We start from the raw sequence: 63,636 nt of genomic DNA, 5'->3' as shown, positions 1-63,636 counted from the left end.
AAGAAAATTTCAATACTTTAACAGTAATCAAATATACTTATTTCAATTTCAATTTGTATAAAGAGAGTTTTTTAAGCTTTTTTTTTTTTTTGTTTTGGTTTCGAAATAAGCTTATTGAGCCAATTTTACTATAATATGAATAATAATGAGCTAAATTTTCGTTAAGCTTTTATTTAATATTTATATTTGCTGCCAGTGAAAGTATTGAAATTTTCTTCATATAGATTAGAAAGTGTGTATGTGTGGGGTAAGTATAAAGTTTTCGAATAATTCTTATCTTGCGGCTCTTTTTTTGAATCTTATTTAGATTAATTTTCTCCTTTTATTTATTTATTATTATTTTTTTTTTTTTATATATTTTCCGGAGCACTTTATATATAAATTGGTGTTTCTTGACCGGTAAGTAAACGAAACATGGAGGTGGGCATTGTCTTCATTAATATCTAATGAAACAAAAAAAAAAATAAATAAATAAATAAATAAAAAGTAAATAAACAGAGAGAATTTAATAAATTTTATTAAAATAATTTGATTTGTTTGAGTAAACTTACCTCACCCACTGACGATGATAGGAGTTTAACAATTGTGTCATGTGGCACAGCCACCACACTTTGATTGTTGATTTCAATGATACGATGACCGACACGAACGCCGCCACGTTCAGCAATGCCACCGCGTAAAAGGCTACAAATCTTAATAAATAGAGAATAAAAAAAATAAATGTAAAGAGAAGAAATGGGATAAACGTTTTAATTTTGCTCACACTTACCACACCGTTTTGTACACTGAAACCCAATTGAAAGAGGGCCTTGGGACGTAATATTTTCACCTCCACCACTGGTGGACAGGGCACTACAGTAAATTTAACAGCAGTCTGATTTTTTGCATTTCGTATGTAATTCTGACATGTTGACAGCGGAAGGCCAACCAAACTCAAACCATTTATGGCTATCAATTGATCACCGATATTCAATTGGCCGCAACGGGCTGCCGCTCCACCAGACATTAGATTCGCTATTACTACTGTTGGTAACATTGAACCCCAACCAGATTCTACAATGACGACACCTAATATTTCACCTTTTGCTTTAGGCACTACCACCTCTTTTTGTAGCTCCTTTTTAGCGAATATCTCCAATTCATCCCCAAATATTTCTTGACTATTAAGCACCTCTTGATAATCCATCTCTTTGGCGAGATTTTCATTTTCAATACCGTTGGCTTTTAGGAATTCCATATAGGCCACCTGAAAGGCTTGACCAATGGATTGAGCTATAAATTGAGCTTCGTCACTCTCAAATACGTGACATATCATTTTAGGCGTGCGATTATGTTTATTATTACTCGACCCACTGGCATTATTCTCTTTAAGATCTTTTTCTTTATTACTACCACCGTTGGCGTTATTATTTATGGCTGTGTTTGTTGCCTCAGTATCAGCACCAGAATTACAATTCTCTGAATGGACAAAACGTCTGCGTGCCATTAATACTACTAAATCGCCTATATCGGCAATGTAGGAAATGGTACGCAAAGCGTGATCCATCATAATTTCTTTTAAATCAGTATTTAGAACCATTATTTTTTCGGTTGATATGAATAAATCGACTTCGGTTGAAGGTTGATTTTCGCCCTCGGGCGCCTAAAGAAAACAAAAGCAAGCAGAACAAAATCCCGAAAAGCATAATTTTATTATTTGCAAATCTATTAAGATTATGTTGTTTCCGACTTTATAGACCTATTTTAAGCTTTACGACTTAACGACTTACCAAAGCCTACAATTCAAGCATTTATTGATTAGCAAGGAAGCAGCGTTTGTTAAAAAAAATGGGGAAATTTACATACAATATTTCGTATTCAATTCAAAGAGAGCGAAAGAGATATAGAGGGAGAGAGAGAGAGAGAGAGAGAGAGAGAGAGAGAGAGCAAATTCTAATAATCTCTTTCATTAGCAGACTTCTCTAGCTTTTATTTACAAATAAATGTAATTTTTTGAATTGGAATACTTACCTTAATGCGTGATACGGCTTCTTCGGCTTGCATCATACGCGTAGATTTTGTAGGTTGACCTTCACACACCAGTTGAGTGGACCCTAAATAACGTGCCCGAAACAAGACGCCCTCGATCAACACTAACGGATCCAAAAGACCTTATAAGAAAAAATATGTACAAAATTTATGAATAATTTTGATAAGCAAAGAAATTTTGTGATGAAATTTTTACATAAAATGAATAAGTGATTTTATGCCGATTATGCCTATTATTATTATTATTATTATTACATCGAACCGACCCAACAGGCGAAATGTATGGCAAAAAATGATTCGGGCAAAAAATGAATCCAACTCCAAAAGCAAAACCAAACAAACACAGAAGATATTTATTTTATATGAAAATTGATTAAAAAACTTACATTTCAACAACATAAACATATTTCCCATTAAATGAGTCATTGCATCCACATTCATATCAACAGAGATGCGCATAAGTACAATGAAGAGAGTATGTTAATTTACATTACAAGAATGAAAAATATGGAAGAGAGGTTGCTAGCGCGATCATACTTACTTACCTTCTTTATTACGGGTTTTTGATTTTGTATCGTGATTACTAGAATCTTTTAATGATTTTATAGAACCTGTAGGGCTTTTGGTGTATTGCAATTTTTCGGGAGATGTTAAGGTCACATCAGCATTGCCGACAACCTGGTAATGATCGGGAGTATTAGGTGTTAAAGAAGTACCGATGCCTTGACGTATGGTGGCTGATGAAAATGATTGCGGTTTCAAACTTAACGAATTGGAAGTCAGCATTGTAACATCAGATGTTGATGGTGATTGTTCGTTTGAATTAAGAGTTGAATTAAGGCGTGAAGTTTTCGGCCATAGGTTCTATTAAATCAATAACATAGATGACATTAAATTTATAACTTAATAATAAAACTGAAAATAAATGAGAAGCGAGAGAGAGAGAATTAGGGATAAGAGAATGGTATTTACCTTTTCTTCGAAAAAATCTTGATCGTCTGTTCTTTGTTGTCCTAACAAACGATCTGTTTCCAAGTCCGTATCTTGTTCTTCTTCATCGCAATTATTTAACGCTTTCACATTACTAGTTGGAGTAGAATTTAATTCCATTTGTGTTTTGCGTGGCACCCAAATGGGGGATTCAGGATCTGGCGGTAGTACTTCATCACAAAACTTCAACTTCTCCGGTTGCGTTTTAGCTCTGTGCAAGGCCGATCTTATCTCTTTCATGGCTTCTTGAATCTCTACAGATTCGGCTCGTCCAGGTAATTTACAGCGCATTTGACGGTGAGGTTGAGGAGCAGGTGGCGGTGGTGGTGTTTGCTTTGCTATAGAAGCGTAAATTGGCTCATAATTAGATCCATTATTCAATTCGTTTCTGTCATTAAATGAAGATGTGTTACAACAAGCTGCTTTCCCGGAAAGAGCTATATCACTGCAATGCATTTGTTGTTGAATTTTACGCGCTTTTAATGTCTCATCATCAACGCCTATTTCCATTAAGCTCGCAATTACATCATTAGCCGTGCAATTACTATCCAAGTATTCTTGTATTAAACTATTATTATATTTATTTTGTTCAAACATTTCTTGTTGTTTATTTTGATAATTTGCTTGTTTTTCTAGCTCAATACCACACGTATCTATATCGCTACCACCGCCATTCTCATTACTAGCATTATCATTACATCCGTCATTGCTGTCACCATTTGCCTCATATTTATGACAATTGTTTTCTGTATCCGAAGCATGGCCACTTGATAAGCCATCTTCTAGCACCGGCATACTGGTATATAATTTTCCAAAGTCTGTTGTACAGTTTATATCGTTCGACAAACTATCTAAATCACCGCAATTGGAATCGTAATCCGTCGTCTCAGGCGACAGAGTGAAATTGCGCGAATGCCGTCGCAAATTCGCTTCCAATTCAGTGTCAGCTAAGTCTCCACTACTGCGACTATTCGAGTCAATATACAATTCAATATCGTTGCTATCATTATATACGTTATCACACATCTGTTGTTGTTGTTGCTGTTGCTGTTGCTGTTGCTGTTGTAAATGCTGCTGCTGTTGCGATTGCTTCTGAAAGGTAGAAACTTTAAAGAATATTTAGCAATAATAGTTCAAATTTATTCTGCTCCTCACTGAGTATGAGTATAGATAGCTATGGCTATGGCTATAAATATAATACGTTTTCTATTAATCGACAACTTTCGTAGCGACGCGCATATGTCGTCGCGCAAATGCCTTTAAAGGAATTAAATGCGTGAATATAAATGCTACACTAGCACTTTTTTTTTTTTTTTTGGTATGTTGAACAGAGATGGACTAAGCCAATAGCACTTAAAAATAATTTTATCTTTTCGAACTTTATGTGTCATTCGTTGGGTTTGAAAACTACAAACGTCATATTAACATATATTTGTTATATTACATAAAACAATTCAAAAAAAATTTTGGTTAATATAACTCATTCAGATTTGTGGGAATTTGTATCAGAAATAAAAAAGATTTGCCCACAACTTTCCGAAAATCTCACTTAGCTCGAATTCATTCGAAATCATTTTCCTTGAATTAAATTTTGATCGATTTAAAATGGGCTTAATCAACAATACTTTCGGGCTATCTCTGTCTTAAAGCATTTTGGGAGGGGTTGGGCGGGGAAATGTATTTGCATTATAACGCGCAACTTAACTAACCTGTTGTTTTTTAGGTGAACGGTGCACCATATATAATTCATCTTTTGGTATTCTAGCTAAACGTTGACCAATGTAAGCCTTATCGATATGTTTATTACTATCATCTTGCAATTGCTGCTGTATTTCGAAGTCATTATGGGCCTCCTATAAAATGCGCTAATAATTAATAATATACTTTTGTTCCGAATATACTCCGTACTGCAATTACTTACGCAGCTACCTAAATCGTCTGCACTTTCGGTGAAATCAGTAAAGCGTTTTTCATCATCGGCATTTGCTTTAAAAAATTCCTCTAACACTTTACGTGTCTCTGAGAACTCGTACAAATAATCGAACGTTGGCGAACGCACTTTCGATTGCAATGTTTCATTATAGGAGGATACTGGAGTTGCCGAAGCACCACCACTTCCCGCGTCACCGTCATCTGCATCAATATCTATAAGATTACCTACGGACTTATGACTATCGGTGTTATGATTGAGAAGCATAGAAGAATTGGATAAATTGGCTGCACTGCCCCCTACAGCCAAACCACCACCACATGTGGCTTGCGCATAAAATTGGTGCTGCTGTTGCATTTGTTGGTGCCGTGCATGCGCAGCTTCTTGTTGCTCTTGATGTTGTAGCTGCTGTTGCGGCGACATGGATGACAGAGGTGATACACGTTGCGGAAAACCAGGTGGCCTTTTTGGAAATGTCGCTTTTATTGGTGGCTGATTACCGAAACGTCTAGGCGAGCCCTCATACTCTGCTATCGCCAATTGCCCAATCATTTTGGTAACTTTCAAAACATCTTCATTGCCATGAAAAACATCGCGTATGCTACTATTATGATTCGATGCGTAACTGCTGTTTGTCTTATTCATCCAGTTGGTATCAATATCATCAAACACAACTATTTCACCGTCACGTACACATTGGCCATCAGCTTTGCCTACATCGGTAGGAGAACCCGGTGAAGCTAAGCCCTTATATATACGAATTTATGAATCGATTTTTAATTATTGTTTTTTTTTTTTATTTTATTTTCACTTACCTGTGGCAGTATGTTATGCTGTTCAAACTGGCTACCAGGACTACGGCCAACTCGTATTTGTTGCATCTGTCTTTGATGAGGATGTAAAGAATACTGCATATCGTTATTGAGATCTGGTGAATTGAGTACAGTACTTGCTGGTGTTACGTTCGGGCTGCGCGCGCGCATTTCCCACACATATCGTTCTTGAGGTTTATTTGCTGCACCCATTCCACCCACAGTTATTACACCAACACCATCGTTTGTTACCGCACTAAAACCTACCCCATTGCTTACAGAGGCTCCGCTATCATAATCTACTACGCTGTTTGTTGCATTATTAGTACTAGTATTACCAGCATCTTTTGCTGACGTTTTATTACCGCTACTGGCACTTATTACCGCAGCACCATGATATATTGATTTGGAGAGAATGCAAGAATTATCAACTGCCGCCACCATCACCGTTGATGACGATGTAGGCAGATGTGACGACGTTACAGGATAACTGCTGCGTGTTGTTGTAGTATTTACATTATTAGCGTTGCTGCAAACTGCTTTTAATTCACTTGTACTGCCGTCACTACATGTATTCATCTCGGTGTCGTTTTCCGGAATTCTATTATGCTTTACCTCTTTTCTTTTATTATTATTCCGTTTTGATTAGCTATTGTGAATTTTATTAAAGTTTTACGCGGTTTCCTTCGAGTCTAGCTATTGGAGTTTTTCTATAGCATCAAAGAATAGAGCAATAATGTTGATTGAACTGATCAAATATTTGCTATTATTGCAACCAAACTTTAGTGTATAGTCATGTCGTCCTCTATGGCTACCTATCCTATCGATGATTAAACTTACTATTAACGCATAGAGATTGGCATACTCAAATTGGATTCCATTCACTTTCACCGTGAGGATCTATTCTAAGCGACAACTTTAGTTTCGATAAAGCTGAAATGTAGATAAATAGAACAAATAGTAGTGATACGTGAGAAACGAGTAACAATTTTTAGAAAAAATATCTGAACTTTTTCTTTTTAATACATTTTTTTCTGCAAAATGTTGATCGATCTTTTCAACAAATCTTATAAACATTTTTCTGCAGTAAATTTCTGCTGTAAATTTTTCCTTAAGAATCGTTAAGATGTTACTTTCATTTAATTATTAATTGCAGAGGAATCATCGTCATGTCAATGCCGGCAATTTTCATTTTGATTATAACTATACGACAAATCGTAGAGGACATAGGTCGTAGTTTATTTGTTGTACCCACCAATAGAGAGTAAAATTATGATAATATTCCTTCCGTTCAATTTGCGGCGCCCCTAAAATATATCCCTTACGCCGTGCCCATCTGTCTGTCTGCTTATAGAAATCTTATGGTAAGAAATAGAAAATAGTTAGATGGCTGGATCAGGTTTGAAAGAAATGGAAGAAATAAAAATTTGCTGCCTGAAAATTATCAATTGCAACCGACATCAATGAAACATTTGATATAAATACTTGTTAATCAGCCAACTGATATATTCATAATGAAAAATAAAGCATCTATGGATTTGCTTTAAACGTGTGGAAGAGTACGCGTCAGTAAATTCGCTCGTAAATCGCTCGTAAATTCCGTTTTTATATACATAAAAAATGGTCAACAAGCGAGAAACTTGTACTCGATCGAATATTTTAAACCTGTCACCGTACGGCTGCCAAAGGCAATTTAAGAAGCCGCTGGACAGATGGACTGACTGATCGCTCTTAGAACGATTCAGATTTGATATTGATCAATATTATATAGAAATTATATGATCTCTGATGCTTGTTTCTGGGTGCTGCATACGTTTTGATGAAAGAATGAAATTTTATTATTTTATAATATTAAATAGGCGTGGGCGATCCTTTCGATTCTTGTAAAGATGCTGCTGCAGCACCTTTGGAATGTAAATGCAAAAATTTTATCGCGTTATCTGTAGTGGTTTATAAGTAACGAGCATAAAAGAAATTTTTTTTCATTTTTAAAAAACAAGGTGATCGTAAAATATATCCCAGACATTAAGCACACTCACAGATGGGCACACGAACATGCTTATATCGGTTCGGCTCGGGAAGTATTTTGACGAAATGAATATACCATCCTTCGGTGATGCATATAAAAAGCGAAAATTTTTTTTTGGCATTAGGATACCCGAAACATGTATATATACCCGTCGTATACACTTTACGGGTTATTACAAAGGGAACGGCAGCTTCGAGATATCCGAACGCTAGTGCTGTTCTAAAAGCAAAAGCGGGCATATCTCGAGCAGCTACCATGAATAAAGACTATTCTTAAAGCTGATGCACTTTACCTTATATGTCTGGTTAGAATTAGTACGGCAATTCATATAACAGTATAACTAAGTATTCAAATACTTAGTTATACACAAGTCATTATAACGATGATATGACTTGAAATCACTGAATAGTATTTTAAATTGTTCATTGCACTTATGACTCAAGTATGAATTCTATAATGATTTATTCATCTATCAATCAATTATTATTAGTAATAGTGTAATTATTATTTCACTTTCATTACCGCAGAATCATATAACTAAAATGCATATATAATTAAAATGAGTCATGATAATCAGAAGCGTAATTTTCAATCAAAATTGATAAAATGATTTACATTTGACATCAATATGACTACAAGCTCATGCATTAATTAAAGTTTCACAGGAAATTGCCTTGAATAGATAATTTTCGAGGTACACGGCCACTATTGTATACAAACGTATAAACATGTGTGTAGTCAAAAAAAAATAAATAAAAAGAATCCTTTGGCAAGTAAAGTGCAAACTACTATAGCAAATTCGAATCAAACTAGTCGTGCACTTGGCCTCTAAAAAATTAAATTTGTACGCCTTCTGCCTTGTGTGCCTGCTATGTCAGTTTGTGTAGTTGCTGAGTAGCTTATAATCCTCAATCTAATGCTGTCGGCTGAGGTTGATGCTGCAGCAATTACCGCACAATGTCTTCGTTGGGAAGGTGCTGAGAGTTAAGGAAATGTAGGCTTATTACACATTGTTGAAATAAACAAGGTGGTTGTCTGTTGTCTACATATGTTACATATGTTACACATAAAACTTTTCGTACATATGTAGTAAACCGAACTGCATTGTTCTTAACATTAGGAGACTTTTGCCAAACGTTTCTCTTTGAAGGAAGGAGATTATTTCATTGTGTTATTATTGTTACATGTAGAAAAATCAATATTACTTCATGCGTTTTATTTTTGTTTTATTAAATTCTGAACTTCATTTTTAAAAATGCAATTTTCTCAATTTTCTGTTAATTGTAAAAAAAAAATCAATAATTCTCACTAACAACCACATCCTTCCTGTTAGTATTACAATCGACATCGTTTATGGTATTTATAACACTGTCAATGTCCGTCCCGCATTTCAACTACCTCTTCATCCGATATCGAATTGAATGCGAAAATTTCCAACAATTTTTTCAGCTTAATTTTAGCGTAAATAACATTTCATAATCCTTGATAGCCTCGGTTTTATATTTCACTATGACATTACCATTTTCGTAAAATTTATTGCCATTCAATTTTATTTCATTCGAGATTTAATATTTCTTCCAAAATTTCTTCACGGCAAAATATTTTGCACAGATTTCGTGTGTTTTTTTCTTTTATCTAATTCTATATAGTTTGGTGGGGGTGGTGGTAGAAATTACTGTCGAACTGGTGTACGATTTCAAATTACGATATGGCGAAAGGATTGCCAAGCTTCAAAGGAAACCCTATTTCAAAGTTGGGAATTATGAAATACAATATTCTCATAAGTAGCCGAGCAGATAAGAATCGCGACTACCAAGTGAGTGTTACCGGGTTCATATCTCAGTGAAATCGAGTTTACTTCGGTCTTAGGTAGATTAAGGGCTCAGCCGGTGAGGGAATATAATACTTACCGATTAGGCATGCACCCATGATGTCTCTATATCTTTTTGTCTTTCTCTTTCCTCATTTGTTTCTGATCGTCATCGCATTATGCGAATAAAATACGTTCCCTGAATGATTGGCCACATAAAAAAAAACAAAAAATAAAATCCAAAAGTTTAAGGTTCAGGGTTCTCATGTAAAGTGGACAATAATTCAAATATTCTTAAGTTGAAAGTGTAGCGATAATTAAACTAAATAAAAAAAAGTTAACATATTTCAATGGATGTATTATATTAATAATACATGACTAAATATCGCACGAAAGAAATACCGTGTTTTAATTATGGAGCGAAAGATTGGATTTTGGAACTAACTCTTAGCAAATTTGTATTATCTTACAAAAATATAAAACATTTCGCTATGAAAACAATGCATTCAAATACGGATTGGAGACTATGTGAAGCAGGAAAAGCATTCAATTTTGATAAGACTGGTTTATTAAATCTCCAAAATCATGTATTTCATATGATAAGTAGGTGAGAATGGCTTGTGTTCCCAAATGTTCCAATGTGTTGATAAGAACTTTATGCTAAAAAATGAGTTCAATTTGAAATTTACATCGTACATTACGTTTATCTTTTATATACGTGGTAAAAGGAAAAATTTAACGTTAATGTAAATGTCGTAATCCCTCAATGTTTATCCCTCTTTTAAAATTACTTAATTGCGAAACAACGGCAGCCATATCTTTGAGAGAAAAGAAAGACAAGAACAAGGAACGGTATCAAAACAAATTAAAACTAAATCGCAGTATGTAAAGAGAAACACAACGACCAAATACTTTCACATAAGAGAAATCGTACCAAGAGAATAATTATGGTTTTTAAAGCTATGGTCGAATCATCGATGATTATTTGTCTATGGGTAAATTAGAGAAACTTATATGAGGCGTAGTTTAATAATTTAATTAATGATCGCTAATAGTCAATCCTAGTAAAGAATATTAATAGAATATATTACTTTATTCAAACTACTAGACTCAATATCTAATGTACTTTTATAAATTAGAGCCGATAGCGCTAGTGACCCATATCTCTTTTCTCTTAGTCTAAGAATTTATTCCATTAGCCTAAAATTGTAATAAAAAAATAAAATTTTTTTAGTTAAATGCCAAAAGCAAATTTTGACCTACAGATGTACCGCGGAAAGTGTTAAGACAATTATCTAAAAAATTTCTAGCGAAGATTTCTAGCAGAAGTCTAAGATTTGTAATGTTTTTTAAAAAGAGACATGATGTAGATTTTATCACTAATTGGCTCAGAGCACAAACGTTTTTTGTGTATAAGAGATGAACAATAACATGATATGAGGATTTGGTAAGAACAATTTCAACTTAATGAGTTAGTGTCTCAATAAATATGAATGCAAAGTAAAGACTAGTCAAAGAGATGCCTAAGAGTAAAACAAACATTTTATAATGACAATTGTTAAATAAATGCTACCAAGTAAGAGTTCACAAAAATCTTCTCTCAATCATTCATTTTTTTCATTTCATTTGCACGGCGTTAACTATAGGTAAAACTATAGGCAAAATGTATAGCAGACGGCAAAGTAAATTTTACTCTGAGAAATGAATTTTATTCTCTGCATTTCTGCGAGGTATCCATAATAAATGTATAGCAAAGACAGCAAAGTGAATTTTACTCTGAGAAATTGTATTTCATGTGTGAATTTTGTATCGGGCTTGTCTAAAAAAAAATATATTATTTATTTATTTATTGTTATTTGTTGGTGTGTTGTCGTAAAAGCGGTTGCGGTAGAATTTTAGAGGTGTATTTAGTGAAGCAAGGAAATAACAAAAAAATACATGTATTCTAAAAAAATATAAAAATCGAAGCCGTAATTATTCCTCTAATTTTCAACGAATTTTTGGGAGCAAAAAGTTGGAAAGTTTGTTGTAAACGGAAGAAATTTTTTTTTTTTTTTTTTTTTTTATTTGTTATGATAAATGCTAAAATGAATAGAACGCGGCGAATACTCAGTAAAAGTGCTTGAAATGTTTGTTAAGAGAATGGGAATAAAAAATAATTACTAACGTCAAAAGGTTCAAATGATTGAGTTTGTTTAACAAATTTTTTAAAGCATGAAATGGCAGTCTGTGTGTGCGGTGACTGCGGTGTGTGTATAAAGTATATCAAAGCTTTATAAACTTGGCTTAAATATAAAATTTTAAATATCTATATATATATTATTGCAAATCGAATATCATATGCAAAATGAAAAAGAGATGAACTTGACGAATAGCTTGGAAAAATTTAGCAGGCACATGCACATACATGCAACTAAATGAAGGATACAAAACAATTTTCGAAACAAAAACTAGGAATTAATTACTTCGAAATAATAATTTAGCCCTTTTGACAATTAAAGTTCCTTTTGAAAATTGTCTCAATTTTTACAAAATATTCTTTAAATACATTTACCGCCTTAACTATAATATATTTTGTCTTCGACATGTTTTCATTTTACAAAAAATCCTACGAAATGCCTTAGGGTGGTTTTAGTTATTAAGAATTAAAACGAAAATCAATAAATATATAAAACGACGAAATAGTTCACAGGATGATATCCTTTGCTTACTTTGCAAAGCGTTAAATAGCAAAATGGATAAATTTGTGACTTAAAAAAAAAAACATAAACAAAAAATTTTTCGGTGTGAGAAATATAAATTATATATTTATTATGCTTATGTGTATGTATATGTGGACTTTCTTTTATAAAAGGGAATAACTTACAAAAACTGCAAATAACAATCGCGAAAATGTTTTTTTAAAATTGGTAAGTATCATATGAATATCCTTATGAACGTATGCACATAAATGTATATATGTTCGTGTGTATAATTGTGTAAACGGAAAAGGCTTGTTTGTAACACTGAATCAGTTTTAACCTGTCTCGCTTTGCTCTATTTATTTAATTAGTTTTTCTACTCGTTGTGATTAACCAACGATTTTCCTCCGTTCTTTAAAGGAAAACATGCATTCCTGCCCGTTGCGAGAGTCGCTCGAAATGTAAGCAAAGTTTTTACATATTTTGCAAAATGTTCGACTCGCTTAAACTATCAAATCTCTTAACATTCCTTCCAGAATGAATCGGGTATCTCGGAAACCTTTAAAATCACTGTACTGAGATAATCGTAATGAAAGGTAACACTAAGAGTTTTTTTATGAAGACAACAAAAACAAAAAAAAAGTAACACTTGTGGTACGAGGTATATATATAAACTTCTGCGGAAGTAAGTAACACCCAGAAGGACTTAAGATAGATGTTTCTAGAAAAAAAAAAAAAAAAAACAGTTTCAATAAAGTCGACCTTTTTAAGTCAACTTTCTTAAAAGGCTTACAATGCTCACTAGATTTTGAGTGATACTCTCAGAATATTTTTGGTATATTTTTACTGTTTGTAACGGTATAGGAAAAAAAGTTTTTGAAAAAAGCTTTAGTTGCTGCAAGCGATTGCCGTTGCTGTGACAAGGGTATATTAAGCCTTTACAGACTTTCGATGGAGCCCCTTTTTTAAATTCCGATCGATTCGAAATCACTTTCAATCGATTTAAGCTTGTCTGTCCATCTGTTGGTCTTGTACAGGATCTATCGGCCACAATTTGCGGCGTATTTTGATGACATTTAGTGCGTTGAATTTAGAGCGAAGGACAAATGCTATTGAAAATAGTTCGAATGGGAAAGTATTCCCTTACAACGCTTTATATTGATGAGTCGTTTGCCATTGTAAAAAAGCGTGATTTTCCATGATGAAAATTGATGAAAATTTGTTCATAATACTACCTTGACATAAAAATTAATTTGATGGAATTTAGATCATGCAGGTCTATTTTTTCGATACCAACCCCTCTAAGGGTACTAATGAAAAATTAAGCTTTATATGGGAAAAACATCCAATTTTCAATATTTGATGATGACATTGAAAATATGGAATTTGGATCGCATAGGTCTAATATTTGCATCACGCCTTACGTAGGGGCTTTCATATAAGCAAACCCCTCTAGAGAGTGTCCAATTTGTGGTTGGTTATAACGTAAGCAACTGGAAAATAAAATCTTTGATAAGCTAACTAGGTTTGCTCAATACGGTCCACATTAGTTGACGTTTTGGCTCTCCTCCAATATGCGGACAATCAAAATTATAATATGCTTAAAAATCATGTATAATTTTTCGTGCATTATTAAGAAAATGAGTTAATGATCGCATTAGACGAAGTGGTGTAGGATATCTAATGGTCGACCTTCTACGACTATACTATTGTTACTTGTTTTTATATCCATCAACGAAGGAAGAGAGGTATATTCAATCCTTCAAAACGTTTGCAACAGGCAGAAGAAACCTTCGAAGGCCCCCTCAAAGTGTATATATTCGTGATTAGCATTACATTCTGGATCGATTTAAGCATTTCCGCGTGTGCAATGCCTGTTGTAACCATTCTCCTAGCGGCAAAAGTGAGGCTATCGATTTCAAATTTAGGAGAAACATTGGAATTGATTGGTATTGAAAATGAATAAAATCAGCCGCGCCCACTCCATATTTTATAATATGCTCTCTACCATAAAAATGTAGTTCTTTTGCTTCTTTTGCCTTTTTTAGGATAACGGTGATGGGTATAAAAGATCCGGTCACGACCGATTATAATTTTCTTAGTTTTTTTTTTTTTTTTTTTTTTAGGTATTGCGCTTAATTGTCGATACATTTTTGTTTACGGTGAAAGCTATTTTGAAGCACTTTTTTTCTAAAAGTCATTTGATATTAACCTTCTCGCTGTGAATTGTCTTTTTTGGCATCGAAGTGCCTCGACTATCATTTTTTTCACATTTCGGTATATCGATAGAAAATGAACTGCTTGGGCCATATTTCGATATCTTACACTCAAAACACTCAAAAGGGTTACTAAATTTTGTTGGCAGTTGGGAATTCGTCTTATCGTGAGGAGTAATGATTCGGTGTCGCGTGTCTGACAAATAAGAACAGTTCTATATGCATGAATGACTGTTGCGACATATCCGACAAATATTCATTTTTTCAAAGTAATTCGATAGGGGGACGCTGTAAAGTAGTTTCTGGAAAATCTTCTTCATGCAATCCATGTTTAATGAGAAATTTTATTTTGCGATTTGCAAAGATTTCTTCTGATAGCTAAGAATTTTTAAATTTGACAAGAGACAAACTTATTAGGGCAACGATGTGCAATATTTATGTATGGGGTTTGAATACCGGAGACCAACGTATGTTCATTTGATTTGTTATTAAGTCAATCATTGTGGAAATTGTTAAAAATCTTTGCCCAAACAAGGTCCGCAGGACAATGTGTTTTGCAGTATACATTCGAAAATTTGTCCCTGCAAGTACCTTATTGAGTTACCCTCGTAAATGCATGCGCACGTATTAATGCAATAAACTTGGTTGAAGCTAAATAATTTTCTTATGGATATGTTGCGATTTTTTTATTCACACTTTTGTCATTAGTTTTAGTCAGTTTTTTTTTTTCACATATATATATATATATATATATATATACATATTTATAATTATCAAGTTCCGTTTTTTTTCTTAATTTTGATTTTTTTATTTAAATTACTTATATACGTTATGGCAAGTCGTCTGTCTTACCATTCATTCATTCATGCAATGTCTTTGGCAATTCATAAAATGTTTACAAAATGGGGAAAAAATGCTCTATCATCCGTTATGTACTTTAATGTGGAAACATTTCATTACCTGAATAAACGAAAGAATTGGAATTTTTCTAAAGTGCAATGTTTTACTATCGCATTATTTCTAAATCATTACCAATCATACTTCCATGTATTTTGATCATTTTTCCACTTTGAAAAGGCATTTATTGAGAAAAAAAATGCTACAATATATATTAATCAATATTAATATTTTCCATCATTTTCTACAATTTTTTCCACATCTCGCTCGCAACATGACGACATCGTGTCGAAAGAGCGACATTGGTTTGGCAGTGAGACAATTATTCATCCATTTTCGCACTTCTTCAGCGTTTCGAAATCGCGTGCCAGCTAAGCCACGCTGTATCATAATAATCAGAAGGCGTGGCGGGTGCAACGTGTAGGCGAGCATTGCCAGGCAAAAGGATAACTTTCCGTCTATTAATCGCTATTGTTGGTCTCTTTTGCAGCAATACATTGTTGACTGTGTTCAGACATCCGTTGCGGTGTCGATATAATTAGTTGTCCTGTCTTATTCTTTTGCTTGGCGCGATTTGAACACAATTTGAAATGTCATATTGAATCAATTCGCATGGTAGCCATTTTCCCTTGGTATGTAAACGACAACAAACAGTTGCCACAACAGTTCATCCAATGCTAAGCTTTTCGAAAGTTTTTGAAAAATTGAATTTCGTCACGTTTCGTCCAATAAGTCCTGCAATTCATTGTCTTCGAAGCTTTTTGTTCCTTCAAGTCATTCTTTGTCATTGACATCAAGCATTGACATCACCGTTTAAACCGTTGAAACGAAAACTGACAATTAGGATAATGGGGTTCGGCAATAGATTTCATCAAATCAAACAACAACAAAAATAACGAATGTTTAAAACGGAATTTTGGACTTTTTCCATAATTAAGCGTCTGTATGCCCTCAACAACTCAATTATATTAAATGGAAACTTGTTATTTTACATAGATAGATGAAAGTGAAAATTATCGAAAATATTATCAAAATCATCATCGTACACATTGATGCTCCGCATTATTCTATCCTTTTCATCGATGGATAATTAAAATTAATTTATCAAATTACCAAATCTTTGAAGCGTTTCTTACAACGAAAACACGAAAATCTCTGCGTCAAGTGAAAAATTGGCTTAAAAATTTTCTTCAATAATTGAAGTTTTTCTAAAATTATAACGGAAAGTGATTAACGAAATCGATTCGATATCGAACAGTAGTTGTAGGACATGGCCGCTAACGAAATAAAAAATATCGATCTAAATATTTTAATAGACGTTTTGTGCTTAACGAACATGTCCTGCAGAATTTTAGTTGAACAAAGTCGCTTCCATCATTACAACTCTCCAGAATATTACTATGATTTAAAGTTTTAAGTTAATTGACTAACGGAGAAAAGAATTTGGAGAGAGATTATAGAACAGATTTCGCTCATCGAAAATGTTCTTATATAACTTGAAATTTTTAATCTTAAATCAAATGAAAGCTAAGAAAATTGATGCAATTTTAGCGATCTATGGAAGCGCTGCATAGAAGATGTTCTTTACACAACGTTGTGCACAGTCAAAGAACTTGCAATGAGATTAAGTAAAGTCTACAGTTTAAAAAAAATTTATAATCGCTTCCGAACGAATTCTTAACATTGACTATCTTGAATAAATATTTGAAGGCTATGTTAATTGTGGGCGTGACAGATGGCCAATTAGAATTTTTTTCTAGTGAAACTTTTTAGGTGTAGATCTAAAAAATACTTGTAGCACAACTTATCAACCGTGTGCTCAAGATGTGTGTACGTTGTGAGCATGTTCGTAGGCAAACCGCAGGTCATTGAAAATTGAAAGAGACCTTGGAAATATTTACTGCAAACTTTAATTTATTACCTGCAGTTACACTTTGTTTGATTATTTTGTTGATGAAATGGCAAGAGTCGATCTAACCAGCTTCAACATTCTATTCTAATTTTATCCGACTGTCAGTGTTTTGACAATAGGAGATAGAGAGCCAAGATTCGAATAGATAGATAGGGGCTAAATCGATTCATAATGTTACGCTGTTGAAGACCATATATATTATCTTATGGGATCTTTCTGCGTACTTTTGAATGTTATCAGGGCAAGCATACCTTATGGTGGATATAAAAGTGTGATTGGGTTCATTAAGCTTACGTTATGAGATTATCTATGAAGTTACTACGAACTACTAGGTATGTACAGGTGCAGGTTTTGTATGAAAACGATAAAAAAATATATTATTGGAAAGATTACGCATCGCTAGCTATGCATTTATCTCACTTGCATGACGATTTGCGAATGCCCGGCTAAAGAAACCGTTGCCGTTTTAAGGTAAATCATTCATCGAATCAATTTGCGTAATAAGTGAAACGCTGCTCAGACCATTAATGCAAAAAAGTGCTAATCGGAAGGGATCGAATTTGGTGGTTGAGCGGCACAGGTTAGCAGTTCCCAGTTGAGTGTTTGCAACACATTGCGAAACGGTTTTGCTGCGTGGATGGATGGATGCACGAATGTTATGTAAAAAAATTTTAGCTTATGTTGCCTTTTTTCAACATTCCATCCGTAAGCCATTCTTGGTAATGTGTAATATTAGCCGTTTCACCAAACTTTATCAGCTAATAGCAAACAAAAACTCTTCTGGTCCCATCAAACATAGAATATCTATTTCCTGCCAAACTAATTCAGTTTGCCTGCAACTGAATCCATGAATTTTTACGCTTGGCATCGTCAAGATAAAAGTTATTTTCATCTCGGATCAGGATACAATCCAAACGACTTTCTTATGTAAATCTCCCCATTTTTCTCAATTCTTAGAAAATGTATTTTTGCTTTATGAAATGTGATGATATTACATATTATCCTTGTTGCTTGATGTTGGAAACTATAGAAAAAAAAAAAAAGACAACATAACTTAAAATATTTATGTTTCACTACATGTGGTGTTAGAGTCCTCTAACAGCAAATTCCGATTTCTTATTTACACATCTGGGAGGTTTGATCTAATGAATTAAGATATTTTCCTTTAAATTTAATAGCTTTCCTCCAAATAGTTTAGTAATTCGTTTAATTTTTTTGTGTTTTGACGTGTTGTTCAGAAATCACTTCCATTTATCCATTTATAGCTTGCTTTGTTCGATGAGAAATGATTTATTGTTTCGGAAAGATAGATGGAAACCATAGATGATTACTTCGGGCATATCCTTAAATAATTTGCAACGTACCCTTGACCAACTTGGTCAATGCTAAACGACTTCTGTCAGTCTTGAAAAATAATGATTCATTTTCTTCACTTCAGTCTTATGTGCAATCGTTGAATGAATCGCTTTCTAAAAATCAATAAATTTCTAAAATAATTGCTGTTATCGAGTGTCCTCCTTTCCTTCCGCGTGTCTTGTACCTTTTTTAAATGCCTATAATGCAAACGCTTACAGTATTATCAGAAATTAATAAAAACATTACCTTACTACTGACAATTGTTGTTATACCATTTCGCGTTAAACTGTTAAATCTCCTTGGTTTTGTGAAAACGTATCAGGCTTTTAAGGAAGCAATTTAAATGTCCTCATATATTATATACTAAATGCTAACAATCATTTGAGTCCTTCGATCGGAATTATACCATAAAAGTTTATCTTGTTCTGTTCGCATTCATATTTTATATTAATTTCTCTGATTATACCCTATATGACTTACGATACAATGATATATTAAATTTGTGCGGGTTTATGCAACACCCAGAAGAACTTGAGATACATCTCGCCTCGTATTATACGGAGAAAATGCTAAGGTTGTCCGTCCGTCCGTACATCTTGTTTTCTTGTGTTCAATTTACAAGATTGCAATTTTTAATATGTTTTGATGAAATTTTATACTCCGATGTGTTTTAGTCCCAGGGCTAATGTTCGGATCGGACCGCTCTTTTGATCACTTCCCTTATAAGGCCTTATATCGAAAAGTCATTATATGATTATTGAGTGATGGTATACCGTAATCCACTAAAGTCTATTTACATGGTTTAGTTGAGTTCTATTCATGTAAGTAGGCATCAATTGAAACTGTGAATCATGAGACGGTACTTCATATCCATATATAATAAATATATATATATATTAAATGCATACAAATATTTGTATAGATAAGATAATTTTTCATTACTTTTGTATTCATTCGATACATTAACTCCGCCACACTGCATATTATGTATTATTATATCTTATCAATGATTAGATTGAAAAATATTATAAATGACAATAATAAATTAGAAATAGATTCAAATCACATAATAAAAATTTAGTAAAAGTAAAAGCAAGTTTCACAATGTTGTTGTTAACTCTCAAATTGTAATAGTGGCAACTAAAAAATAAATTATTAAATATATAAGTAAATAAGAAATGAAAATAAAAGTAAGTCTCAATGAAACATACGAAAAGTATATAGAAAATTAAAGTTAAGGATAATAACGCTTTGCATTTTCATTTAAGATAAAGTCATTCTTCTAAATATATTTAGGAAAATGTGTTGTCGTTTGCACTTTTGTATATTGTACACAATATTGGTGGGCACGGTCGACCATACTACCGTACAGTTATTCACATAACTTTTCAATCTATGAACTTAGATGGGAAGTGGTCGAAATAGTCGCTCGATCAATAGCCTTCGTTCTTGGGGCAGAGCACGTCAGTGCATCAAAAATTTCGTTAAAATATTTCAAGAACTGCGGTCTGTAGGTTGAGCACAACCGAACAAAACAAATGGGCTTAAATCGGCTGAGAAGATGATTCTGAACCGGTCACTGGGTCTATCCTAAGCCTTTCATGCTTTTATATTAATACAAAAGCTCGCATCGTAAACGATATAGTTTATAGAAAGGAATACAGACGTGATTGGCTTACAGCAATTAAAACTTCTTTTCCTGTAGTTTTGCGTGTGAAATAATATAGTGAGACTAGAGTGTGCAGAGTACGTAAAATTGTTTAAGAAACTAATTAAAAAAGCGCTCTAACTTAAGTCCTTCTGAGTGTTGCATACGTCCACAGAAACTTAATATACCCTGTACATCGGTGACGTGGGCTAGAATAAAGAAATTTTTAAACGCAAAACATTTTTTTTTTTTTTTTTTTTTTTTTTTTTATTTGAAGAAAATCATTTGCAGAATCGATAAAGTTTACTCTATCGGTGTTCACTACGGCAGCGGTACGAATAACGAATTGCAAACTTGAGAAACATGATTTAGATGAAATCACGTTGAAGGCTTTAAGAGTCAGCATTAAAGCAATTTTTACCCAATTTCTCATCTTCGATGCCTCCAGTAATAGGTTAATGTAACTGTGCTTAAGTATTTATCATATCGGAATGATTTTGATATTTCGTTTAAGTTCGTCAATGCACTCGAAATACATGTAAAACAGCTTCACGTCTACGTGCGGAAAATCGAATTTTTAGACCATCGAAAATCTTGTCCCCCTCATGCCCAGTTTTGAATAATTTAGGGAATATTTAAGCCAATAAGGAACAAGTGAGAAAATTGTGTTCTTTCTCATCCATCATTGTTATCCCAAATTTTTATACTCTACAGTACAGTACAGTGTAGTGCATTGGATAGGCGACGCTGAGCTTTTCTATTTTCAGAATAAAAGTGCAAATTTATATGTGTGTATGTGTTGTACCTTAAATAATCTACAAATCCTTACAAATGTAAAAAAAAAAAGAAAAAGATTAACAAATACTTCTCTCCTACCTCTCTTGTACAAACATTTAATTTTCAAATATAATGTAGCCTTGCATTACGGCATATAGCGGTTATAATAGCTGCGATCAAGAAGAATGCAATCTCAGGACGGCGATGATTAATTTTTACATTCTCATCAGCTCAACGGGTCGGCAACTTTCGACTGTATGTTGTTTTTCAAATTGTTTCCCAATTTAATCATAAAATCGTACAACATTTATTGAAAGTATTGCCATATTTTTCTTTGAAAAAAATTAGTTTTGGGCCGCAACAACTCTATGTGTATTAGATCGAACTTATAATTCTTATAAAGCGAGTAAATGAAATGTCCTTTAAGCATTTAATAATATTTTCCAGTGAATGGTGAATATGGCCGCATAAGGGGTAAGGACTACTTGGTGATGATTTCTACACGATTCGTACTTACGAATAAAGCATCTTCGTGACCGGTTTGCGATACGCTGCATACGCTTAAATTCTTCAATTTTTGCTAATTTAGTCGTTATGAAGTATCGCGATTATGATGAAAATATTCTCACAAATGTTAGTCATTTTTACCTCAGCAATTTTGTTAATAAACGAAATTTTTGCATTTAGCCATAATAACTGTCTCAAAGGTTTACCCGAAAAATGCAATTTGCATCTGCAAAATATTTTTTTTTTGTGCGCAAATTTATAGCGGACGGCGTTATTTATTAGTTGTTTAAATAGTCAATAAGCGCTACGGCCCCATGCTGGCCGAAAATTTTTGTGTGAGAAAAGTTGAAAAATGGCATAGATGCAGAGACGAATTTAAGAGAACAATGCATGCATGATCTCTCTTGCATTTGACAAAAGTATTGATTTATTATATAGAATGCCTACACCTTGGTGTGTTACGCGACAGTTTATACATATAAATTGTACTTAGTGAGGGACAGATTGAAAGGTTGTTGCAATTATCTGATATTTATTTAAAATTTTTTTATAAAATTGAATGTAGTATCGATCGTATTACGAGTCGTTGTTTTAGTTTTAATTTTAATGAATTTTTTTTTTTTTTTTTTTTTTTCATTTATTTTTTTTATTTTTTTATATATATTTTCCAACCCAATTCCACTTAATAATAATCATTAGAGCATGTTTTGCAGCATTTAACATTGGCAAGTATTCTAAGAGGAAATGCTTATAACTTGTATTGCGGCGGCCATTCAAAAAACAACAAACAGCAACAGAAACAATAACGAAACGTTAGCCTAATGCATCCTGTTTAAGTATAACTGTACAAATAATAATAAAAAAAATAAAAAAAATACATTAGAGGTGCAAAGCATTCAACTTAAATGAATTTAAGTCAAAATGTAATAGATACGCACGCATTCGCTGTACACACTTAAACATGCATTAAATGCATAGATGCATAGATGCATAGATGCATATATGCGGGAAGTGAAAAATAAAGAGTGGTATTGAATGTGCTTCTTTTCATTCTTTTTTTGTAGACTTTTAACCAAAGTGCATACACTTAAGTAAAAACAAAACATCAAGTCAAAGCCCTCTCTTAGCATCAGAATCAACATTCATCCATTCAGTTATAAACGTACATACATATTATGAAAACACCGGTCTGTTGTTACATTGTTTGATGCTCATATTGAGCAAAAGAATGTGTAAGAAAAAAAAATTTTTTTTTTTTTATTTATTTATTTATTTATTTATTTATTTTTTTTTATTTTTTTTTCATTTTACATGTTAAAGTAAAGGTATCGTGATTCATAAGATACTGTTTCTTATGTGTTTATGTGTATGTACGTGTGTGTATGTATGTGTGTGTTTCCATTGTTATGAGTAAAAAAACTCACCAGTCAGAAACAAGTTTCTTTCTTGTTGTCGTTTTTTAAAGACGTTTCGCATTGTGTTTTAGTTAGAACGTTGAAGTGAACACGTACACGAGTGAGATGGGTAAACAAAAAGAGAGAGAACGAGCGAGAGATACAGATAGAGAGAGAGAGAGAGAGAGAGAGTGAGTGAGAGAGAGAAAGAGAGAAAAAGAAAAAGAATGAAAGACAGAGTGAACGGGAGGGTGTGAGAGAGGAAAGGAAAGAGAAGGGAATGTCTGTAGATACTTTCATAATTCGCTGCAAGCACTACAGCAAACACAGAAAGCATTTTTGGAGACAGTAATTACCTTTTACTATAACAACAATTTTTCCCGTTTGCAAATTGCATTTAATTGTTTACGTTTAACCCGTCTAAACCACACACACGATAGCGTTGCAATAGAAGTGAACGATAAATTCTAGAAAAATAAAGCCGGAATTAATGCATCTCCGCATGGGTAAGGTGTAAAAAAATAGTAACCAATTTTAAGGCAATTTATTTTAATAACAAAATTGTTCTAACATTCTAAAAAGATTATAATTTGAAAAAAAAAAAAAAATATATATATATATATATATATTTATATATATATGTAAACAAAATAATTAAAATATAGATTTTCAACTAAATCCAAAATAATATAAATAATAGAAAATAGTGAATAGCAGTGCATAAGGAGAGCCAAATGATGAAAATCGCTTAAAGGATTTATGAAAATTTCAATTTCCACACCTAAATAAGCCACACATTTACGTTAGTCAATATTCGGGCTTCGCTCGATGACAAAAGTTAGTAATGAACCTAGCAAATTATACTGAGGCACCATATGAGAACCAAAAGTCTTCGATGATCGAAAAAAATCGAAAATGTTTTTTGACCCCAAGCTCGACCTATTCAAAGCTGTAAAAAGCTAACTTACATATATTTGGATTGGATGATCACTATTGTCGGGTAAAGATTAAAGGTCACTTACAAGCGGAATACTCACAGCAACAACAAAGCAACTCAACATGCATGCATGCATGAATTTGAGACTGAGTTAAGCAAATGTTTGCATATTATTTAAATATTACCGAATGATTCATAAAGTTCTTCACAATGACGGCCGGTAATGGAGGCGTCAGTATAGCACAGCATAGAATGTCGGTGAATCGCTCTAGGTTAGGATGCTACTAAATAGAGTTCATCTTTTATAATAGGGTCATGAAAAGTTACTAAGACATTTTCGTTTTAATCGCGGCGGCTTAGCTGCACGTGCCTTGGACAATCAATGTCAATATTTTCATCTTTAAAAATACATTTTTTGATCCGAATTCATTTCTTCATCCAAGTTAAGTCATATCTTATGAATTGTTTTTTTTTTTTTTTTTTTTTTTTTTTTTTTTTTTTGAGGACCCAGAATACTTAGTGCTCTCGTTAATAGCCTTGAGAAATATATTTTCTTTATATGAATATTTGCCATATGGCATATATATAATCGAAATGAAATTTTATTAATAAAGATTTTTGGCCGAATATGTTTTAACGTCGATGAGCTTCGGAAGGGATCAAACCCATTTTTCAACTTGGGCTTTGAATGTAAAATTCCTAGTTTTAGCCCTTCATCTAGATTTTTGTTTTCAAATCTTACAAATGAGCGGGTGGTTCGATTGTCGAACTGTTCAAGAATCCTTCGTAGTGTTAAATGCAATTAATGTGAGATTAATGAGATAAGTGTTTGCACCCTACATTACTTGTAGTACAAGCGTATGTACGGATGTATGCTTGAGATAGACTCATCTTTGATTGTATCGCTCTAAGCGAAATATCACATGAATTTTAAATTTTGTAGTTACTTGCTTATCGTTCCAATTCGATTTAAATATGATTATACCGTCGTCTGTCCGTCTGTCCCTTGTGCATGTATTATCGGCGAAATTTTACAAAATAAGTTTGGGAAACAGAGCATAATCCAACTCGAAATCAGGCCCTAATGTCCAAACACGTGAAATAACTCCGAAAAATTACAAATACTTTCATATCTTTATCAATCCAAAATGTTTTTAAAATAATCTCCAATTAAAGTTCAAACATTTCCGAATCATAATTTTTCAGGGAATATCTGCTCAATTTTTCTGGGTTTTAACATCGGTTTTAGAATACTTATAACACTTTGTAATTTTAGTTTAGTAGAGGGTAAAACTATCGCCGCCTTGTTCATCTTTCCTCTTCTGGTTTTCATATTACTGTTGTTTTACATCTGGCTTATAATTAATTCATGTCTATCGTCACAGGGAGATACTATCAAAGCATAAACTGAACTTTTATCCAAAATTAAGTAGATCCATCTTTTGATTTTTTTTTTTTTTTTTGCGATGCCACAATGAAACGACGCATTTTCGATCATTAACGAGCTCTATGTATAAAATATATTTGGCAGAAGCTCGAAACATACGCTAAATGCTTCGTTTTAATGGATGTTTGCGGAGAGTTATTGTGCTTAAGCAATCAATACGTCAATATTTACGCCCAGCGTACAATGTTTAATTGATCTTCTCAAATGTATTGTGTGAGTTGCAGAGTCATCTCTCTCTTATTATCCTCTCTCTGCCCCTTTATTGAAAATCGGTTTTGCAAGCTCCTCACGTTTCCTTCATCAACAAATTAAGTTTTAAATTTTTAAAAAAATCAGTTAAATCCTTTCATAAATTCCTTGACAATTATAAACATTCCATTTATGTTGGTTAGAGTTGCTTGTCCGTAAAAAAGTTCTCCATTAAAGTGGGTATTTCCTCAGGCGTTGAAATAAGCTCGCGTAGGGAGGGGGGGACACTTAATTCAAGAGAATGCCAAAAAAAGTGAAAAGTATTGTGCATCACTGGCTGCATATTTTCCCCATATTTCTAAGAACGCATGAATTTCGTACCGAGAAGTCAAGTCCAATAATATGAAGCTACCTGCGCAAAGATCCAATTTTTGTGCATCTCCACACGGGCGAAAGCACTACTCAGACGAACAATTACTCTACTATTATAATAGATACTAATCAAAAAGAGTTATCACTGGTAAATGTAACGTGCATTCCAGTTTAATGTTCCCAAAGTTTTCTCAGTAAATTTTTACTGCAGGGATGCAAATGGCATTCATGTGAAAAATCGCAGTATCAAGACTTTTATCATCTTGCGATCTTTTTCGGCTCAATAACGTCAGTTATTAATGTTGTTTGGAGAAACCATTAATATAGCTCGACTTACTGAAAGCTCCCAAACACAACGTTGTTTGCACTTGAGCGGGATCACTTTTTTACATAATGCAAAGATAATACTTTCTCTTAGAAAAATTGCAAACTAAAGATTGCTGACGGATTAATCAGTGCTGGTACGGCAGGCCGTAAATGTTGGGATATTCTGATAAAATTTAGTACACCGACGCTGACCGTTTGTCCCAAGAACGATTGCCATTGAAAATGGTTCGGATAACATCACTTTTTCAGCCACTTCCCCACATGATGTTTTATTTTGAAAACTAGACGTATGCATTACTGCAGGATGTTGTAGGGTATTTAATAGTGCACCGTGCACCACTATGGAGCTCTTATTGTTTCATATTATTTTATTATGGACGAATCTTAGGTTCACTAGTTGCTTATATCGCATACAAAGGTAATGCATAGTCTATACGTATTGTCTTGACTAGCGCAAAAACAGGGCTATGGCCCACTGTTGAATATCCTACACCATCCTACAGTTATTTGTATAACGACTTTCCAAAATGACGCTTTATGTGAAAAGTGATAGAAGGAGTAGTCCCTTCCGAACCATTTCCTGTTGCGATCTGTAGGTTACACACCCGAAACCACGATAGACAGACAAACGGACGTGCTTAGATCGGTGTAATAAACGATGGACCTATCTCAAGTCCTTCAAGGTTACAAATCTTTGCACAAGCTTAATATATCCTTACACCACAAGCGGTACAGGGTATAACAATTATTTTCCGCAATGCATATTTGATGTAAGAAAAATAAAATAAAATAAAAAAAAAATAAAAAAATTCAAATTTAGCCTGGATCGAAAAACGTAGTCCAAACTGATTGTAATCATTTTCTCATTAATTTTTATAACAGGCTTGAAGATCGAATTCGTCCTCTTGTTTAATGAGCAAATCATAAATTTTTTGTATAATCCGTTGAAAGAGTTTCATTAATCCAGGTGATGAGCAAACTGACCGCCGAATATGTTTCTATGTCGTAGCATTTCGAGACTGCTCACCTAAGCCATTTAATGCCGACATATCATTTTCGACTTTCGATTTAAACACGGATATCGCTCGATTAACGCTTTGATTTTGCGATGATCAAAGACTGATAATCATAAATCTGATGAATAATAAATAAAGTTAGTGACCCGATTTCTATTACATTATTATAAATTAATACAATACAAAATTATTGCAAAAGTGTTCATCATATGAGTAAGGTCACGCACAAATGAAGCAAATTGTTTATTTAAGAAGCTATACACATCTATATACAGTTTGCGAAAATGAAATTCGCAACATCTTTACAAACGCTCACAATTTTGATATAAAACATGTATTCGCATTTCGATGCGGTTGCAATGCACAGACCATAAAAGAATTGCTTGGTTGGTAACAGAGCAACAGACGACCCCATAAGAAATTTTTATTAAATCTCTTAAGATTTATGAACAAAAGGCTTTAGATTATTTACAAGTAATGTAAGTGAAGAGGAAAATTGTTTATAAAATGCGAAAAGAACGGAAAATATTTTTAAAATATTATTTCAAATATGTTGATATCTACTTTAAAAAAAAAAAAAATAAATAAATAAATAAAAAAAAAAAAATTCGATTATAAATTAAAAATGCGTGCGTCTGTTTTTCCTCGCTCTCGGAACCTGCAAGGTTTCAAAAATTCGCTTCAAAAGAAGCTTGAAAAAATGCAGCCAAATGTGTTGTTAACTTGGAACGTCCAACCGATCGGAAAATATGTTCCGCTTAAAGTCAACAAGTCAGGGTAGGCTTGGCAATAACTCCCAACATCGAGGTATATTAACATTAAACTGAGCTTAAGTTTTTGCGAAAGCCATTTGAACTTACGGATCAACCAGCTGCGATAGACAGTTGTGTGTAGTTGTCAAAAAACATTTGGATTTTAGATAAGAATGTGCCTCTTGAATAACTAGCGCGTGTACAGAGCGTCCCGCAGGTATTTTATGATTTAAGTGACGTCTTTGCGTAATGCTCTGCTAAGTTTATTCGTTTGTTTGTGCGTGCCCTTCCTTGCAAGTAAACGCCTGTAATTACACCCGTAACCCGGTTTAACAGTTTCGGAAGAATTCACGCTAATATTCCATTCTACGTTAATGTCATACGTAATGCTAACGTTGAATGATAACATTGAACGCGCGCGCGTATATACAGTGTGACATGGAGTGCTTTACGGGTTAACTGGTGCTTAACCTACATGTAGCAGTTTTCATGACACCCCGACACCCCGATGAAATTTCATATATTAATGTATTCCGAGCTAAGACCGAGCTCTGGTGAAAATGATTTAACTTAAACTATTTTTATGATCGCAAAATAGTGGATGGGCTGCCGTTTGATATTTTTGCTTGGCTGGCAAATATTTCGCGTAACTTTCCCTTACGATTTTTCCAAAAATGTTTTGTGGCCTTTTTCATGTTTTTTGGAACAAGTGCCGGGCGAGAAAAGCGTTCTGCGACTGCGTTTGAAATTAGCAAACCACCCATAAATTCATTTTGTCGACAGACAATCGTCACCATAATATATCAAGCCACTGCGGATTGCCGATGTATTTTTTTTTCTCATCGAAAAGCAACGTTTAATCAACAAACGGGTCCAAAAATTGCCCCAGCCGGCCTGGAGTTTTCAAAATTTTGAAAATTACATTTTTTCCCATGTAACGAATTTTCGGAATGGAATATTATATGGGGAGTAGTCGAAAAAGTGGACCAATCCGAACAATTTTCAATAGAGTTCGTTCTACGGTCAAAGTACGTCTGTCTACCAAATTTCATCGAAATATCTCACAAATTGTGACCTGCAAAAATACATGGACAGATGGACAGACAGATAGAAGAACAGACAGGCTTAGATCAATTTAGAAAACGATTTAGAATCGATGTTAAGCCCTCCTGGTTGTTACATACGTTCGCAATAACTTAACATACCCTGCACTAAGGTGTAAAAATTAATTAATTAATATAGAATTTTCTTGCATTTCTTGACCAACGGGATGACGGCTAGACTTGACATTCAGTTTGCTTATGGCTTCCAATTCGATAGAGTTGGGCCCCGAAAATATGACAAATGCTGAATGTGTTATAAAGCAGCTTTAACGTTATTTGTTGTCAGGCCTTAACTTGTCATTAGAGAGAATCACTTAGCCTTCGTTTACTTTATATCTTGAAGGAGGAATGATTTGTTGATTGCAATATTTTCAAATCACTGACAGAATTTACTTTTGTAAAGCTTAGCTACACCGAAGTTGTGATTAGACATTTTTTCTTCCTTCCGACACGCAAGTTTTGTGTTTTTGAATTAACAACGATTGATGAAAGCGTAGAAAATGCTCAAGTTATCACACCGTTGACCGTAATAATACTCCTTGAAAAAATCTTTAGATTCATCTTGAATTTTATAAATACGAAGCATTTCATTGTCATTGTATTTTCGAGTTTAAAAGTCATTTTCAAGCAGTAGACGCGTATTCGCGTTCTTCGCACAGGGCGCATACGTTTCGAGCGCACATTCTTGTCTCGATGGAAAGTGAAGAAAGTGAAAAAAACGTGCATAATAAAATTTTTTATGCTGCCTGAAAATTGTATTTAGAGCAAAAACCTCATTAAACGCTGCCAAACTTATTGAAAAAGCTTAAGCGTAAATGTAAACAGGTAAGAAAATTAAATTCGGTCGGGACCGAATCTTTTATACCCATCACCGTTTACCCCAAAAAAACGACAAAAGCAATAAAAGAACAAACTCCTCATGTTCAATAAGATGGAGCGGACGCAGTTGATTTCAAAACGAAAGTTTTTATCGTAGAGGCATGGTGGAGGGAGGGGGGTGTTGTAGGCGTGTCTTTTGCTATGTTTAGGTGAAATTCTTTTGGAAATTTGTAGGCGACATTTTCGCTGACGGGAGCATGTTTACCACAAAGTCGTGTTACAAAGTTACGCAAAAAGCCAGACAGACAGACGAACAGGCGGGCATGTTTAGCTGCATTCAAGATTTGACAATGGTCAAGAATTTGTATTATTAGGGGGTTTTGGAAACTTGTTTCTGCGTGTTGTCAAGGTATTGAAAAACAAATTCAATTTTGATACACGATAATATTGGGTAGGCGTGGTCAATTTTTTCCCATTTTTGTGCGCAATGCTACAGCTTTGCCCATTGAACATGTGTTCAAATTTTTGTACATTTGTTTCCCATAGTTTAGGAGTAATGAGCAAAGAGCCAATTTTTCATTCCCTTTAAAAAATAAAGGTATCCTCTGCTTTGTAGTACTGTGGGCGCGTCCTTCGACCGATTTGGCATATTTTCAATGCCAACTTGCGTGCAAGAAGTTCCAATATTTCTGCTAAATACTTACAATCGTCATAACAAAGACGATCAGATGGACCAACGGACAGACGGACATGTTTAAATCGATTTAGAATTTGATCCTGATCAAGAATATAGGTGTTTTGCACGGTCTCTTGGGGTTCGCTCTGGGCGTTGCAAACTCTTCGACAAAATGAATATACCCATCATACTTCGGTGATGGGTATATAAAAAGATAGTTTACTGTAACCACTTTGTTGAATAAACGGAAATTAAAATTATACAAACTTATGACTAGATCTAACATGGGGGAAACAAGTGAACAAGTTCTATAGCCGATCTTGAAATACCCTATCCTACAATATTTCGTCTACTGCGTATTTAAATTATAAAAATGTTAGGAATTTCATCTGAATAATAACGGACTTGTTTGGCCTTGAAGGCCTTACATGGGACGTTCTCCCAAAAATTGCACCAACACAGTTCTGCTTCTTTTTAACGCAGTAAGTTAAACGTTAAATTATTATTTTGGTGTAATTTTTTGTATTAAATGTCAAAAGTTAGATCTTGTCGCCATATAAAAGTTAATCGTCCTTGAAAAGTTAATCCCGAACGAAATTTTAAAAAATAGTTATACTTGGTATAACTAAATAAAGCTCTTCTTCATCGTTTTTACCGAGAGATATTAAAAATAAAAAGCTATTTTTCTATAGCAATCTCCGTTCCAATCGGCTTTTGAAACAGTTTGTTTTTGCGACTTTTACGTTGAAAGCAAATTACAAGGACCAGACATCACGTAGACGAACAAACATGCTTACTTACATTAATATGAAAATTGATTGTGATGAAAATTATAGTCTCTGCTAAGACCATCTAAGTGTTATATGCATTCGGGTATAGTGAGTGCAATCTGCATCACATATTATTATGTAGGGTATAAAAAAAAAAAAAATGGTGATGCATTAGACAGCAGTCGTCATTATGTGCGGTTTTCAAACTGAGCAATTATTCATACGATTATTCAGAAAGATCTCTCGGAAGAATTTTGTAAGACTTCAGGCTGTGTAATTATTGTAAACAAAAAAAGACGTTTTTTTTTTTTTTTCGAATAAAATTTATTATAATGATTACACGTGACCTTAAATTTATTTACACAGGCATTGTGTACACAAAAGTGTACGTGTATGGATTTAATAATTCATTCTGCTATCATTTCTTTTTCACAATTAATTTTATAACAACATAAAATAAAACTGCGTGTAAACAGTTATGCCAGACACCGCTGTTAATGTGTAAATGTGTGTAGTCACTCAGTCATCAAAAAAAAAAAATCATATATGACGCATCATTAAGTATGCATTTATTATTATGAGACGAACTGTAACTGCTTACATACCTCACTAGTTGAACCACAAACAAGTTCATGAGTTTTTAAAATAAGGTATAAACGATATCAACTAAAAACAAATATAAACATAATGGCCGGGTAAGGCTGACTATTAGATACCCTACATCACTTAATTACTCATTTTGATGATAATACACCAAAATATTGGCAAGAATCCTTATATGCGGTACTGTTCGAAAAACAGACCTACGGGATCCCAAAACCGGTAAGATTGATTTTTATATCAATAATATTCCCCATGAAATATTACAAATTATATCTCCATGCTATACAAAGATTTTGTGTTCATAGGAACGATTATATAAGAGAACGTTCAAAAAGTTACCCCATTCGAACCACACATTTCAATACCAGTTTAGAATGTCCAAATACTATTACAGCGAGCGAGTTTTGTCGAGAAAATTGTAATTTTTTTTCCACATAATGGCGAAGAAAGTGAACCGATCCTTACACTATATTTTTCAGTTGGAGTATTCAACTATGTACACTCGAAAGGGTCCCATGTCAAGGAAGATCTCTATTAGAAACGCATTCGATCAGCCTATATCTGCCCCATTTCAGAGAAGATGTTATAGGAAGAAATTTGAATTTTCTTCTCTATCACCGTAAAAATCAGCGCGAAAAGTAATATATATATGATAGGCTGATATGAATGTGATTCTTTCATTGACCATCCTCATAAAACTATCAACCATGTTATTGGAACTATGTAAATCCATTTTTCATATTTTCAAAAAGTAACATTAGCATTAATATTAAAGAAATTTTGAAAAATCCATACCAAACTCTCAGTATTGGATAGTAGAAGCTGAAGCATCGTGCAGTGAGTTTTTAAATTTCAAACAATCGAACGGATAACAAGAGATTATCGTAGAGAGAGAGAGAGAGAGAGAGACCAATCAACTTAGAATCTTGCGGTGAATATAATCACATCGCCAACGAGCACTTTCGGATTTTATGAAGTATTGTATAGCCAAAGCTATCAAATTAAAAGTAACATCCGTTCACTTTAGTTAGCCTATAGTGCATATTAAGTATCATCTCAATTATATCTTCTAGAGCACATCAAGACCTTCACGCAATTAAATACAGTACATCAAATTGAAATTTAATATATATATATATTTTTGCACCATACACATGAACAGAACAATAATAATTATATTTTTTTGTTTTTTTTTTTTTTTAAACGATTGGATGAATGATAAAAGCACTGTACATAATAGCAATTAATGATCGCTTAATTAATTAAAAATGGAAATGAAAAAAAGTTTCATACAATCATTGGATATATAATTTCAAGAGTTCGATACTTGCATTAAATCGCTATTCAATTGCAAATAATAATAATTGAATTTCAAGATAAAAGCTAACAAAACTGTTTGTCTTTATCGCGATAGTCGCGTTTTATTCTTGAATATATGACGTAATCTCCAATAGTCGCTACTAAGTAGCATTAATAGATAATTATTGGAAAAATTGAAACGATGCATTTTCATATTACGTTTATCTTAACCTAATGCAAGGATGCAATGTGTTTTAATAACAAATCTTATCACGATGAGCCATCACATAGGCTCATCACAGTTAGGAGAGAGTCCCGCGTCTCTGGACAGTAAGCTCTTTATAGTTTATATTTCTTACGATATCTCAAGAATCTGCCTATAAACAACAAATATTATACATACAGAGATCATACATATATTTTCGACGTTATGTGTGAAGAAATAAAAAAAAAAAAATCTTCAAAAGCAAAACAATTACGAAAATTGTATTTAGCTGCGAAAAAAACTTTTATATTCCACCATCTTTATTATTAAAAAGCTTAAGGGAACAATGAAAGAATTGTATTTTTAATACTCTGCAATATTGGAGGGGCGTGCTTGATTATTTTCATATACATAGAAATTTTGATCGTGTTTCTATAGTAGTTTATAACTGATAACCATTATCCAGAAAGCAAAAGTATTCCAAGTTTATGCTTTACTGTAGGCGTGTCCTTTGATTGATTTGGCCGGCGTTCAAATTTTTATGTGTTTCTTATTATTATTATTATTATTATTATTATTATTAATTTCGCCAGAGAAACAAATTCTAAGACTGAACTCTTAAAGCATTACGCTCCTAAGGCTATCGACTTTCATTAAAAACTCTACCGCACTTGAGATTCGAACCCACGACCATTCAGTTGCTAGTCGAGATTCCTCGCCTTCGGTCACTCAGGCGTATGTTTTATGTATGTATTTGCTGTAGTTTGTGAGTAATAACTAAAAAAAAAGAAATATTCTCCCCTTTTGCAACATAGAGGTGTTCTTAGCTTGTGTGATACCGTAAGCCTATCCCACGACCCATTTAATCGATTTTCTTTACCAAACTGCCTTGCAAGGATTTCCAATCCAATGTTTTTGACGAATTTGAAAGCAATAGCCTGAGTTTTGCAACTAAGGGGATGTTTACGATTGACAGACAGATAGGCGGAAATCGGTTTAGAATTTGACGCTGATCAAGAACATGTATATACATTATGAAGTCTTTGAAGCTTCATTCGGGCGGGTATAAAAACAACAAATTTCAAAAAATTGTTGAAAATTCTTCCCATAAGCAGAATATGAATTTGTTTAGTTTGTTTGAAAGCTATTTTCATGATAGATAGCCACAAAATATTTAAAATGTTTAATACGGACGCAGTAGGCCTTCAACTATATCTTAATCTTAATTATTTAACAGAGCTCAGTTAAGTCGTTAACAGAGTTTTCTTAACAGATATGATAGATAGAGATTTTTGCTAATTAAATTCGAATTTATTTTCACACCCTCGATAAATTTCATCCTTCCGGTCGATAGCCCTGTGCTTATATATATGTATAATCTGTTACGTAAAACCTATAAATATTTTCTTTAAAGACTTTTATAGATGATTTTGGCCAATTTCTTGAATAGTTCATTGGTTGAGAAAAAAAAAAAAAAAAAAAACACTACGGTAACCGATAAATAGAATGAAATATATATATATATATATATATAAACGTAATCCTATTGATATAACATATATAATAAAGGCAAAGACAAATGCTATCTATCTATAGGTTAACGAAGTGTGTCATTTGTTTTTTTTTTTTTCTTTTCTTCGATATATATGTTTTACACCTTAATTTAACACAAAGGCATTCCGCTGCATATGCTAATAACACACTTAAACCAAAAAGAGTGGAAAAATTTCGCGTTAATATGTAAAAACGCTTTAAACCTCGTAAACGGTGAAAAGAAAAAATTTTATTTTCTTTATTCTTTTTTTTTTTTTTTTTTTGTCTTTTTTGTCGTTTTTATTTTTGTTTTGGTTATGGGTTTTCTTTTTTTCTTTTTTGTTATTTTTGATTTTTCTTTGTGAATTTCTAAAGCTTGCGTGTTCTACAACTGTATTTTGTGGGTCTTCCGAACGAATTAAGGTCTCATCATCGATATGATAAATAGTATAAATAAATTATTATTTTAGGGTGGAGACTTTAAATAAATTAAACAATTTCATTTGTATTAAATTAATTTGTGTTTTTTTATTTTTTTTAAATTTTCCTTTATATATATTCTCTGTTATAGTTTTTATTTAAATAAACGCATTAAAACTAAAAACAATGCTATACGGCAGGGAGTGTTTGTTTGTTGTTTACATATTTCCGAATTTCTGCTTGTGATTGTTGTTGTTGTTGTTGTGCAAATTCAAAGCACGTATAAAAAATTTCTTTATTCGTTACCTTTGCTTTGCAAATATAACCGGAGGAACCGTAGAAAGTACAGCATAATGTGATATTTTAATTTTCAGCACTGAGAAATTCATATTAAAAATCAACATGAGAATCTAACTGAAAGTGCTATACGTTGTTGTAGTTCTTCAAAGTCGTAAAAATCTTCGTAAATAATATAAAAAATTTTGATCATTTTTATCAAGTTTTTAGATAACAATATGTTTGTTGTGTGTTTGTTGGAAATGCTGATGAATCGTATTTTGAAAAAAAGAAAAAACAAAAAACAAAACAAACCATTAAGAAAATTATATTCGATTGTGATCGAATCTTTTATACCCATTACCCTCATCCTCATCGTTGATGGCTACAAAAATAAAATTGTATCCATCCATGAAGCATTTTTATTATCCACAATTTTTCGATAAACTGGACACTGGACACTGGACTGTGTTCATCGTTACATACGAATGGCGAATGCAATGCATTTTGCATTTATATTAAATTTCAAATTCTGATAACAATTTTGAAATCTTTCGTTTCCTTTTCCGATTTTACTAATTATTACGAATGTATTCATAAATGCATGAAATCAACTTTAGTTCTCCTATGACTTTGAAGCACCACAACTGACCGATATTTATATGATATAGTTGCACAATTTGCGAAATCTCATACTCATGCAAAATGCAATCGTGTGTGTGTGTGTGTGTGTGTGTGTGCCATGAAATTTTGAAAAGGATTCTTCCCGCGTTTTTATTAATAATAAGAAAAAAAAAAAAAGCATAACTAGAAGCAGCAGCAGCAGCAGCAGCAGCAGCAGGCAGCTTTTGGAAATTCTAAGCATCTAACGAATTAAAACTGAGCAGATGAACGAATAAAATTTATATAAAAAACTTATTTCCTATCGAGATTTATACAAAATTATATAAAACAATTCATGTCATAGATTATCTTAGATGAGGGGTAACCAAGATTCGCTCCAAATCGTCGTATAACTTTCTTATTTGCTTAGCAGTTTTTTTTTTTTTTTTTTTTTTTTTTTTTTTTTTTAGTTTTTAAAATTGCAATAGTTTGGAGATTTGAAGTTAAATTGTATCGTATGGTTTTTTTTATGTATATGTGGCTTCAACGCTCTTTTTATTATCATTCATTCGCTTATTCTACGCTCATTTACTCATTCACTATATTCGTTGTTGTCGATTTTAATGAAGTTTTCTTTTATGTTTACGCTTCGTCTATTTTAAAATTCATTGCGCGTGCTAATTTAAGCTGCTGCTGTTGCTGTTGCTGCTGCTGCTGCTACGAATGTTACACATTTTAATCATTACATATGTGTGTGCATATAGAGAAGAATTATTGCTGGTTTGCGCCGCTACCATCATAATCATTGTTTGTCGATCGCGGAGATTGTTGACTTTGAAAATGTGCAGGTAGTTAGTTAAGCATTCATTTATAATAGATAATAACATTTTTATTTAATATGATTTAATTTTTTTTTTTTTTTTTTTTTTTTGGGCCAATCTTCTTAGTTAATCTTTAACTCGATAAACTCTGAATGCTTAATAACTTAGATGTAAGTAACATTAACTCTGCCTATGTTATACAAAAAGAAAGTAAATTAAATTTTTAGAAAACTATATAAGTACATACATTCATATTTATATTATTTTATAAACAATTTGTATTATTTTGTTTAATTCTAGTCCTGAACTCTTTGCTTTTGAACTAAATGCAACGCTTTCTCTACAATTTCGTTATGTAGACTATGTAGACTATGTAGACTATGTAGACTATTGGCTTGCCAGCAAGCATATGGTCAAATGATATTAATATGTAATTAGCTACGCTTACTTTTATAATTTTCTAGATGAGGTTTTTTTTTTTATTTTTTTTTATTTTCACATTTTCACGAATTTATGAATCAATAAAGTGGGAAAGAAATTATATTCAACTAATGCCGAACTATATTGAAACTTACCGCATACAAATGAGCGTATGATTGGATTTCGATATATTCTACCAATATTCATTTTTAGTTTAAGTCATCATCACTGATGAACTAAGAGGAACTTATAGTTTTTGTTATAATATCTAAGCTGGACATGACTATTACAAAATGTAGATTCGCTTCACTCAAATTAGAAGACATATTAAGTCCATTTTAAAATTTTAATTAAAAACCTCAAAAAAACAGCCTTCTAAACGCATTTCTATCTTATTGCCAAACAAGGTCACATAAATATTAACATACGCCCACGTTCTTGATTAGACGGAATGATTTCCGTTAATCTTCTTCTTCTTCTTCTTCTTCTTCTTTTTTTTTTTTTTGTCCAATTGTTCTTACATGTCATACATGTATTGATTTGAAGTCAATTTGTTACACTATGCAGCCAAATAATAAAGTGAGGCTTTGTAAGTTGATGTAAAACTTTTAAAATCGATCCGAAAGATTTCATTAATACTTTCCTGTTAATGTTTTTTCCAAATTAAAATTTCTTCATAAATCTATTCGATGTCAATTCAAGATTAAAGTCCCCACCTCAGACTTTTTTTTTTTTTTGCTTTGTTTTCAATTCGATATATTTTTTTTTAAATTTAATTCAATCAATCTTTCGACAAAGGCGTAAAGTTATATTTAAATTTAACTAGCAAGGACACAAACCAAAAAAAAAAAATGTTAACAGAACTCTATTAAGCGGTTAACAGAGCTTTGTTAAATGGAGTCTCGGAGAGACTTAAAACAAAATATAGTTCAAGTAGAACTTTTCCAGGTTTTTTTTTTTTTTTTTTTTTTTTTTTAAATATTATATAACAAAAATACGACTTTATCTTAATTAATTAAAAGCTAGTATAAAAAGGTCTTTTTACTATATCAAATACAAGGCTGAAAAAGTGAAAATTTACTTAACCACTGTGATCCCATCCAAGTGATGGATTGATCAATGGCCATTCAAACCAATCGCGACAAATTACCGAATACGAACGATATACGTTTGCCAAGGAAGTTACGATCAAGCTTATGAATGATGTAATATTTGATATCAGCATAATTTGCTCGTAATCTCTCAAGCATTGACATCACTGACCTGAGGAGAAGTTATATATGCTAATATGGCAAATTTTGATGCAAACTGCTGTAATCGATATCGACAAATACTTACTAAGGCCATTTAAAGATACAGTATGAAAAGTCTTCGCGTCCGTCCGTAAGAAAGTTCAGGTGTCTGAAGGCGGTACCTTAAGACTTGTCTTAAGATGTGAATATAGTTTAACTTCGTTACTTGAAATGACGTATTAGCAAACACGATAATGAACTAAATATATATGTGCACTGTTTGTGTTGGATATAAACACGTAAAGTTCAACTATATATATATATATATATATATATATATATCAGGCAACGAGTACATGTTAAAATAATCAAATTGCAGCCGCAATACAAGAAAATCGTATAATGCAATAATGATGGAAACGATTGTTAAGTAAAAAAAGAAAAATAATAAGTTGAAAAGGTTGAAAATGATAACAGCAAAGGTAAATAGAGAATTCGATTATTACGTTATTCGGGTAGAACCCAACTCCACACACACACACACTTTCTACACATGTAAATAATATACAAAGTATATATATATTCTTTAAAAGATTAACTATAGTATCAAAAAGTTCTTTCATTTAACGACCTTGAGCTTAAATAGAAAAGATTGAATAGCGAAGATTATAATTTCTTTCACTTTTATCATGTTTTATACGACCGTACGGCCACAACATAATAAATGATATTTTTAAGTATCGTAGAAATTTGCTTTTATTCAACTAATTTTTTATTTATCTCATAAATAAATGTTTTCCGAAGTTTGTTTTAATGGATCTCTTTCTATAGCTGCTGATTATATAAAATTAAATTGCTAACACGTTTTAAATTATATATCTGTAACTCACTATATCTCACGAGTGGTGCGAGTATGTTACATTTTAGCAAATATATGCAACACCTATAAGAATTTGGTATAGCTCTGCCTTTTACTCGACCAATTGATTCAAGAGATCGATTTATTGTTCTCGATATCGAGTAAACTTCGTAGCTGGAGTGGAGAGTTCACGGCTGTTGGCAAAGTGAACATTTTTCTTTTCTTCGATTTATGAAAAATTTTTCGGTCGTAAAACTGTTCGGCGAGTAACATATGCGAATTACGATCGAGTTTACTCGATATCCCGAACTGTTAACCGGCTTCCGTTCTCGACCGGGCAATCATCCTCGCGCCAATTCACAGCATATTAACATTGTGCTCCAAGCTGTATAAAACCTTTTGACTTGTTCACATTACTAATACAATCGAGTTAACTCGATATCGGGAAACATAAACCGTATTCATCCGACTGTCTACGTATTTTTATGTTCAAGATCGGTTGCAATTTTCGAAATATATTGATGTGATTTCGTACACTGACATATTTTGAGCCCTAAACGAACGCAATTCAAAATGATTTGTATCGGATCTTTCCACTGTCACTTGAAGAAGTGATTGTATGCAAAGAAGGTGCGAGTTTTAATAAATGTGAAAAATTTTCGAATCGTCTAAGAGCAATTGAGTAGAATGGGACAATTTTTTGAAATCCCAAGTTACAATATTTTATTTTCTGGATATATACCGCATATAAGGAATCTCAGGAAATGTGAAGCCCTTGCATGTCAAAAAGGGTTAATTGTGAAGGTTTTTGGGGTGAAAATTTGTTCGTGATAGTAATTTGATATAAAAATTAAATGGACTAAATTTGAACCGCATGGGTCTACTTCTTGGACTAACGCCATATAAAATTCCCCATGAATAGTAAGCCCTTTTAGAACAAGATTTAATTTTTCATATTTTTTTTTTTATGATGAAAATTGTTCGATAATAGCAGTTTAGTAAAAAAATTAACGATACGTAATTTGGAGCGCATAGATCTCTTCTTTAGGCCATAACACGCATAGGAGTTATCATGAAAAGTACGCCCTTAGGAGTCCTTCAAGCTGCGGGCTTTCATGGCAACTATGTCTATGGCTGCATCCAAATAATGTATATTTGGCGTATTAATGGCAAAACGATGTGAAGTGGAGTAAGGTATTTAATGGTCGATCTTTTCCGAATATAACATTTCCACCTGTTTATTTCATATTTCATTTAATAATTCTCTCAATTGTTAAGTTTTAAGTACACTTTTTGCGCAGTAAATAAGAAAAACTCTCCTGCGAATTCACTTTAAATGTTTTAAACGAGGCGCGTTAAAATTTGCAAACTTAGATTTGCTTAACATTTCACCTTGTGTTGCTGTTTGCAAAATAGTTTTATGAGTGCTCTCTAAACGCGTATATGGTGTGCCTTTGTGTATGCGTATGTGTAGTATTTACCATTATTACTTTTATAGAATTTATAGTCATTATAGTCGTTGTGCAGGTGTGTATCAAAGCGATATAAAAAGTGAGTGCACAATAATATATTGCAAGATAATCGGTTAATTGTGCATGAAATCACAGGAAGGCACAGGTGTCTAAAAAGAACGTGCTAGGAATGGCAGAATTAAGTAAAAGATTTTCTTAAGTTGACAAAGAAGATGCAAAAGCAATTTCTCTGAAGAGAATTCAAATGATTTCAAGTGCCGATGTGTTAATGCGATTCGCAAAATTTTAATTCAAAACAAAAAATTGCAAGAACAACAATAGAAAAATTAGGTCAGTCATTGTCTTGAGGTAGAAAACGATTGTTCTTCCACATCCGTTGCAATAACTGGCGAATATTATAAAGATATTCGTGAAGAGATGATCGTACCGAACCTTACTATCAATAACTGGATTAATTGGTTAACCTTTTGGCAGTAGATGACCGAGAGGAGATTGATGGTTTCCAGGCCAATCAATCTAGTAGTAGGATAACTTAAAGATCAAATTTTGATTAATTGGAAAATATTACTCTTTCATGACCTTTCACCCTTCGACCATTTGTAGTAAGGATATAAGGAAATAAGGAACGATATAGCCTGGATGGAGGCAAACATAAATTGAACAACACTTCGACTAAGAGATGCGAAATTTTACTCGGGAAGTCATTCTGATGGTTCGTGTATTCGACGAAATGCAAAATGCAATTTTTTTCATCATTCATGCATCATTGCAAAAGGACTCTTTTATCTTCAACGTGAATTGTAATGAATAAGATAAACAGAGATAGAGGAAGAAAGAGTAATGGACTTGGAATAGACTACTTAATGCCCACCTGGACTTTATATATTTATATAACAGTAATTGAGAAAAGACTGGATAAACCTCATGCACACTAGAATTGAATTCTTTAAATTTCTAGCAGCAATAGCGGGCCAACAAAGTATTCTAATTGTTAATATTATTTGTTTAAGCTTAACATTATTCCAATGTCGAGCCTACACTTTGTATTTATACTTGCAGTTATACTTTATATTTATATACTTAGAAAAAAAAAAAAAAAAAAAAAAACCTAAATAAATCTCATGATATAATCTCAGAAGAATGATACGAAATTAAGCGGTTTTATAAGGAGAAGCGATATTGTTGAAAAAGAAAACAAAAATCGAACAATGAAAAATTATTTTATTTTGATGACCAAAATTTTCCCATTTCCTGATAATACCATTCCATCGTTACTTGCAGGCAATCGGAATCAAGAAATTTTTATTGGCCTCTTTTGAAGGCAATTTAGCAAAGCTTACGCTACGTACGGTTCTGTAAAGAGCGTATCCATATTTTATCGGATTTTATTTATCGGATCATAAAAGATGTACGGAATCAGGGATTATTGTGCGGAAAGAAGATCACACTTTTTCTATTAATCATTTAAGAAGCCTTCAGTTCGCTTAGCTTGCACCGTTCACTCGCTTTAGCTGCTGATTTGATGATAACTAATGAAATCCATCGCTTGACCCATTTAGAACAAAGCACGATACACGATTCTCTTCCAATCTCAATAAAACATGAAAGCCTTACTTTACATGATGTATGTCAATCAGCCATTTGCTGCTGTTGATACATCTTCATTCACTCAGGAGCTTATGATTTTTTTTTCACCCATTATTCTCGTATATGAGCCGATTTTTATTGACCGTTATCATCTGTCCAAAACGATTCAATTTCTTTGCGTTTTCCATTTTCTCTTTCCTATGTGAAGTACATTTTTGATATTTTTTTTTTTTTTTGTTTTTGTTTTCCTAATAATAACAAAACTTGGTGGATGACCTTTAAGAACGTAGTACGCAAAAAACTTTTAAATAAATCTAAGGCAATAGTTTTCTTAAGTTATTTCTTTTTACGTAGACGAGATAATGGTAGATGTCTTTGTCTATATAGAGTGAGAGAGAGAGAGAGAGAGAGAGAGAGAGAGAGAGAGAGAGAGAGAGAGAGTGGAAGAAGTTACGGTTTACCTCAACAAATCTTAAAAGCATTATTCATTTCTTTAGTTGCTTTCAAAAAAAAAAATAAATAAAAAAATATTTTCCAACAATTTTTAAAAAACTTCATAATTTATATTTGAATATATAATATATATTTACGTATATATATATATATATTAATTTTTATTGCAAAATACTAGATTTGATTTGAAAGCGAATTCCAATGTATTTTATAAAATAAAGGAAAAGTTATGTGTTTCAGGCGGATCTGATGCTTAGTGACTGGAAAGTGTTATTTAAATTAAATTTTGCATAATTTGTGTATATATGTAAATATATTTTTTATATTTTTCGTTTAACATTAAGCAATATAATTATTTATAATTTTTCTATGTTCGTTTCTTTTTTTTTTTTTTTTTTTCTTTTTTTTTGTATTTAACAATAATCAAAAAAGAGAAAAGAAAAAAAAAAAAGAGACGAAATTATTCAAATGAAGGTCTTTAACCGCAAAACTGAACGAAAATAACTCGCAAACTCTCGCAAAACTGCTTTACATATTGAATGCTTGCATCTGAACTGAAAAATGGAATTTTGGAATTAAACTTTCGCCTAAAATAGCGTTTTAAGGAAAATAGGAAAGAAAAAAAATTCGTATTGCTTGCGTTAAACAGCTAGATACCTTTCTCAACATTGAGCACATTTTGGGTTAAGAGCTGCAAACGAAACCACGGGCCATGCCTTCAATTCACAATCATTCCCATTATGCTATTCTTGAGATCATTTTCATGCCTTACATCACTTGCGATAAGAGAGCTTATGCGGGTGTATGTAAAACTTAAAGGTTCTTAAGGTAGATCTTGCTTTTCTTAAGCTTGTCTGATGTCTGTTCATGCATTCTTTGTTTTAATCTAATTATTTTAGGCCGCAATTTTCGCGTTGTTTTGATCAAATTTGGTAAACTAACTTGTGTTGATCTAAACACGAACGCTGTTCGCAGTGATCCGGATCGGAATACTTTTTTTTTTAACCACTGCCTATATAACGCCCTAATTTAATGAGTCATTCGATAACCAAAAATAGTGTAACTTTTAAAATTTCGCGACAAAACTTGCTTAGTAATAGCATTTTGGTATTCGAAATTAATGTAAACACTTTGGATCGGATGTGGACTTCTTTTCTTCTTTTGGACTTCTTGTTGCAAAAAAAAAAAAAAAAAACCCAAATTTTCAATGTATCTTTGTTCATTCAATACATAACCGTACCGAATTTGGACCACGTCTTGATCTATTTTTGGATTCTATTCCTCCTAAAGAACAGCATTTATATAACAATTATTTCGAATTTTTATTATGATGAAAATTCATTTTTAAGAAATTAATCAATAGGGAATTGTTGTTTTAGATCGCAGCACATCTAGTAACAATGCTCGATTTTTCTTTCCATTTTTAACACACATCAGCGACTTTGTTTGTAAAGCATATATGCATATATATATTTTTAATAAAGTCAGGTCCACTCGTCAGTTCTTGTATAACAATTTGTTATAAAAAATATTTTTAAAATCAAGCAAGACAGTAATAATATACTGATAGTCTTATATTCTGGCTTACGAGTGTTCTGGTAAAAAACAAAAAATAAATAGCTGTGAAAATGATTATTTTACTGTTAATTTTTACAATTAATTAAATAATTAAAACTATTTGTAGCCATCAAAGTGTTGAATAAATATTTCATCTTCAACAGGATGTAAGTGAAGGGCCAAGAAATTGAATATTTTCCCACAATCTTAACATTAAAATTTCAAAATCAAAATCTACTATATTTCATAACTCTTTTGAAGAATTTTTGCTTCGAATTTTTCTTTTTTTTTTTTTTTTTTTGGAATTAGGGTGAACATGATGAAATCAATCGTGTTTTTTTTTCCAATTTATCCTCTGAGAGAAATCTAGGAGTGCACATGTAAGGTTTGAATTGTGTGGTTTAATGTTTATGGAGGAATGGAATCGTGTCGTATGTTCGAAGCTGCGCATCTAGAGTTCGATTTTTTTAATATATTACTTCGCCGTATGATAATCAATTCTTGCGATTTGTGTCAAAAATAACTGATCTTGCTATCATTCTAATTGCTGAGGTTTGTCATGATTGTTGAGAAAAAAACAAAAAAAAAATTAAGTCGTCACAACAGCTTCGGCTAAAGCAATGCTAATGCATAGTCAATTTTTGTATAATTTTTTTAATTTTTTTTTTTTTTTCTTTTCTTATCAAAATGTGATAGGTAATATGTTGTTTGTGAATTATTATAAAGTTTTTCGAATGTATATTACACTTTTCCTTATTACAATTGCAACATGTACTGCAATGGACAGCATAACCTTCAAATAAATAATAAAAAAAACCAAACAACGTAACATAAACTAATTACTTGATAAAGATTAACTGGGTGTGTTACGAACGGAATTACGAAACAAGTTTACCTTTACTCTGTAGCGGTGGAGACGAAAAACCGGAAAGGCATTACGAGATTCTACTTATGAATAGAAATTTTTTTATTGTTTTGCGTTTTTTTTTTTTTTTTTTTCCATGGTTTTAAGCCAAAATTTATTTTTCATTTTCGTTAATGGAATTCTCACCAACGCAATTTCAATATAACTCCGTTTATTGCAGAGTGTTGCTGCATTCACAAAAAAAAAAAAAAAAAAAAAAAAAAAAAAACAATATTATCAACGATCTGCCTATTGTGTTTCACAAATGGATATCTGTTTGCATGTATGTTTGTTTGTATATATATATCTTTGTATATTTGTACGAAAATATGTATACAAAAATGTATCTATGCTTCTTTCATTATGTGCATGTATATGAATTCTTCATTAAAAATTAATGGCCACATGCGGAAAAAAAATACATTAAGCTTTTTCCGAGTATGCATCTGTTTATTCACTCAGATTTGATTTAAATATGAAAATTTGACACAACACATTTTTACATTTTGTACGTTTTTTATGCTGCTCTATGCAGCGGAAATTCAATTTTTTTCATTTACTTATTAATTTTTTTTTTTTTTTTTTTTGTATTCATTTTACGTAAAAAGCATAAATCTATGAACGCGTGACTTTTTCAAATTAAAGAAAGGGGAAAACTTATTTGATATAATTCTTTTACTTATTTTTTTTATTTTTTATTTTTTTTTGTTTTATTGTACACAACCTACCTACTTAACACCAAACAGATGCACTAATGCTTAGTGTGGTTGTTCCATTAAAACAAAAAAAAAAAAAAACAAAAAACAAAAAAAAAAAAAAAGCTATGCGGAACCTTAACGAATATTTGCTTAAAAGTATAATTGTCATGCGGATACATATACAAAATGTGTTTATTTTTCTCTCTCTTCTCTTTTCTTTTTTTTTTGTTAGTGTTTTTTGTTTTGTTTTTTTTCGGGTGGGGGGAGGGGGGGAAATTCTCATAACATGAACTCGCACATGCAAAGCAATTTTTTAGCACTCAACCGCTAACATGTAATTTCTATGGTTGTTGAGTCCATAAATAATATAATACTTTTTTTTTTTCTTTTTTATTTATTAAAAAAAAAAAAAATAAAAAAAAATAAAACAAAAAATAAACTAAACTAATTTATTTTGGCAAATAAATTTTTATGTAAATATTTTATTAGTCTGATATTTTTTCATTACCTGTTGAGGGATTTTTTTCAAATTTCATTGCTGAGGGTAAAGTTAAATACGGTTTGTAATCCCCATAGAGCATGAGACTTCAAAACTCAGTTAAATTAGTCGAATCAATCGAATCAGTTTAGGCCGCAATTAACAAAAAGTATAACTCTGTCATTTGCTTCCTAGTCCATATCCATTACCGACGGATGAGTGATATATATGCATTTTGTGAGAATGTTTGCAGTGTCCAGAAATACTACATCACATCATCGGAGCATATATATTCTTCATCAGCATCGCAAGAATTCCAGTTTATCTGTCTGTCTGCCTGTCTGTCCGTCCGTCCGTCCGTCTATTGTAATCATTCTCCCGGCAGTCAAGCATGTTCATCTGTTCATCTATCCATATGTCAGCCTGCGCCAGCGTGTAGTGTCGATAATACACACAAATCCCCTTCGTAAAAATTGAAGATATTTCCTACAAATTTGTAGAAGAATTTTAACATAATCTAAACTTTTCAAAGGGCACGCCTACAACGCCCACACACCTATGCAACTGAAACTGTGAACACCTTTGCCTGTTACTCGTAAAGTACGACACCTACACCGTACAAATTTCTATACTTTTATTCTGGAAATCAGCCGCACCCAACCACTAGTATAGAATATGAAAATTTAACTATTTTTCTTCTTTTTTTTTTGTAATCTTTTGGAAGATAACGTTTGGGTTCAAAAAAAGGAGTTAATTATATTTCACTTTCTGTATTTCCCTACAATCGATTTGCGAATATTTAGGTCACGCTTCTAAAAACCTTCAGCTGATATACATACAGTGATAAATTTTTAGTTATTTTATATACATTGTGCCCAAGCAACGCTTCAATATACATAATCTATTTGAAGGTCATCTTTTAAATACTGGCTTGATCTGAAGATCCAAAAATCCTTTGTAAGTGATGTTTGTAAAAATGTAATAAAATATAATTATTTGGAAGGTCTCACAGTCTGACCCATATCCCCAAGCGAAATTAGATTCTAATTTAAGCGAGCCCGCTGAGTTGACTGGCAAGACAAGCAACCCAATGAGCTATCAAAAGAAAAAAAAAAAAAGAATGACCGCATCAGAGAAGATAGAAAGAAAATTGCGCCGCGAAAAAACGTTATTAGATATTGGATGTTACTTCACTAAAAATGCGCGAGCTCGATAGGTTAATACACGGGCGCAGATTTGGATTGTTATCTGCTTTCCAACTTGGAAAAATGGATCTGTGGAGAAAGTCTTGCAAGCAACAAACCGGTAATGTCTGCGATTGATAGGTTTTTTTTGAAGCGATACATGGTTCATAAGCGAGTGAGATTCCCCTTAAAGTGTACCCATCAAACGGAGATTTTACCTCTTCATATTTATACATATACAGATATCTTTCATATTTTCTTTATAAAGTGAAATGTTTCCGTATACGAGTTTATCTCCGTCAATCTCTATTGCGTTGAAATTATTCTGTAGAGAACTTATGTTTGCTGGGTTTGCGCAAGTACTTTCAATGAAAGGTTTATATGTATATATCAAACATTAAGCATTAAATGAAATAAAACAGATAAGTTAAGTGATGACTATCGCAAAATTTGATTTTGATTTTAATTTTAACCTTCTGCGGCAATATTTTAATTGATTGTTGAAAACTTTTAGTATAAATGCATTTATTTATTTATTTATTTATTCATTTATTCATTTAATCAATCAATCAACGTAATTGTAATTTTTGACTATAAATGTTCATAGACGTAACATATTTGAAATAATTTCACATTCTTGGCATCGAAATATTCAGACAAATGCTAACAACATAAAATTTAAACAATAATTGCAAATAAATTGCATTTATGGTTGAATAAGAACGACTTCAGCTTGATTATAACCAAATCATAAAATTCGTTAAGTATTTTTTTTGTTTGGAATTTTGAGAATTAAATATCCTATACATATCTATGTGTACATTGGGGTGTTTCAAATTGTACAGATGCCTTATATCTCGACACGATAAAAATATTTCACAATTTTTTTTATGACTTCAGAACAATGATGACAATGAATGACTATTTCTTTATCATCTATATGAGCTTTACTGGGAAATGGATTACAGTTATCGTTTAGTCGAATGGAAACCATAGATAGGGTAGGGTGCAGACCAGCCTTGAATATATATATATGTATGTATAGATTACGCTCACCCGGTTAGCTAGGTAAGCTTTATTCATCCGCAACAAATTTTTTGTTTTTTTTTCTTAACAATGTGTGGGAGAAGATGACTTCTGATTGACAATCGGTCATGAGAGAGATAAGACTACGCATATAATCGATCAATCGTGCGAATATCGTGCAAACGATAAGCCAATACCTTTAGTTTAGAGTTAACAGTTTTCCTCGATTATCGTGGTTTTCTATACTACGATTTCTTTTCGCCGTGCAAAAGTGAAACACAAGGAATACTATTTGAATATTATCCGTTGTTTGCGTGAAGCTATTGACAAAAACATGTCGGAATACGTGAAGAAAAAAAGGAAAACAATTAAATTGGTCTTGTCTTTTTTATACGACGCAGTATATATATCTGTCAATATATATGTCAGTATAATATGTATAATGTAATAAGTGATGTCAATGTATAGTATAGTACGTAACCTTTTGAAGATCTCTTTATGAAGCAATTTGTCAATTTTTTGCTTCAATTTCCTTAATGATCTTATCATTTGATCTAAGCCTTCTTTCCTAGACCTAATCTTTAAGATTTGCATATGCATAAGAGCCACTAGGCTCTTATAAATTATATATGTTTTCAAAGGAAACAATATGCTTTTACGAAATTGTATGCAAATATAAGCACATTCTGACGCACACTCTATTACACTCAATGTGTGCATACATATGTGAGTATATTTTTTATAGAAAAGTTTTTCAATTGTGTTAACGTATTTATCGTATTGAAAAATTTATCGATTATTATTATAAAAAAATGAAATGCATGATGTTTGCAGGTGAGAACTCATTCATAAATTATGTGCCATAAATTTTCTGTTTTATTATAATATAGACATGACTGTCTGCCAATATATGATTGGTGTTAACCGTGATGCCATGATAGGGTGAAATGAAAACGCAAACCACAATCGACGAGACATTGTAATATGATTTATTTCAACACTTAGGGTTAAGGACTATTGATTGCTTAAATGCAAATGCGATTTCATTCATTCAATTTACGATTTTACGATGATAACGTAAATGCTTTGAGTGGGAATGCCGTATAAAGCGAAACAAATTTAATTTAATAAAATTGCTTTTATTTATAATTGCTTTTCACTTTTTTTTTTTTTTATTTTAGCTCGATGATGTTCTTTTAAGGGACCTTGCATTTGTAACAGATTCCCTTCAAATCTTTCATTAAGGTAAGCAAAATTACACTCATCATAAAAAAAAAATAAAAAAAAAATAAATAAAAAAAACTCATTCTTAGATCGATTGAATATGAAACGACTACGAAAGTTTTATTTACATTACTAGAAAGATTTACTTACTAACTATTTTGAAAATCAATTGATTGAGAATCGACGATCTTCGACATTCGCTTTGCCATATAGGCGACAAAAAAATGGACTTTCAACGCTAATACATCTCGCTATCAACTAATAAGAATGACAGAGAAAAATATATGTAGTCCTTAGCCTGCATACGCCTAGAAAGCAGGTTGGAATTCAAGCTGAATTTTTTCATTGAAAAAAATTCAAAAAAAAAAAGAAGAAAAATGGGGTTTATAGCAATGTTCAAAAGTCATTCAATAAGTTCCGAAATGGAACAGATATTCATCTTGAAAAGAAAACAAAGCATGTATAGCACACCGGCTGCTATTCTACATCAATCAAATTAGACGAATGCAAACATGAAAAAGATTAGCAGCCGATTAAGGCGACATTATTTATTTGACGAATATTAATGGATCGTAAATTTTGGTTTAAATAAGACATCGGCAATGCGAATCCAAAAAAAAAAAAAAAAAAACGATTAAGTTTAGATTTTAACGTATACGATCTACACAGTTCATGTGCACGGCACCTTTCACATTTGTAGTCCAATAATGCGAAAAAAAAAGCATAAACTGTTTTATTATTATTTTTAAAACCCTTTTGCCATTTTGAACTCTTCCGTTTGAGACATAATGAAAATATAATTTTTAAATACGTCAATGGCTTCGTCTATCGATTGTTCGCGAATGCCCTCATCATGTCTAATAACTTGAATAATCAATACCTTACTTGCACTTGTTACTTATATCCACAACCATAAAATTAATGGAAAGTATTCTTCACCGAAACCCGGATGACTATGTTATGTTATGTGCAAAACGAAATTATATTTTCATTTAATAGATTTGCAGGCACATGTAATAAATATATAATGCGCGGAGTCGCGCGAAGGCATAGGCTATCATCTAAAGTAATAGGCAGACATGCACAAGGTCATTGAAAACGATCAGTAGCTAAGAATTATAATAACAACTTAACTATAACGCTGCATGTGCACAAACAAAAACGTGAAAATTATCTAAATCGAATAGAATGCTTAAAGCACCTTAGCGTAGAATACTAAATTGTTAATATATATATATATATATATATATATATATGCATACTATAGATATAATTGTAAGATTAAAATGATTTGAATGGCATGAGAAAGTTGTTCGAATGTTCGAGAAATATATTTTATGCAAATATAAATTTGTATAATTGCTTGCATCGCATCGATGTATGTTTCGGAATTTACGAATCTTTCCTGATCATAACAATGAGATGCCGGCCGTTTGTATAAGCGGAGTTAAGGCATACGCAAGATTTGTATATATATAGAAAACGGAATTATTTGCTTTTTAATTGCAATTTTTTTATTTGATCATAGGATAGGCTAAGTGCCTAGGATAGGCTTATACGTAAAAATAGCCTCGTAAGGGTCTGTTGGCCTTTGTTGACTATTTCGCATGACTGCATGTGCCTGAATTTCGTTAATGAAACTTGCTTGAATCCCCTTCCCCTTCAACGCACCTGAAATTCTGGACTTGTTAGCAGTTAGACCTTTGCCATGTAATATGCCTAGAAGGCGAAATCCAATGGAGTCGAGTGCTCTCTTCACAGTTGACGACCATTTATTTTGTATCGAATTTGCGAATTATGGTCCCGCCAAGCTATCTTTATATTTTTTTTTTTTTGCAATATTGTTGCACCGAAGAGCAAATTCGTGCAATGCTCTACTTTCAGCTGTCAACTAATCTCTCTTTAGTTTTCCTAATACTTTTCCGCACAAATGATGGCAAATACAAAACTTGCATAAATTTCGGGACATGTACTTATTAATTTTGTTAATTCATCTATGTAGCATATATTAATGACCTTGGAAGGATTAATGCAAAGCTCTCTTAACTCAATTTTCTCAATTATTTTTCATCAATAATTCCCGATCGTTTCCGAGAGAAATGTTCCAGCTAAAACTGATCAACAAAGTTATCTAGAAAGGTAATTTCGATCGGTTGGCTATCGGATATATCCATTAAAAGAAAGTTTGCTTGCATTTCGCATTTGTTATGAGAAAATTTCAAGTTAAGCAAATACGTACGCGCAGGCAAGTAAATTGTCTCTGTTGTTTCATTATTGTCGTAGATCATCTCATGTAATGTTACTACAACAATAATTTTCTTACATTGATAATGATGATGATGATCTAAAATCCAACTTAAGATGTAAATAAGTGACAAACTTTGACAATCACATGCAATATTATGACCTCTAAAGTTCGCATATACAAACATCCATATATCTAAGTATTTCCGAATTTTTAAATCCATAAATAAAATTCAATTTTTGACGAATAAGTGCAACTGGAACAAGTTCACTATAGAGATGTAAATAATTATTAAGCAAATGTAAATCATGCTTAATTCATTCTAGTACGATGAGCTGCTTAAGCTTGCATTCAGTTATACGGCTTTTCGTCACGTATTTACAGTAATTTGAAATTTTATTACCTAAAGGTCGTTACTTACAAAGAAGTGTGCAAATGTCACGAACTATTAAGTTGACACGAATCAAATTTCTAGATAATAATATTGTCAGCCGATTGCTTAACATTGCCCTCATAATTTTATTGTTCCGTCTTTTTTTTTTTTTTTTGTTTTTTTGTTTTTGCTTTTCATTGGAAAGACATACATACATATCGACTCTTTACACGCTCTGTAGAAGGGATACATTATATCCGGCAGTGACTTGTGAAATTTTTTATACCTATCGCTAAGAAAATTAATTTTGCGTACTTTATAATATTGGGTGGGCGTGGCTGTTTTTTTTTCTATTTTTGCACAATAAAATTGAAAGCTCTTATCATCTACGTGCTATAGTTTGGGAGCAATGAGCAAAATAGCCAGAAAACCAAGATGTTCTATGTTATGAAGTGTCGTGGGCATGCCCTTTGACCGACCGATTTTTATTTATTTTCAGATTTTTTTGAAAATTAATGGCGATATTTTTGCGATTGGGAGAATATTTACCACACGGATCACACATTAGGACAACGGACACATAGATCCATTTGGGATGCATTCCAAATTTGCCACGAGTCAAGATACGATTTGTATGCAAATTACAAGCGTTTGAAGCTTGGCGTCATAAAAGTATAAAAAAAAAAAAACTATAAAGTTGGATAGGCGTGGCTGATTGTTTTTTTCCATTTTTGTACAGGCAGTATGTCATCGCCTATACAATACATGTGCAAATTTTCGAAGATTTTGTGTCCCGTTTGTAAATAGTGAACACAAGGCCATCTTTAGAAAACAAATTAGTTCGTAGTTTGCCTTATACTGCAGTAAAACCGTTCGACCGATTTGACCAGTTTTCAGTACCAACCTGCGTACAAGAACTTGCAACGTTTCTAACAAACTTAAACGCGACAGTTGCATTTTCTTAAGAGCGTGCTTACGATAGATTTCGCGCAGACGGACAGACAAACAATCTTAAATCGATTAACAATTTGATGCTGATCAAGGTTACACAACGTCATTGGGGCAATTGAAATGTATTTTAGAGATTTTGGCGAATCCTTCCGTAAAAACTTTCAATCTCTTGTATGTCTCTTAAACGAGATCATGTTGCATAAATGCAATCGATTTTTACAAAAAAAAAAATAAAAATATATATATATATATATAGCCCCAGGAGTTATTAACGATCTATTATGTACACATATCTATACATATATATATATATATATATATGTAAATTCATTCATATAAATTCATATATTGTTCTATGCTTCGGTCATGGACACAAAATTATTTCGCATATGATCATCGCGAAGAGAAAGAGATAGACCGTGTGTAGAGATTGGTTTTTGTAGTTGAAAATCTAATTAACATAGATTATGTAGGGTATAAAAAGCAACGGGTGTGCCTGCATTTTAATTAACTATGCCGCACCGCTATCGCGCTTTTTCTACAAGTGTCTTATGCACCATATAGCACATAAGCTGCTGCTTTGTACGAATGAATGAATGACCCTCACATAAAAGAAAAAAAAAAAAAAAACGCAAATAAAAAATAATTAAAAATTAAACTGACTCAGTCAGCTAGCTAGCTACCTACCTGTATATGTTATGAATTTTTATGTAAATGTATATCGAAATTAAAATAAATATAAAATGAAAAGACGTATAATTAACAGCACAAGTACAAGCAAACTTTTTGCCTAATTGGAAATATGGAAATAATGAGTTGATTTCTTTCTATACTTTTTTTTTCATATATATTGTGCGCTGAGAAAATTTCCCATTGGAATAAAAAAAAAAAAACACAAAGGAAAAGAAAAACACTTTCTAACGTATGCGAAAGGGTTGAGGGAGAATTAACAAATGAATGGTTGTTTCTTTATTTGTTTGCTCCTTTGTTTATTTGTTTGTTTCTTTGTTTGTTTATATATCTCTCTCACTCTCTGTTTGTCTATGTCGGTCTTTCTGTCTGTTTATATAACACACACATTGTCAAGTCAATGTGATTTTGAAATTTTACTTTCAATTGTATTAATGGCTGTGTGAACGAAAAGCCATCTACCACCTCTCCACCTCGCAAATGAATACATCTTCTTCTTTTTCTTCTTCTTCTTTTTCTTCATCTTTATCTTTGTATGAAACCCTACTGACATTGAAGTGCAATGTAAAACAGAAAAATGAACGGGAAAAAAAATGGCAAAGGTATAATCAAAGCCAAGGTTCCGTCAGGCAGGCAGACACACTACTAGCATATAGCCATTTCAAATCGTGTCGATTGACGCCACAAATGCCTTCTACTTATACCTTCACATTATTTAAACAGAAAAAAAGCGCAAAAAAAAAAAAAAAACTCTTAATATAAACATTATCTAACATTTAGCTTAAATCGTATGCCGTATGCCGTATACCGTATGCCGAATGCTGTATGTATGTAAGTGCTCTTAGAGTCTTAAGTCTTAGGAAAGAAAGTGAAACCTTAGTTGCTTATAATAAAAAACTTTACATTTTAATACTCGATTAAATTGCATTATCGTTCAATTCATATCCGATTACCATGATATATTTTATATTATTAGTAAATTAATTTATGTTGTAACTTTATTATTAGCACGATCATCTTTACTTTAGTTAACCACGCACGCATTAACATTGTGTTTTCATTTTCTCTTCTTCCATTGAATACGATTTTGTTGCATTCATTTACTCATTTGAACAATTTCGCTTTCTTAATAAACTATAGCAACAAAATAGATCGATATGGCGATCATGACGTCGATATTAAAGAAATTGAAACTCTTTTTATATATCGGCGAGTGTATTGACTTAAGTGCTTTAGCATTATGATGAAACGTAATGAATAATAATTCGACGCATGCAAAACGCATTGCTTCCACGCCTCCAGAGGGAAAATAATTTGCGCACGTAAACAATTAAATGCCAAGTTAGGATATTTTGACAAAGAGTCTTGAATTAATTGAATGCATTGAATGCTTCAAACACGCACCCTCACGTCCACACACCGATCGATAGTCGCATTTCTCTTATAAAAAAAAAAAAAAAAAAAAAAAACGATCTTATACTATGCCATAAGCGAAATCTCTCTTATTCCTAAGAAGCATCATCAAGCGAAATCACTCGCTCAGAGATTATCTAATTGCACTGTGGCGAATGAAACAATTTTTTAATATTTACTTGAAAGTGTTTCGGTCGGGAATTATCCTTCTTCGAAAACTGAAATGTTTTTTGGCAAACTAGTCCAGCTATAAAGTCCGGAAAAGTTTTCAGGCAGCCACATAAAATTTCTAGAAACTTTCTTTGCATTACGACGATATTCCCCCACCTTTTTTCAACTTTTTCTTAGCTAATTATTTAAGCAACTTATCCTGGTATAGGAATACTAAAATTTTACGGTATATTTACATACTTACTTAGATGAGCTTTTCCAAATTTATTAGGCAACGGCTCGCGAGATATTGGCTTAATAAATAGGTGCAGAATATGATTGTTTATGTCAACTGAATGCCTCAAAGGGAAATTAAAGTCCTTATGTCTTGTCTAACTAATTCTAATGTCGCTAATACAGATGTTTTTGTAAACAAAAATACGATAATCCCCTGAGTAGAAATGAAGGTAAAGAGCGATTCGAAAGTTTATAGTGCTTGTAGCAAGACTTGAACAAATCAATTTTGGAATGCAGATGAATTATGAATTCATCTTTAGAAATATATTCATTTTCATACTACTCCTACTTACTTAGTCACGTAGTTGCAATCGATAGAGTTTTAAATTTGCAACTAACTCTTGAAGAAATGAGATGGAGCAATAAATATTTGAACATGGCCAGGCGTTTTCATGGTCCTAGACTCCAGAATACTAATCGACAAAAATGACAAGTAAGAAAGTTATATTCGACGGCGGCCGTAACTTCCCTCATACCCATCCTTATACTCTTCTCATTATATAATTTTTTTAATATTTACTTATCAAAATGCTATTCTCTTGTTTTTATTTTTTTTTTTTTTTTCTTTGAATGTAGCCTTAATAACTTGCTCGAATATTGTTGTTCTATTAAGTTTGCTTTCGTGAAATACAAGACTTCCTTGTCACGTGCCTGTACTCAGCCTCGTGCAATAATTTAATGGCTCTTTAGATACTAGATAGTGTTTAACCGATTTATGGCCAGAGAAAAAATTTTATTTTTTTATTATTTCTTTTTCCTTTATAAACAGAATCGTCAATTAGTTACCTGCAGTGACAATTATTTTGCAAATTGACTGAAACGCACTTTTGCCTATAACTTTAGACAACTGCCCTTGCCCTTGCCCTTGCCCTTGGCCATGCCTTTAAAAGGCACAAAATAGTTTCCATCGACCCAATCAATGTTCCTTCTTCTATCTTTATCGAAAAGAGCGCAAAATTTTATAGAAAACTCTCTCTTACTCTCTCCTTACTTAATTGAATAAAAGGATTCTAACGTTTGTATATTTTTATGACTTTCGTCCTAACCTTTTACTCCCGTATTTTATTTTTTTTTAAACTTTTTGACATATATGAGTCTTATGAGTCTTATGAGAGCAGAAGTGTTCTTCACTAATTTTCTTACTCCGTTTTTGTCATTATTCATTCACCTTCGCATCATATTTGTTGCCGTCATAAGCCTTTTTCATTGCTTTCCTACTTATAGGCGGGCTATTACCAAAGCAAAACATACAATAACAAATAAATTACAATTGTTAGCTACTATAGGTTTTCACTTCTTCTGTAACTATCACACACACACACACACACACACACACACGCACGCCGGCGTACAAATATACACCGTTGAACACGAGCTTATCATTATGTTCAAGCAAATGTCCCTATTTTTGTTTCTAATTTATTTGCAAATTAAGCAGCAACAACAACAACAACAACGAGCAACGAACAACGTCATTTGCTGACATTTAACAGCTTTTGCAATGATGTAGAAACACATATCTGTTAATTGTACATCGAAACAGAGTGTTTCATGATAACCGGACTCTTATACAATCATAAAATTTATCATTGCGCCGCTAAGATATGCTAATAGGCTTAAAACGATGATGAATGAATGAATAGTTGTGTAAAATTATGAAAATTACATCATGTATTTTTCTTCTTTTCTTTTTTCTCTTTTCTTTTAGAGATTATCTTTTTCAAAAAGTCAGAACCATTAAAGTAATTAAAATATCATGACTTTCTATTGGTGGTCGCATTGGTTTTGGATAACATTTTTAAGCCGTAAGTATATATGTATGTTGATATAGGAAATTTTAATTTTTATATTGAATATGGATGATATCATTTTAGTTGCTTTCTTCGATTTAATGGTGGCTGTACACACATATCCCAGTCAGGAAACCACCTCAAGGAATTACAATCAAAATAATAAGCCATTAAGCAAAGCCTCAATAACGAAATTATATCAGGCAACAACAGCAGTGGCCTGGGCAACTAAAGCTTTTAATTCTAGCAGTAACTACATGGATGTAGCAGCTGAAACAACTGTACTTCATACAGTGAACGTACTCGATAATAGCAAAGGAACTAAAATTTCCAATTTAAAAATAAACAGCAACGAAAATCAGAATAATAGAGTAATAGAAAAACAACAATACAACGATACCGAAGAAGAAGAAGATAATGATAATGATGACGATAATGATAATGATAATGATGACAACAATGATAATGACGATAATGGTAATGATGATGATGATAATGATAATGGTAATGATAATGATGGTGGTGATGATTGTGGAGAAAGGGAAATGGGAAAACAACATAAAATTGGGAATAACATCGATCAGAATGAAGTGAAAAGATCAGCTGAGAATTATAATAGGACCTTAGTTGAAAATGAAAATTTAGGAAATTTAAATATTTCCTCTGAAACGGTAGCGGAGAAAAATAATTACACAAATTTTAGCAGTAATGCTAATAATAATAAATTTTTAAGTACAAATTCAATAAATTCTACAAATATTTCAAGTAATTCAATAGCATTAACATCATCCACGAATGACGTTAACGATAGTCAATCTTCTAATGTGGTGAATGCCAGTAGCAGCAGCAGCAGTGGTAGCAGCAGCACTGCCACCACCACCACCACCACCACCACCACCATGATCTTGACAAATCAAATGTCGAGAAATGCCAATAATAATAATAATAATAATAATAATAATAATAACAATGAGCAAACAATCAAATCAACCATTGAATGGTTAAATGTAATGGCAGCTCACTTACCAGCATCGCATAGCGTTACAACAACCGATATTAATAATAATAATAATAATAATAATAATGATCATGGAACTCACAAAATGCCTTTTACTCTCGAAAATGTTAATAAACAGGACGAATTACGTAGAGTTGATACTGAGCATCGTTCCCGCAAATCGAAGGGATTGTCCGCAGAGTACAAACATATACAGCGTTTTATAAATTATTCGTCAGATTCGAAAAATCTTTTAACGAGATCAGCATCAACAACACCCAATGATTACGATATGAATGATGAGGGCAACGTATCATCAGAAGCGCTATCGGTCCAGGTGCGATTGCTATATTATTAAAATTTCTAATAAAAAATTCATTTTATTTACTTAATAATTTAAATGCAGCGAACCTATTTTATGGATGTAGGAGCCATATCCGCCATATGTTTTACCGTTTTCGGTATTTGCTGTACCGTAGGTACTATCAGTATTGTATTGTATCGTCGACGATTCTTAAATAAACCTCAGGCGTTAAGTGAACCGGACTCGAGTGTTTACATCGATGATAGTACAATGCGTGTTAGTGTAAGTGCTTTAAAATTTTATTATATAATTGATATATATATATATATATATATATATAGTCTAAATGAATCTTAATGAAAATTTCAGGATAATTCCGATGAAATGTATAGCCTGGATAATGATTCATTTTTAAATTCATTGGAGGCCATGACAATACAAAATTATTGGACCGACACTGTTAAACATACAAAGCTTTAAATTCTCTTCTCTAAGTTAAGCTGATATTTTTCAATAAGTTTAACTATAATAAAAAAATATTAGGAAATTTTTTAATAGCAATAACTAACTAATTCGTTCACATTCTGAACTTTTATTTTAATTTTAATTTTAATTTTTTTTTTTTTTTTTTAATTAATTTTATGTGAACTTGAAATAAAAGTCTCTAACAAATCATTCCTTCCAAGACATTAATTAGATTCAAAATTTAAATTAAAAAAAAACATTATTAACTAAACATAAGTTAATTCCTTCTGGGCCTCAATAATTTTTTAAAATTTCATACTTTTTCTCTGTTTTTTTTTTTTTTTTTTTTTGAGCTAATTAACACAGACCTAAACTCGGAAAATGTTCATTGAAAATAAAATCATCGTCTATTGTCCTGTATGTAGAATATGGTTATCGCCCAATACAAAACTAGAAGGATTTGTAGAGTTGTGCAAATCTAAGATAAAATTGATGATATCCAGGCACAGACATTAAACTAGAAATTCTTGAATTAAATTGAATAACTCTCTTCCAAATGTGATCTTCAGTTATGACCAATTCGGCCATCGTCGAAGTTCATTGGCCTTAACTCATTATTCCGTTAAAATTAAATCTCTGTCTGAGTGCCGAGGGCCGAATTTCTTCAATGTTTTTAAACAATCCATCTAAAATTGAAATATGTCTGAGAACGTGCCGGCTGAAGACCCTCATATACAGTCGTAGTATTCTATTTTATTCCTTTGCGTCAATTTTGTGGGAGCTTTTTTACAAAATATTGGGTAGTTCTTGCATTAGCAGAATTATAAACTAGTGATCGTGATATACGTAAGTCCATGAATTTTATATGCATTTTCAAAAGCATCTGTTGGTCTACGATAAAATTGCAGACTTTAACATATGTCACAACATAACCTCAAAAAGTAACTCTATAAAAGATATCGTATGTGAATAATTAAAAAATAAATAAATGAGAGCTTCGATCTTGCGCACAGGGTATACCTCTATGTCTATATGAGTTGACTCGTGTTTTAGTATTTTTCCATTTTTTTTTTTTTTTTTTTTTTTAAACAAAAATACTTCTTCCAAAATGTAATAACGTATGTCACGATTCAGTCACCTATTCTTCTTTCTTTTTTTTTTTGTCCAAAATGTAAAATAAGTTATGATCGGACATCACAATCAGGGTATATCCTTGGGCATTTGAAAGACAATTTGTAAGACAATCATCCATCCATCCATTCACAGTTTAAGGTCTTAAAAACTATATTTAGTGAAGAAATGAATTGCAATTTTAACTCTCAACAAACGAACTATAAAAACCTACAAAATTACATAAATAAATTTTTGTTTTTTGATCAAAAAAAAAATAAAAAATACATTGAATACTTGCTACCAATGTTGGGTCTTTGATGTTGGTTTAATAAAAATAAATAAATAAATAAATAAATAAATAAATGTAATTTCTCTCATTTCTCGCCTGTTTTGCTTGTAAAGATTCTCAAAGTAAACTTATACGCATTACATTAACGGAAAAATTAAACAAAAAATTAGTACACTTCCGTCGGCAAGCGTTATCGATATAATTCATAATATATATAGGTATACGGGGACTCATAACATAATTGAATAAATATTTCATAATTTTTTGATTATTTTATAATATCAGGCGAGTGTATTGATTAAAAAATTCCAATTGAAATTTTCCGTTCATTTTAATACTTAAAGTTAACAAAAATTAAATTTAGAGAAATAAAAACACAAACAAAGATTAAGAAAATTTTTGAAATTTTACTTAAAAAATGGCATTCAAAGAAACTAAATATATACATACACATACGTATTAGATTAAAATAAGAAGAAGACGTTGTTCGTTTTTATTAATAAAGCTTTTATTTTTACCCATATACTCGTAATAAATATCCAAACGATTTATTAAAAATGTTTATCGTTAACTAATAAATGTTTTGTGATTAAAATCAATTTTTAAATTTCATTTATATTATGTAAAGAGTGATCTACTCTCTTTCTTTCTCTCTCTCTCTCTCTCTCTCGCTCTCTCTCTCTTTATCTCTATCTCTTTATCAACCTTTATCTATTCTACTTTATCTACAACTATCTCTGTCTCTTTCAATTTTTGTATTGTTGCGTGTATTTAAATGTTGAACCTTAACAGATTTTATTAGTTACTTAAAAGTTAATTTATTTACTAAAATGAGTAAAATCTCGTATTGATTATAAGCCCTTAAGAGCAAATTTTTCCAATACATTTCGCAATAGATAAATTAATAGAAAGAAAATTATTAAAACAAGAAAAAAAAAAAACAAAAACAAAAAAAACAACAAATCATTATATAAGTAACTAAAGAAACAAATAGTATAAGCTTCACACTACTAAATAAGTATAAAAGGAGAAATTTGAAAAAATAAAATAAATCACTTGTAAACAACATACATAGATGAATACAATGTATTTTATTTACATATATTAACACTGCATTTATGGCATCCGGCCACTTGACATGTCTTTTAATATTAAAAATTCAACATAAAGAAGCCGATACCTTTAAATGTCGTATACATTCGTTTTAATGAACTAATCCAGCGAATATATGCATTGATGGACAGAAAAGTAAATGCAAAGTCCATTTTTCAATACTATAACACGGAAATTGTAAAAGATAGTTTCCACAAAGTCCGCTCAACATTTCCAACCATATCACGCGAGCTAGTTCTCGCTGTAAAAAATTGACTCTTTTTATATTACTTTAGGGGTTTCTTTACCTGGACAGTGAAATCCAGTGATTCATCGCCTTTAAGTTTGTAAAAAGTAAAGTGTTGAATCGTATTTCTTGAGAAGGAAATCCAATATGAATTAATTTTTATAATAATATTAGATGGGACGGGCACATCATTATAGCGAAGAAGGGAACGACTAGTTCACCAGCAAAACTCTGTCACGAATGCTTTAAGCCCTGAAAGAAAATATTAAGAGTCGCGAAGCAATTAAAAAAACTTCTCTTGCTTCCGATAATCGAATGACAATTTTAGCAAAGCGATATTCCTTTCAAATCGCCATAAAGCATATTCCAATGAAATTGGTGATGTTCTATCATCTCGAACTATTCTAAGGGCAACCTCGGAACGGTTCTTTACTCATAAAAATTAATTTGAAGCACAGGAAGGACCTTGCTTTAGCCCATGAAAAGCTTTAGTCCAGATCAGAAGGGGAGAAAGTGTGCGGAAATATTCTTTGGAACGATAAGGCAAAAAGCAAATTTGTTTGGTAACAATGCAGGAAGAAATGCACGCCGACCAAAGGGAAAAATATTCCACATTAGTTTTACTAAAAAAACAATATAGGGCTGCTTTTCTTGAGAGGGTCTCGGTCTGATACGTTTCAAAAAACATTAGGCAAAGTTTTGTATATAAAAACTTATTGGAGACTGTAATGATACCGCATGGCAAAGTCAATGACTCACTTCTATGGAAATTTCAGCAAGATAATGATCGGAAATATTCATCCAATTTGGTGAAAAGTTTGTTCCGAGAGCACTACTTGCATGTCACTGAATAGTCAAGTCACTCTACCGGCCTCAATACTATTGAGAATGTTTAAGGATAACTAAAGCGTCAAAGTATTGTGACCGGCCGTAAATTGTTTTAATCAATGCCAACAAGAATCGAAGCTATC

The 63,636-nt window shown here is 32.2% G+C and overlaps 2 protein-coding genes across 6 annotated transcripts; one reads left to right on the top strand and one right to left on the bottom strand.

Moving 5' to 3' along the window:
- Positions 1–232: 232 nt before the first annotated feature.
- LOC119638321 (putative mediator of RNA polymerase II transcription subunit 26) lies at positions 233–6,693 on the bottom strand. 5 transcript variants are annotated; one of them, XM_038035060.1, is made up of 10 exons: positions 5,764–6,693; positions 4,940–5,695; positions 4,728–4,871; positions 3,001–4,110; positions 2,574–2,892; positions 2,011–2,150; positions 1,770–1,775; positions 770–1,642; positions 552–692; positions 233–443 (listed from the first exon to the last, which is right to left on the bottom strand). In XM_038035060.1, exons 1-10 carry the CDS (start codon positions 6,337–6,339, stop codon positions 372–374), a joined length of 4,137 nt encoding a protein of 1,378 aa, XP_037890988.1. In that variant the 5' UTR covers positions 6,340–6,693; the 3' UTR covers positions 233–371. The 5 variants fall into 5 exon arrangements, with proteins under 5 accessions (XP_037890988.1, XP_037891008.1, XP_037890991.1 ...); XM_038035080.1 differs by having other exon boundaries at positions 2,011–2,132; XM_038035063.1 differs by having other exon boundaries at positions 3,001–4,107.
- A 4,751-nt stretch (positions 6,694–11,444) lies between these two features.
- Positions 11,445–61,312, top strand: LOC119644817 (putative uncharacterized protein DDB_G0286901). Its single transcript, XM_038044571.1, has 9 exons — positions 11,445–12,508; positions 12,652–12,741; positions 12,817–12,876; positions 50,207–50,270; positions 58,077–58,173; positions 58,243–58,610; positions 58,647–59,492; positions 59,562–59,741; positions 59,829–61,312. The coding sequence occupies exons 5-9, from the start codon at positions 58,125–58,127 to the stop codon at positions 59,937–59,939; spliced, it is 1,554 nt and encodes a 517-aa protein (XP_037900499.1). The 5' UTR covers positions 11,445–12,508; positions 12,652–12,741; positions 12,817–12,876; positions 50,207–50,270; positions 58,077–58,124; the 3' UTR covers positions 59,940–61,312.
- The last annotated feature ends 2,324 nt before the right edge of the window (positions 61,313–63,636 follow it).

The sequence above is a fragment of the Glossina fuscipes genome, unplaced genomic scaffold (genome assembly GCF_014805625.2).
Source record: "Glossina fuscipes isolate IAEA_lab_2018 unplaced genomic scaffold, Yale_Gfus_2 0, whole genome shotgun sequence".
NCBI lineage: Eukaryota > Metazoa > Arthropoda > Insecta > Diptera > Glossinidae > Glossina > Glossina fuscipes.
The sequence above is the reverse complement of the archived record's forward strand: the minus strand, read 5'-3'. Positions and strand labels throughout refer to the sequence as shown.

Coding starts and splice junctions, on each gene's coding strand:
- LOC119644817 (XM_038044571.1), top strand. CDS start 58,125: ATGACTTTCTATTGGTGGTCGCATTGGTTTTGGATAACATTTTTAAGC. Junction 58,174..58,242: donor TTGGATAACATTTTTAAGCC/GTAAGTATATAT, acceptor ATATCATTTTAG/TTGCTTTCTTCGATTTAATG. Junction 59,742..59,828: donor ATAGTACAATGCGTGTTAGT/GTAAGTGCTTTA, acceptor TGAAAATTTCAG/GATAATTCCGATGAAATGTA.
- LOC119638321 (XM_038035060.1), bottom strand. CDS start 6,339: ATGAATACATGTAGTGACGGCAGTACAAGTGAATTAAAAGCAGTTTGC. Junction 4,872..4,939: donor CAGACGATTTAGGTAGCTGC/GTAAGTAATTGC, acceptor CGCATTTTATAG/GAGGCCCATAATGACTTCGA. Junction 2,151..2,573: donor AAAAACCCGTAATAAAGAAG/GTAAGTAAGTAT, acceptor TTTTCTTATAAG/GTCTTTTGGATCCGTTAGTG.